Below are 72,089 nucleotides of genomic sequence, written 5' to 3'. Positions count from 1 at the left end.
GGAGTAGCATATCTAAAGCCAATTGATTTTGTAAAGTCATTTTGGTAGCAGCTTGTAATTGCATGTTTAGTTCTTTGAATCCTTCCCGAGTAATTCTTGCTAACCTCTCTACCTGACCTGTAAGTCTGTACATCATTTCTCTGTTTCGGTAGTTTGCTATAGGGCCAAACAGAGATTCTAGAGTCCACCCAGATTCTACTCCACCAGAGGGTTCTTGCCAAGTTTCATCCTGATTTTCATTATCTGAAACCTCTCGCCTTTTTCTTATTTGCAAAAGTTCATGTTTTCCCATTGAATGGGGACTTTTCCAGATTGGACATAAAGTAGGGAGGCCCAGAGTAAATTCTTTTACTTTACCATCTACAGGCAGGTGGGTTGTCCAGATACCATCACTCGTTCCCCAAACAAATTGTCCTGGGCTCTTGATTGTGCTTCTACTACATCCTATTTTTATTCTATAATTTACATTACCCTGTTTATGTTTGATTCTTTTACAGGCACAATCAATTCGCATAGCAGCCGCCAGTGATGGTACTTATTTTATCTCTACATCATCAGACATGCAATCATAGGTTTTATTACATGCCCACCAACTTACCTCATCTGCCTGCACTCTGCTGCTGGTGGCAGTGTTTATTACTGCTGGATCAGTGCCATCTTCAGGGCCTGTCCATTTTAGGCACCAAGGAGTGTTTGCCATATATTTAAATTTTGAAGTATACTCAGGGACCATGCACTGTCCCAGGGTTACATCCTATCCTTTCTATCCTTTGCTTCACATTTCCATATCAGGGTGGTCTTTGTGACATTTTCTGTGACCTTTTGATAGTGTGGCAAGAAGCATTGCCATTTGGCAAGGTTTGATCTTCAACCCACCACTCTAGATTTTGTCCCACTTTCTCATTACTTAAAAGATAGTCCTTTTGCTCAAGTACTGCATCCAACCATAACCTGTTATATTCCAAGTTACTTTAACTTTCTGCCTGGACTCGGGTACTTGTTTACATACAATTATTTTATTGTCCAGAATTTCAGGTAATTTTGATGTGATAATTTCCCAGTTTACTGGGTCTCCTGCTGCCTTTGGTATTGGCAGACAGGCAGTTATTCTACTGATGTTTTGCATTTTGGCAAAATCTTTAACTAACCCAATCATCGCATTCTCAGCCCAAATTTCATTGGAAACTTTTATCACTTGCGTTTTTGCCTGTACCTCTCTCTTCATTCTAGAATGAAGAGTGGTTAGTTGATTATCCTGCATTCCATATCCTCAAGCAATATCACTCCCAATTAATATCCATAAAATGAGTATCGGCACAGGTACTAAGATCATTTTAAACAGTTAAACCCATCTTATCTGCAATTTCATCAGTCCCGGGGTTGTGCAGCCCACAGTCTCGGATGGGTCTTCTTTACTCATGTGTAGTGTACCCAAGGATCCACTCCAGCCACCTTGCCTGCTGTGAAAGTGGTCAGCAGCACCTGATGGGGTCCGCTCGGTCCACTCCACCTCTCCTTTAAAGGTTCTTCATCTCCAGGGAGAATATCATGGACTGGATTCTCGTGAGCCAGCGGCCTATTCCACACGAGCGTGCTCCAAAGCTGTGCTAAGGTTTTCCCGAGAGACAGAACATGATTATATATTTCCTGTTTTCCTGCAATATGTATATTCGGGTTTGGTTCAGGAGATTTGAATGGTTTCCCATATACTATTTCAAAGGGACTGACTGACATTCCACTCCTAGGCTTTACCCCAGTCCTTAAAAGTGCTCTTGGTAGGGCTTGTGGCCACTGTAACTTGGCCTCCTGACATATTTTACTGATTTGCCCTTTAGTGTTTGGTTCATCCTCTCTACCTGTCCACTAGATTGTGGTTCTCATGGTGTGTGGAGGTCCCAAGCTATTCCCAGTAGCATGCTCACTTCCTTTACCACTGTAGCTATAAAGTGTGGTCCTCTATCTGAAGATACCCCTAATGGCACTCCAAGCCTGGGAATGATTTCGTGTAGCAGCCACTTCACTGTCTCTTTGGCTTGGTTGGTGTGACAGGGAAGGACTTCTGGCCATCCTGAAAATGTGTCAACCCCCACCAGCAGGTATTTGTACCCTCGAATTCTTGGTAACTCTACAAAATCTACCTGCCAATAATCTCCTGGTTCTATACTTACCTGAATTTTTCCTAGCTGTGCCTGCTGTCTAGCCACTGGGTTGTCCCTCAGGCAAATTTCACATTTTGACACTATTGATTTGGCCATTGTTAACATTCGTACCAAGACTACATTTTGTTTTAGCCATTTCACCAATGCTTCTGCACCCCAATGACATTCATTATGTTTAATTTGCAGAATTTGTCTCATTATCAAGGGGGGTAGGACTATCTGTCCTTGTGCAGTAACATACCACCCCTCTGAATTCTTTTATGCATTCAGCAAATGTCCCAGTTTCTCGTCTTCTGTTGAATATTTTGGTTCTGAAGGTAAATTGAATTGAGACACCTTTAGCTTCATAGATATCAATGCCATTGCTATTTGCACATCTCCAGCAACCTCTCAGGCTGTCCAGTCCACCTTCCGATTTCCCTCACAGATTTTGGAGCTTCCTAATTGATGTGCTTTACAGTGCATAATTGCCACTTGCTCAGGTTTTTGTACTGCTTTTATCAACTGCAGAATTGCATCTTGATGTTTAATATGTGCCCCTTGAGAGGGCAGCAACCCTCTTTCTTTCCATAGTGCCCCAGGTACGTGCACTACGCCAAATGCATATTTTGAATGAGTCCAAATATTTACCTTCTTTCCTTCACTCAATTCTAGTGCTCTGGTTAAGGCAATCAATTCTGCCCTCTGGGCAGATGTGTTTGGTGGTAATGCTTTGGCCTCTACTACTGTGCTGATTGTTGTTACCGCATATCCAGCATATCTGGTTCCATTCTCCACGAAGCTGCTTCCATCCGTGAAGAATTCCCACTCTGGTTGCTCCAGCAGAACATCTTTCAGGTCTTCTCTCGCTGAGTAGGTGTACTCTATTACTTCCACGCAGTCATGTTCCAGTGGGCCTTCCTTAGGTGTGGTGCCTAGAAACAGAGCTGGATTCAAAAGGTTAGTTGTCTTTAGTGTGACATCATCCCGTTTGGTTAGGATTGCCTGGAATTTTATCATCCTGCTTGGGGATAGCCAGTGGCCCCCCTTTCGCACTAGGACAGTGGTCACCATGTGTGGCACATAGACATCTATGTGTTTTCCCATCGTGCACTTCCTGGCCCCCTGTATCAATAACACAGTGGCTGCAACTGCCTGCCGACATGCAGGCCATCCGGCACTTATGTTGTCAAGCTATTTGGAGAAGTAGCTGTATTGGTTTGAAAACAAACCAGTGGGAGATCACAAGTCAAGATTGAAAGTGAAAATAAGTGAAATAATACACGGAAAAGCACTGACAAAGTCAGATACAACCTGACACCTTGTTAGGGTGGTGGTAGCAGTCCAACTGAAGTAGTTCAGTTCAAGCGGTGATCCTGTGAAGGTCTGGTCTCCAGCTGAAGGTCCAGTGATAGCTCTTGTCCTCTGGGAACCCAGTAGACAGGGCTAGCTCAGGCAGTTCCAAGGCCAGGTTATATCCAGGTGGGAACACCTGGCTCCTCCCTCCTGGGCAGAGCATCCCACAGTGGGATAAGATAAGTCCATGAGTCACGCGGTGCGTCCCTGATGGCCCATTGTCTGTCATCTGGGGTGGGTCATTAGCAGGTGATAGCAGCTAACAGCCCACAGCTGGTGGTAATAGAATACTCAAATACATCTATATTGCAACTTAGGACAGTAGCCTACCAGCCTTTTCCAGCTCCCCAATCGTTGGGTCAGGACCTCCAGTGCCAAGCATTGCCTTTCATGCACGAACAGCTGAAAGTCTTTTGACAGATCGGCAAACCGAGCGCCGGGGCAGTCGTCAGTGCTTCTTTCAGTTTCAGGAAAGCTTCTCTCTGTGCTTTGCCCCAGCTGAACAGCTGCGTCTTCTGAGCTTCATACAGGGGTTTGGCATTAGCCCAAAGTGCATGATCCACAGGCGGCACCATTCTGCCATGCCGAGGAGGACTCGCAGCTCATGGAGATTCTGGGGCTCTGGAATAGCACAAATAGCTTGGATATGGTTAGTACTTAATTTTCTCTGCCCTTGTGCGATTTCACATCCCAGGTAAATTACAGTCTGTTGTGCAATTTGTGCCTTTTCCCTGGACACTTTGTATGCTCCCATGCCCAGTGAGTTTAAAATCTCAATTGTTACCTTTATGCAGGTTTCCTTTTGTTCTGTTGCTATCAGCCTATCATCAGCATACTGTAGCAGGAGGTATTGATTTTTTGTTACTTGCCCCTCTTTGGTCCAGATCTCCAGGTCCTTTGCCAGTTGGTTTCCAAATAAGGTGGGGGAGTTCTTGTACCCCATGGGAAGCCGAGTCCATGTGTGCTGGGTCTTCCTTCCATTCTCTGGATTTTCCCATTCAAAAGTGAACAGCTTCCTACTTTCTTTGTCAAGGGGTATGCAAAAAGGCATCTTTTAAGTCAATTACGGTAAACCACTTATAAAACTCTTTTATGAATGTTAACAATGCATCAGGGTTAGCAATTACTGGATAAATGTCTTTGGTTATTTCATTTATTGCCGTTAGATCCTGTACTAGCTTGTAATCTCCATTGGGTTTCTTTTACTGGGAATATTGGGATATTATACTCTAATTTGCACTCTGCCAGAATTTAATATTTTAGGAATTTATCAATAGTGTTTGCTATACCGTGCCTCCGGTATTGTTTTACCTGCACGGTTTTTCCTTCCTCTTTTAACTCTACATGTACTGGCTGTGCCAACTTAGATTTTCCAGGTATGTCCGTCTCCCATACTGAGGGAATTACGGCATTCTCCACCTCCTCTGGGATTGCAGAGGCTGGTTTCTCTTTTATCATTAAGATTTTTTTTTTCTTTTTTTTTCTTTTTTTTTTCCTCTCCTTTTTCTCTTTTTTCTTTCCTTTTTTTTTTCACTCCAGAATTTTCATTAATAACTCACCATTTTCAAAAGTTACCACTGCTTCCAATTTTGCCAGTAAAACATGGGACATATAAAAATTCTTGAGTCAATACTTTGTTTCCAAAACACAGGTCTAGGGTTGCAGAAATGGCCATTTTCCTCCTTCTCTGTGGCCCAACTATTGTGGTAGATTTATCTGTCCTTCTAGATCATTTAAAACTGAATATGTGGCCCCTCTGTCGATTAAAAAATCCCACCGCTCTTCTCCTAACGTTGAAGTCACCAGCGCTTGCTGGGTCACAGCACCCTTGGCAACCTCTTGGAGCTGATCATTCCAGTGAAACCGGTTGGGATACCAAGTCCTGGCAGACTCTTTCTGTCCTGGGTCGGGTCCAATGGGCTATGGGTCCACCACCACCACCACCCCCACCGCTGTCCAGTCCCCCAGCACCCCCTCCCCCACACCCTTGTACCAGAACCAAACCGCGGCCATCCACGGGCAAGGGTAAAAAGGGGCTGCCACAAGCAGGTGAAGAGGGCACGGATGGCAGAGGGGGACATCCCCAGGGAGGTGTAGGTGGGAAAGGTGGGCACCCCCGAGAAGGCGTAGGTGGTGTAGAGTCAGACCCTGTAGGAACCACTAGTAAATCACTTTCCAATATATCTTTCTGATGCAAACTCTCATTCAATGCCAAGCGCTCCAAACAATAGTTCCCTTCAACGCAAGCCAGACATTTATCATCGCAAACCGCCGCAGTAACCAAACCACCCTCCAACAGCCACTCTGGGTTTTCTTGCAAACAGAAAAATAAATCAACATACAGAACTTCATCTAATTTTCTCTTATGCTTACAAAACAACAACAAATGAGATATCAGGTCAGGTTGCAAAGAACCATTTTCAGGCCACCTCCTTCCAGCCTGGAAAATATATGTTGGCCACTCGATCAGCATATCCTTACGCAATTCTTGGCCAAAATTACCTTGCTTCCAATGTGCTAACAAGCACCCCAAAGGAGAATTACGAGATATGGGAGCATAGCCACCCACAATCCCTTTAAGCTTCTCCATTTCCACTTGCCGACCCTGCAATGCTTTTGCAATTGTCTTACGGACGGCGCCCGGGCATACCACTAGGAATTCCTTAGCCCAACCAAGCGTAGCTTTCGCTGCGTCTTACTGGCAGGCAACCAAACCACCATTAAAGGCACCTTACCTTCTCCAGGGGACGTTGTGAGCGGCGGAGGGTTGCGGCGCGATGGGCTCCCTGAGAATCCCTCGGTGCCGGCTGGAGCGTGATCAGGTCGTGGGGTCCTCAGCAGCGCTCACAGGGTCCCATCTGGGTCACCAAAATGTTAGCGTGGAAAACACATAATCACGGAATGATTATATGCAGGTGCCTTTATTCGAGCTCAGGAAGCCGGGATGTAACATCTACCCAAATCTGGCTTCGCCATAGGTTTGAAACGAGTACAGTTTTATACCTTTCCTTACAGAACAGTGATGTAATCATATGTTAATCATCAACTTATCATTGTTCCATTGTTTCCCCCCAAGCATGACTTTAAGCCCCCTTATCTCCCATAGTATTTCTGATTTATTTCACAGGTGCTAATCCGCATGATTTCACTAAAACAATCCCCATTCTCTAAGCAATCTTCGTGATCACGTTGCTGAGCCCTGTACATGCAGTGCCTTCCTATCCTGTTCCTAAAGCCTATTTTTAACTAACATTTTAACCCAATGTTAACAGTATCAGCTTTATTTTTGTACATCATCAGGAGTGGTGTTGATCCTTTCAGTAGCAAAAAAAGAGCTGCACTAAAAATACAATTTAAAAAATCTATTAAATTCAATCAGCTTGTAGATCTGAATGTTCTTTCTTCTCCTTTTATGGTTTAAGAAACCGCACCTAAGCTTGTAAAATGCTGTAAATAGCTGATGTATAAAATACAGTTTTGAAAAAATGACAGGACAGACTGAGAATAAATAAACTGCAAACTTTTATTTTAAAACAATGAATTTTTCTATGTTATTGAAGAAGATATTTGTATATGTTATCTCAAGATACTAGAAGAATTTCAAAGGCTGTTCATGCAAAAGATTTAAATATATCTTATTTCATTGTAGACTTTGAAATGTGACTTTATCTTTTAGCACCATTTTGAATAAACACAATAGATACAGAAGCTTCTCAGTAAGCTGATAGATATTTTGGAAGTACATTAAATTAATGCATTGTGAAGGGGTATTGTTCTATTTATCTTGATAAGAACATTAAATTCACATGCCCTAAACTAAGGCAAAACGTACCAGAAAAATGTTGATCACATAGCTGGATTTTTCTGCTTCAAACAACAAAATAGAGTCAGTAGAATGGGAAAAAGATAAAACTTTATACAATAGTGCATTTACAGTGAGCAAAAAAAAAAAGTCATATAGCTAACATCTCCAGCAATGTCCTACATTTGTAGTCATAACACTTCAAGCTAAGTAAAATGTTACTTCTCTTTTCCTTGACTCATCTCAGCATTACACATTGGTTGGACAATCAGAAGTCGAGTGAAAGACAGCCTGTGTTTGAGTAAGTGTCTGTTCTTTAATTGCTGTGCCTTGCGTTGCTTTAGAAGTAGTGAATGATCACATTGATAAAGACTGTAATTATGTGAAGACCAAGGTGAGCATGGAAGAGAAAGAATTAGAGATATTGACTCAGAGCAGACTCTATGTGTTTTGTGTTTGAGAAACATATAAAAACATGTACAAAAATGCAAGTACATATACACATAGCTGCATTATTTCTTGTTATAATGTTAGCAGTTTTCCATATATCAGCATCATGTAGTAGTGTTGATCCAAACACTGTGTTTTGGCTCCAAATTCATATGTTGGCTCTGTATTGGTCTCAGTTCTTTTAAGTTGACAAATTATCCAATGACTTAATTCTTGCATTTGTGATTTTTATTTGGTCACATGTAGAAAAATAATCAAGGTAAAATGTTCATTACTTTGATAAACATGGAGAGAGGGGTGTGTTGTGTTCAGTAGTTTTTCCAAAATTTTTGTAGTACCAAATTGTACTGAATAGCATTAATCTATGTTTTTAAAATACATGTTTAACTTTTTTGGTTTGAATAAGGCATGTCAAACATCCTGGATTGCTTGGGGAGCTCTATCTATAGTGTGTCTCACTTTCATAGTAGTTGCACACCGTGTCTGCTTAATCTAACAGGAGAACTGATCATATACAGATCTGTCATCTATAAAGTATTACTGACATATAATTTATACTGTTTAACACCGAGAAGTAAGGGGTCAAACAAACAAACAAACAAACAAACAGAATTTAACTATACAAAGATGTAATGGCCAGAAAATAAGCAGCAAAAGGAAATGGGTAGCAAACGTCTACTAAGTTTCTACAGCAGGAATCTAGAGATCCTCTTAGGATGAGTGGAATTTCTCATATTTACTTTGTCTAAGAACACATATTTCTGCCATATTCGCAGGGGCATTGAGGACATTTTGGGTGTAGGTTTTTTTGAATGGAAAAGAACAATTTTTCATATACATAATTTTCATGGATTTACTAGCTTTGAAAGACAATTCATTGGGAAACTGAGTTGCTGGAACTACTCATTAAAAGGCCGGATTGACATAGCAGTAGGGTACATATTTTATTGTTTGACTTGCCTGTTTCTTGACACTATTATGTAGCTGCTGAAATGCCTACTAAGACAGAGAGAGACACTATGGGCAAAGAAAGTAGAGATTTTCAGAGTGGCTGGAATATGTGGCTTTATGTCCTCTTTTCAAATGGAGCTCAGTTATTTCTAGAGTAGAAAACCCTTCCTCTCAACTAAGAGACAATGGCAAGGTGGCTCAGGTAGGCACAAGGGATGTGAGGAATTGGCAGCATGCAGATTTAGCTGCACAAATGCCTGTCACATCTCCATTAAGATGTGTACCCCTCTGTAAGAAAGAAAAACCGTCTATAAAAAACAACATTAAAGAGCAACTTTCAGTTTCACCTCAATCCACCAGAGGAAAAAGGTTAAAATATGGAGAAGACAGATGAATTGGAAAAATTGTTTCTTATCTTTTATACTAAGATCTAGAACTCTTCCTGCTGCAGTAGGCAAGTCAAGATCCCTTTTTCATCCCAGCAAATAATGACTAAATTTAGCATGTGGACAAGAGTTGGGTCAGCTACCTGAAGACAGAAATCTTAGTGCCTTGCAGATCACATTTGTTTTGAAAGAAAAAGGCATTTTCATTGCTATGGTTTTAGCAACAGCACACTTGAAATATATGGAATGAGAGAACTGTGGGCTTTCTGTTGCTGCTACACAATTGTGCTCAATCGACAAATCAAATTCTAAACAACCCTGGGAAAAAGTGACATAAATTCTGAAAATAAAAGCAATCAAATAAGATATGATATGCTGGCTGGCAATTTCAAAGCTACTTTCATTGGAACAAGCTGTGACCTGTAAATATTTTTTTTAACTATTACAATGAGTATTTAATTCTTCTGTCACAAATACAAGACAAATTGTTTGTTAGTCCATTGACCTTCCTTTCCCTATATGTGATGCCTGACCTAATTGAGAAAATTTTCATCAAATATTACTTAGACCCTGACATTTTTTTCTGCTGAATATGGACACAATCTCTGCCTATCTCCTGCTTTTACTTCCACTGCTGTTCTCACTCAGTCTTTTGACCCAACTGCAAACTGAAGCATGCAATGGTACTGCAGAAATCATTAACCTGTGAACAGTTTCTGGAAGTCCCACATCTCTTCTCTCAGTGTCTTGTTTGAGTTCTGTAGGTAAAAGTCACAGTGAGGATTTGTACCTGCCTTCTAGGACCAGGTCATCTCAAATAAGGACTTAACTGAAAATCTTCTTGCAAGAATTGTGAAGATGTTTCTTCCAAAGACGATTAAGAGAAGTTGTGCTGGGCTTTCATCTGTTTGTTCTGTCATCTCATATTTATCAATGAAGGTATGCACTTGGACAAAAATTTCCTTCTCAAATTAGGAATTGGGTTGAGTGAGACTTTAAAAATCAATGTATCTAAGACCATATGTAAATTTATTAAAAAATTTATTAAAAATATCTGTCAATAGAAACTCAGAAATAATTGCAACAGCACTTTCATTAAACATTATTTTAATTGAGGCAACACATGGGGTCTTGCTGGACAATATTAGCTTGGCTCTACCCTTGAATGAGTTACAACTGTGATTTCTTCTTCTGTGAAATACATGAACAAGTAAAATTTTACTTCTCACTATGTGAAATTGAGACCAGTTCCTCTGCAGTTTCCATCACAACTTACACAGTGGGCTTAAGTGACACTGAAGGTGTCAGAGTCCTTGGCAGACTAGTCTTTCAGCTCAATTTCACTCAGAAAGGGAACCGTTATTCTCTAAACTTAGATTTCTGTACTTTGGCATTCTTTGAAATTAGACAAGAATATTTTGCAGAGAATGTTAAGAGGTTTCAAAGGATAAATTAATAATTCAAAGTAAGTAATAGCCATAGAATAGCCATCTCTCAAACATCTACAACACACACATCTCTAAACAAAAACAATTGCATCAATAGAGTGTCACCAGAACTCTGAGCAATGAATCGTTAGCCTGAGCAATGAATTGTTAAGTCAGTCTCTCTAATCTCAGACCAATTATGGTGCTTATGCACTGTTAATCAATATGGCACCAGACTACTATCAGGCAAATCTAGGGTTTGAGTTTGACTTTTTGACTTTTCACAGAAAACTTTGTTTCCAATTAAACAGACAAATTAAAGTAAAAATTATACATAAATATACATTTTCCAATGTATTTTTTTATTATACTAATTTTCTGGTTAAAAGTGTTACCTACTACCTTGTGTGTTTCACTGTTAAATAACCTCAGATAGATTTTATAAAATGATAAAATAATAATTGCATGACAAGGAAGAGAGTTCCTTTGGATTTGGATTTTGTCTGGTCTTCGGATTTTTTTTTTAATTGTGTACAAGAGGGTAGAAAAAAATAAAATTAGTGAATAATGCTGCTACCAAATTTTACACAAGTGAGACACTGTCACTCTTTTTGAACAGGGAGTAAGGTACAATGTTGATATTAAGCCTTAACAGAATTGTCAAGCAAGTATTGCTTTCCTAACTTCATAATTGCCCAAACCTAAAGTTTTTACCTTTCGGGTTTCATTTGCAATCAAAGATAAAACTGTTTAAGAACCGTAGTGCTATTATTAGTTATCACAGGTACTTTTAATAATCAAAATATTATTGTAAGTAAGGTAAACTTCTTCATTTTCTCAACATTTGACTTAGAAAACCTCTTAAAATTTAATATTAAACTTATTAAAAAAACCAACTGTCTTGTATCATCTGACATCTGGGGTTTTGGACTGATTTAAATGAATGTGTCTCTGCTAAAGTCAATGGACCTGAATTTCAATAGTTATTAATCTGATGCATTACTTCTAAATTGCAAACTAGAGACTTTAAGCTTAAGAAAGGCTAAAAAAAAATTAGTGAAAGATGTTCTTCTAGCCCATTTAACTTAGCACGTAAGACATCTTCCTGTATTTAAACTTAAGCACCTAATCAAGTCTTGATAGAAATGACATTACAAATTAGAGCTATTGCTATTTGGTTGATATTAACCAGGACCAGAATCAACGTAATTTTTTAAATTTAGAGCTTTGTAAACTTAAGTTTAAATGATTGGATGCCAGAAATTAATACAGAACCAAGAGCTTTGCTGTACTTTCTCTGCTTGCCTTTTTAAGTCAGTCATGAGCAAATAAAACATTCTGTATTACGGATAGGAAGAGTGCTAGCAGAGACTAAAGTGCTTTAATAAAAGAGCTGAAATACAACTATTTTCAGGAGAATAGATCCTTATATATCACTGACAGGTGAGGCACATTAAGTGAAGGACCAAAATTGAATGTGATGTGGCTCACAGTGATCCCAGGGCTCCACATACACACCACATCTTGACTAGCAGTGAAGCTTGTTCTGATATACCCGGAATGGCAGAATATGCTGAGTTGAAAGAGACGTACATGGATCACCAGTCCAACTCCCAGCCCTCCACAACACAATCCCCAAGAGTCACGCAATGTGCCTGAGAGAGTTGTCCAAACTCTCCTTGAGCTCTGTCAGGATTGGTGCTGTGACCATTTCCCTGGAGAGCCTGTTCCAGTGCCCAGCCACCCTCTGGGTGAAGAATCTTTTGCTAATATCCAAACTCCCCCTGACACAGCTCCAGCCATTCTCTTGAGTCCTGTCACTGCTCACCACAGAGAAGAGATCAGTGTCTGCTCCTCCTCTCCCCTCACAAGGAAGCTGCAAACAGCAATTAAGTCCTCTCAGTCACCTCTTCTCCAAGCTGAACAGACCAAATTATATCAGCCACTCCTCACACAGTATCCCCCCTCCAGGCCCTTCACTGTCTTTATTGCCCTGCTTTGCATGCTCTCTAACAGTTTAATATCTTTCTTATATTGTGGTGACTAAAATGGAACGTGATAATCAGGGTGAGGCCAAACCAGTGCAGATGTCTGCCTGTGGAAGATCTTTGCTTTCCTTCTGTAAGCAGGGGTTTCTGATATGTTCCTTCTATGTCTGATGAAGTCAAGCATCCCTCCAACCTTGGTTCCCCCAGGAAGGAATCTGTTTAAAGCCCATCCATGATGTTCTTGAAGGGGTACAGTTAGATTACTAGAACACACACAAAATTAGTTTGTGCTCAAAAGGAACTCTCCAACACCAAACCACTAGTGCAGGCAAACAACGTGTCTCTTGCAAGGGACTTTCATAATCCCCCCATGTTCAAACTCTTAGTCCTTTGATAAAAAGTGAAGAGTTTTTTTTGTTATATAGCTGACAAAACTTGGTCTTGGTAAAATGGTAAGAGGAAACATTGAGCTGAAGCAGACTGATGGTCAGAACGCTCATCAAAATACAAGACATCCAAATTGCAGTCCCTTACCAATTGCATCTTTTGAATTATAGGAGAGACTATCAACTACTCAAGAGCAGGATATACCTTGATGTCTGGTGTGCTGGTTTTGGCTGGGGTAGAGATGATTTTCTTCACAGTGGGTAGCACAGGGCAGTTTTTTGATTTGGTTAAACCATGACACCTGCAAAGAAAGCATTCTGTGCCAGGAGAGTTAGAAAACTACTGCATCTGTATGTCCTACTGGATACGGTCCTTGGATGGTGGGGGGCTTCTTTCTTTCCAAAAATTGTCGCAAGAAATTTATGCATTTTGTTTCATCACAATAAGAATTTTTTTAATTAAGAAGATGTTTTGTTTTGCCTTAACATGAGAAGAGCCCAGAACAAAAATTCTTACTGAAGATGGAGTGCCTCTACCAGCAGGGGCAGAACTGCTTGCATTTCCTTGCTTTGCAGCCTGGAACAGGTAAGGTAAAGGCTCAGTTTCCCTTGGTGTCAGGAAGACTTCAGTATAGATTTGCCCATGGCTATGCCCTGATCAGTAGAGTATAACAGACAACTGACATTACAGACCCTACTGTTCACACCAGGCATGTTCAACATTTACCCATTGGATCAATCCTTCAGGGAATACTGACCCATTTCTTTCTAATTCCTGGATCCCTGTGTGGCTTGAAAATATATTAAACTCTTTGCTACTTGTATGAGGAAACTTTTAACATGGACTGAAGCAGAATGCAATTGGATCCTGAGGTTTAGGTGCCTCCAGGTATACACAGTTACTGAGCATTCTCTGTCAATCCTCCTTTTGGGCACATTTTCCTGTGCTCACCTATGCCTTTTTTAGCTGTCTTAGACAGTGTTTAGAACCTTTTTACACTAAAAAATGCTTTTCTTTTTTCTTTTCTTTTCTTTTCTTTTCTTTTCTTTTCTTTTCTTTTCTTTGGAGTAGTGAATAGAAACAAATATTTTGATTGCCATCAACATGAAGGATTTTTGAGAAAAAAATAAAGAGCTGCATTTTTTCATTATCAAGATGCACTTGAAATTAAATTTTAACGACTGAAAATACAGTGGGAGATGCATATTCATTTTATTCTTCACTACTCAGGTGTTATTAGGACTAGCTATGTATTGATTTCAATAGTGAGCAAAGACTGCCATCTTCTGATTTCCACAGTACAACTGCACAACTGAATACACATCTTAGTTTGCCCTGTTATTGTTTATCACAGTGTTTCCAACTGGAAAAAAGCCTTGGTCACATCTTCATCCTGTTGTCTGAAATACTGCGGCCCAGTGAGGGCCTTGTGTTCACAAGTACACTGCTCCACCTCTGAAAGAGAAACATTTACCTGTGTCAAATCAAACTTCTTCACTTGTTTTCTTGCATAGTTATTTCTTTCACAAATTTGTCATCTCATCCGCACTTACAAAAAATATTTTCTACTACCGTCAGTTAATTCATCAGCTGATGATTTTTTCAGTCACTTTCAAACTAAATGGTTAATGCTGTGACATCACTGAGCAGATGTGTATCTACCTCCCATTAGAGGTCAATAGTAGCCCAGCAACTAATGTTAGTACCTTAAGAATTCTCACCCAAAGGTTCAGCTATCTGGCCTGTGAACCTAAAAGTGAATATCAGGCAATTAATCAGATGCCTCAAGCTGTTCACAAAATTTGAAATGATATTGCAGGAGATCTGCAGCATATGAAACAGATGTGTTGTGCCCAATTTCCATGCCTTTATTACTCAAAAAACAGATTGAGATAAATGCACAGGCCTCTTTTAGCAGAAGGAAAGCATAGCTAGCAACACCTAGCTGTTGTTTACCACAGCTTTTATTCAGACTTAAGCCCCAGGTATGCTGCTGTTGGAAAGCACAGACAGATCATGAGCTTGAGGTGTGGGAGCCCTGTCTCTGAAGTCCATTACATCCAGATACCACACAAGGAAATGCAGTCTCTCATAGCAATCCTTTGGTGGACCTACCACTGGCACAGAAAGCCAACTGGCATATGCTCAGAGGGAAATCATGTTCTCAACTGCTGAAGACACTGTTCATCCAGCAGGCTTCCCTGACAAGGAAACCTCTTGGCTACCAAAGCTCATCTAAAGTTTAGATCACTTTCTATCTGACCAACAGCATCTGCATTCTCTATGTGTATCCTGCCATACAGCACAACCAATGCAACAGATTCAGAATCCTACAGCCATATCAAATTCAATACTTCACAGTTTGATCAGTAGTCTGGAAGAGTAAAAGAAGGGAATATTAACAGATTTGTATGAGGAAACCTGAATTTGCAATTGTTTTATTATTTCCATCCTTGTTTTAAGGAAGTTCTGTCTTCATATTCTGTTCCATGACTCTCAGAGTGTTTTTATCTCATTTAAATATTCCTTTCAACCCTTTCCTGAGAGGAAAACCTACTATATAGAAATATTTTATGTCATATTATAAAAGCTCAGATTTTCTGTCAATTTGTTTCTGTGTATTAAAGTGCTAATCTGAGATTTATTCAAATATAGGAGTGACTAGATGTAAATGTTTCTGTGTGTTTATGAATGATTAAATAAATATCCTTCATTCAAAGTGTTCAGTCATCCAAAAAAAAATCCCACTGCTTAGTCACTGTAAGTAGAATCCTTTTCCTTTCTCAGCTTTTTGATGTCACTGGTTCAACCATGAGTTATCTATTTAGTCCCTTGGGCATAAAACCAAAGCAATAGCTGGGTCTTTGAGACCTCACTCGTGGCCTCACTATGTCCAGTTCTTGTCTACCCAATACTAGAGAGACATAGATGTACCAGAGTCCAGCAAAAGGCCACTGAGGTGATGAAAGAACTGGAGCATCTCACATGCAAGGAAAGGTGGAGAGAGCTGGGACCATTCAGCCTGGAGCAGAGAAGGCTCAACGGAACCTTGTCAATTTGTGTCAATAATTGAGCGGAGGACATGAAAGAGAGCGAGCCTTTCTCAGGAGGATGCAATGGACATGAATTGCCTGAAACACAAACTGAAATACAGGAAACTGGGATTAAAGTTAAAGAAGTATTTTTTAGCTCACTATCTGAATGTGTATTGATTTTGTATGTTATTAGGAGAATATGTGCAACTAGCTGTGGTAACATGTTTTTCTATCTGTGTAAATGCTTTCTTTTCCATTCAGCAGTCAACCTAAAAAAAATCAGGCAAACCCCCCACTGAGTTAGAGCAAGCCAAGTGACACTTCTGTAAATCCTATAAAAGCAATAAGGATACTTTCCACAAGCCAGCCAAAGAAACAGACCTTCATCCTGCTGGTCAGTACAAATAACAAAAGAGAAGAAAAATTTTCATCTGGAGGTTTTAGTGTAGCCTGTACTGGTTCACATTTCATGGTCCTGTTTCTCTGTTAATTTTATAATTAAGAAATTACATCCAATAAGGCCTTTACATTTTCAGAATGTGACATTGTTGATATTAGAGACAATTATTCAGAACCAAAATTACTATGAATGAGGAAGGTTAGAGTTCTGATATCACTTCAGAGAATGATTAATGATTTACACAAGGTAAAATAATGTCAACAGTACGCCCAGCACAGAGTACGCAGATTCAGCTTCAAGAGGCATCAAACAGAAAATCACTTTGTTTCCAATTTCTGAGTGCAGGAAGAAGATGTAAGTGTGAAATAAACTGTTTGTTCTGACCAGTTCACCGACAGATCAGTACCCACTTTAGCCATTCTAAACCAAAATTCTTCATCTAATAAATTTCATTCAAAAGAAGTTAATAGACAGACTAGACTTATTTTCATGGACTTAATTTCACAGGATACACATGCTACTTCAGTACAACAATAGAATTATAAAATCAGATTTTTTTTATTATTCTTTCTATTCTTTTTTTGGCCTAAATAGTCATTACGATCTCTGCTGTGGCCTCTTCATCACTTAACAAATATCTTTGCTTGATTGACTTCCATTTCCATCTTAGAAGAAAGAGACAAGAATTACCTGCACCCACAGTCCTTCTGACCATTGTGTGTTTGACTAGTAGAACAAAAACAGATGCTAAATAAAGTAAAATTCAAATCTCTTCTGATCCAAGATTTCTTGTCACTAAAACAGCATCCTCTCTCATATCATGAACAAAAAATGCACTTGGGTTTAAAGAATTATGCAGAAAATCTTGGACTATTTTACTCTCAAAGAGTGAATTAAACAAGCTGTATCATCATATCCTTAATCTAAATCTGTGTTTAGGTGTTTCATGGTCCAGGAGATATTTTAATAGCTGTAAATATTTCATAAGTTAGTTTCCTTTTTAAAGCATTACTTTTTTTACGTCAAGGAATATATGTATGATAATCAGCGCAGATAATACTCTGAACTACAAGGATGAGCAGGATTAAATGAGAAACAAAAACCTGCATTATTTATCCAGAAAATAATCTGGTTCTAAAATCCCACATTACACATGTTTATGTGATTATCTAAATATGACATCATTCAAATACATTCACCTAAGGGATTCTGATTTCACTTCAAATGCCTACTTGTATACTATCAGAAATACTATGAAAGGAACAAACAAAGTGACCATGAATTGCCTATAGACATTAGGATGTAGCAACATGAAGTACATTCAAAATCTTTAAGAATTCAAACTGTGCAATTTTCCAGTGCTTACATGAGGGCTCTGGGAGTCTTGCCACTCCTTTGCCCAAGCTGGATGCTGATACTATGGAGAAAATTAGTATTAATGAATATTAACATAGGAATAAACAGCTGAAAAGTACCTAAGTTGCTTTATAGTACATGTAACATCTTGGACATATTCCTTCTTTTTCACAACCTTGAGAATCACATCTTTCTGTGTTAAAAAATATGTTATTGGAGATTAAAATAAATCAATAAATAAATAAAATTGCAAGGTCTTTTTCATAGTCACATATTTACCATACTGCTCATTGCATTTCCAATTTTGTCACAGTCATACCAACCATTTTTCTAGCTAGTATCCTGAACTGATTAACTGTGTTATATCAATGAGAAAAAAAGCCTCTGGGAATGAAAAGAAAGGAGATAAAGTAAATATAAACAGAGAGTTTACTTTTGTACACTTACAGTTGTTATTAATAGATTGCATTCTTTTTCTTCTATGATTTTTTCCTTTTTCTAAAAGTATCTTTATACGTAATCAATTGGAAGATTGCTTACATATAAAGATTGAAAGATTTGGAAATTGTAGTAAGCAATTTGAACCCTCTGCAATGTTCAGAACTTCTGTGAATGCAACCAATAGCAAAGTATCTCCATGTGAGATGAGTTTGACACAATTTTGTCTTCAAATACTTAATGGGGGATGAAAAGGAATACTGTTGTAAAAAATTATAGTAAATTTTGAAAAACAAAACTGTTGCAAACGTTGCAAATGGTTGCATTGTTAGTAAGTTTGGGCACATCCTCCTATGAAAAACAGATAAGGATCCACGAGGTCATACATGTGTTTTTGCTCTTCTAGGGCCACAAGAGCTTTATCAGAATTCCACTCAACTAAATATTTGGCAACATTTCAATCAATTTTTCTTATTCAAATTTTAGTTATACAGGATTTTGTTAAAAGTAACCCCAAAAAACAGATGTTATATAAAACCCAGAGAAATCTTTGGATTTTGCCTTCAGGTGTTACCAAACATCTACATCAGTAGTGGAATTTTCCCTACCAATATATGTTTTTTTCAATTTCATCCTTTTTCTTTCATATTTGACTGGCATAACTGTGATGGCTTTTTGTACAATAGGTTTAGGCAATTATTTTCACATTATTTTAAGGGCTATCTGAAAATGAGCATAATTTTTGTTCTTTCCTACATCTCTTCTTTAAGAATGTTCTCAAGGGGGGAAATTGGCACACACTAAAATATTCAAGTCCCCTAATTTTAAGACATTTCCATCTTATGTTTGATTGCAAGGCATGTCAGTAATGAGAGAAGAGACAAAGCTGCAAAGACCATAACTTCAGAGTAAGTAATGGAGATTAATCTCTTGTTGGAAACAATGTCTTCCTAGAATTCCTTCTACATAATTTAATATGTATACGAAGGTATAGAAAATTTGGGTGAAGAAAAAAGAATCTTCCTTGAATTTAGGTCATTTTTCATGGAGTGTTATGCACCCAGTTTCAACAAAACTATAATAGAATTTAACTAAGTTGAAATGGTGTTCTCCTAAATAGAATCACCTAATCTGAGGAGTCCTTTTCATCTCAAGTGCAGAGTCTGAATGCAATCCTTGTGGAGTTTTCTTTTATAAAAAGCTTAACGTACCTTCACTAATGTAGGTTTAAATGTGGCCTAATTCTTAATCAAATATATTTCAGCAGCAGGAGGGCGAACATTCAAATAATGATTAATTGAAAACTTAATTAAATACTTCAAGACATCACATGAAAGTGTTCTGATAAAGTTTCAGGTCATGCAGTTTGCATTTTAATCTGAGTAGTGAAAACAAAGGATTTGATCCAAAAGCCTTTATAGTCAGTAACTGAAATTACCCCAAAGCTGCAGAAGAAAATCTAGCTTTGAATATTTGCACTGAAGCTTTCTGGGAGAGTTTTGCTTATGTGAAATATATAAACAAAGAGTTGGCTTCACCTGACCATTCCAAATTGCTGGGCTTTATGTTTCCTGTGCTGTAGAACAGCACTTTACAAAACTCTATTTGAGACTCCCAGAAAAAAATTCTTTTCCCACTCTAGCTGGAACTGAGGCTAAAAGATGTAGAGACTGTTGGGTTTAAATGAATTAAGTTTTATGGCTTACATACTCTATTCTGCGTGATTAGTCACAGCATACTGATGGGCAGCAGATCACATACTTACTAAAACTTCCAGATTTTAAAAACAGAACAGAAAAAAAAAAATATTTTTAATTTATGCTACATTTTCCCCCACCCATAGGCAGTTCATACCATGTGATATAACTTTGATTTAGCACTGTTCATAGCCATTCTGGATGAAGGATGCTGCTGATGGCTTGTTTTAAAATCAGTTGTGGAGGGTTGGATTAACATTGAAAGTCCTGCATGCAATTATGCTGATGTGTGACCTACCTATGTAAAATCTTCAGGACAAAGATTCGTTTAATTCATACAAAATAAATCCAGAGGCAGAGAAGAGGAAAGGAAAGATACAGTGAGAACACTTCACCAAAAGGCTTGTCAGCATGTAAAACAAATAAATAATATCCCTTTGCAAATTTGACTGCAGATGCATATCTCATGGAGATAAGCTAGGATGGGAGGTAGAGGTGGGATGTATGTGTGTGATTGCATGCATCAACACTGAACACATGGCCACGTGTGTACAGGACAAGGGGTCACACCTCAAGCTGCACCAGGGAGGTTCAGGCTAGACATCAGGAAGAATTTCTTCATGGAAAGGGTAGTTCTCCAATTTAGTCTTCCCACAGAGACCACTCCAAACCATGCACCATGTGCTCACTCCCCCCTCATCCCACCCCTCCGCACAGCTGGATGGAGAGGAGAGCTGGAGGCACAGAAGGTGAAGGATCACGGGTTGAGATAACAACAGTTTACCAGAACTAGCAACAAAATAAAGCAATGAACTGTAACAGAAGCAATTCTGATGGAGCATACAAGAAAAAGGCGAGTTATTTCCATGTGATTGCTTACCACCCCATGGAAAACCCCTGACAATACCCAATCACTCCCTCTGCCTCACAAGGTCCTGAAGGGAGCCCTCCCCCACAACCCCTAACCCTGCAATGATGTCAGGTGGTACAGAATAACCTCTGGGCCATGGTCAGGCCCCCTCTGAGCTATGGTAAAAATTAACCCTGTCCTGGCTGGAAGCAGGACAACAGCCCAGCTCACTTCTCTTACTAAAGCAATGCTGTGACCTATTTATTATGTCATATTTGTTGGCACATATTGATCAGCTCTGGCTGTACAAAACCATCCCTGACACAGAACTCAATGAACATACTTTACCAGACTGTTGGAGCTGTATGTAGTCTGTGTCCCAACAGGCTTCAAGTGCCTTGTTAATGTTCATGTAAAGATGGGCTATGTCTCCCTGCTGGCTGTTATTAAGGTCAATTTCGTAAACATCTATGGATTTTACTTTTCCAGCTCCACTAGGCATTTCATTAAATTGTTTGATTGATTTCCCACTTCTGCCTGGTTCTTACTCCTGGATGCCTTGATGTCTTTCTCTGAAGTATTGAAAGGAAATTACATGATTAAATAAGGAAAAGAGGAATACCTTAGTTTGATTTCAATTGCTAGCAGCAGCAGCAGCAGCATATTACACAGCTACACACCTCTGAGCCACATTTATGAAAATAGAGAAATCCATACTTAATACAGGGAAAAGCTCCTCAACTATACAACCTGTCATTCAGGAGAGATAACTCACGTTCTTACTATCAAGAAAGGCTGGAATGAAAGAGTGTTTTGTAAATAGATTTTTGAGGTAAAGCTTGCAAGGAGATGATATCTCAGTATCCTTCAGTCATACACAAGGGTGCCTTAAGAGCTGAGGCAAGGCAGCCTACCTTGTTTCTCATAGCTTTAGCTATACTAAAGCTCTAATTTAACCTTTCCTGTTTTATTGAAAACAAAACCAAGCACAGCACTTAACTAAGGAAAAAAACCCCAAAAACTAGCAAATCCAGAAACTGTGTGTGGTTATCTGTTGCAGTGTATGCCTGCAAGTTCTAGTGCTCAAGAGACCAGCTGCAGGGGCCTGTGACAGCCTGGACTGTTTAGGTCATGGAGACCTGTGGAAACCAACCATGAGCCCCTGCAGTTGAAGAAATTATTTCTAGAGACTTCTCCTTTGTTCCCTCTTGAGTTGTGTATTATTGGTTTATTTGAATTGTGTCCCTGTCCCTCTTCTCTCTGACTGTCCCGGTTGGTCTGCGCCCCAAACCACTCCCCTTTTCCTTCCCCATATAACCCTTTGTTACTGGCTGTTCGGGGCTTGCAGCCTCCGGACGTCCAGCCCTCAGCCCGTCCCAGTCTCTCCGTCCCTTCTCACCGTCCTTGGACCCTCATCCGAAGACCCTCAAATAAATCCCTGGAAGCCTGCAGACTGCATGTCGTACATTCTTCTGTCTCACCTTGTTTCCTGCTCGCCTCCGTCCCCCAGGGACTCCGCAGACCAGTCAGTGAGCCTCTCTGCCAGAGCACACCAGGCAGGTGCGGCGGCGGCTCGCCCTTTCTGTGTGGCTTCGGGGCGTGCCGCCTGAACTCGAAAGCAAGAAGCCACAGTTATCAACTTTGTCTATTCATTGAAGCTGTTCAGGGTTTTTTGCAGTCTTCATTACTATTTTTTAGGAGTCATAACCAACACATTGCTTTCTGTTACTGACCTCGTAATGCTATAATTATCTCCTTGAAAATAATGTCTCAATAGTTTACCTCAGTCATAATTTGTATCCTTAGAAGTGCAGACTTTGGACTGACATTCAGCTATAAAGCTGATAAAAAAGAAGCCACTTATTAGATTGGACTCTGCCTGGAGAGACTCCCATTCCAACAATCTCACTTCTTTTTAAAAACTATTCCATGCTATCTATTTTAGAGAACCAGAGTGACACCATCCTGATAGGTATCCAGCCCTTCCCCTGTGGGTCTATTTTTCAGTTATTTCTTCTCTGAAAGGTTGTTGCTCAGATCTCTGCAGCAGAGATCTAATAGGCTGTGTCTATGCTTGTTTCTCTCCTTAGCTGGAATAAACAAAGAATTTCTAATACATAAATGATTGTTACAATAATTTGTTATAAAACAGGTTTCATCCAGGTTTGGTATTGTCTCTTTTTGTGTCCTCTCCCATAAACCCATGAAAAATGTGCAAAAGAGGTGTGTAAAATAATCCATTTGTGTCTGTTTCCAAGCGTAAAATCTGACTGCCCAAACAGTCCCCTACATGTGGCAGCCCACCCTCTTGCTGTTTACTTCTTCCTAAGCCCAGAGCAGAGAGCATATATGACCCTGAGATCCTCCCCTCCATAACTCAGTAAATTGTCCTGAGTGCTCTGCTCTGTAGTTTTGGCTCTGGCTGACAGCAGCAGGAGGAGTCATACTGGGATTGGCAGCCACACAGGCAGCCCTGCAACAACCACCCCCTTCAGCCTAATCAGCCTGCACAGATGTTCAGTGTCTGTGTACCAACCAGAGGTTGCTGGCAGGTTGAGCACGGCAGGGCTCTCAAACAAGTAACTGATCATTGATTTTCCTGACTCCTTAGGGATCTTCAGGAAACATTTGCTTCACATGCACTTGTCAGGTACATCACCTCACATGAATTTTGCTTTGAATGCTCTCCCATCTCCTTTAGTCTGTGGTGCTGTCTGTTGGTGCCTGTAAGGGCACAAAACAGAAGACATTTTATTTTTCTTAAATAATTTTCCCTTTTCTCAGAGAAAATTTGTACACATTTGTACATGATATTCAATGCAGGGCAGAGGCAGTCAGCTTTGGGGGTTTGTGGTTTGGTTTTTTTACCTTTTCTTTCTTTTCATAATGAACTATTTTTTGGTTTATAAGGTTTTTATTTCATGATGTTCTGGGATGATATACAAAAGGCAGGAGTCACTGCATAGGTAACAAAAATGGCAAACATGAAGAAAGTCCATATGTTTCTACTCTTGCTTTACTTACTCCTTTTATTAACCCTCTCACCAACATCCACCCAATCTTGTCCATCTTTTAGCCTACTGACTATTATTGCACTAGATGTCTTTTAGAAAATCCTTTGCCTTAATCTGTATATGCCTTTAAAAGTACCCAGTTCATTATCTTAATTCTAAAATCTAGTCACTTTACTGGCTTGATTCTTCTCAGAGTGCTTTCCATCTTCTCCCAACTGAGTCAATCCAAACTGATTTCAGAAAAACATTCAGAAAGGAGCTACTGCTGTGTTCCAACTTTTTCATTTAATGTTTTTTAACCACTTTACATGTGCCTTGTTAGATTTGTCATTGGAGATCTGGACACTGTCATAAACTTAATTTTCTTCCAGTTTTTTATCTCACTCACTGCAATAATTCTAATGAGTATGTTCTTAGGCTAAATGTCTTGCTGCTACAAATAGCTGCCTTCCAAATAAATAATTTTCAAACTTCTTGCTTTCCCCTTCTGAGCACTGTGCAATCTCACAGCACTTACTTCTGTATTTTCCCTCCCACTTCAATACTGTCAGTCTTTTACTGTCAGCTTTGACCTGAAAGCTGTGGCTGTCAGGAAAGAGAAACTAAAATGCCTTCTCCTGCATAGGGAGGTAGAGCAGAAGGAGGAGGACAAGGCTCTATTTCCACTGAAAGCAGTATTCCCAGTTCAAGCAGGTTATTAAGTTTTGAATTTAATTGTTTCTCTTAGTTTTCACATGTTCACTTTCTCCTTTACCTCTCTTGTTTCATCTTTGACCTTTACCAAGAAAGGAATAAGAGGTCAAGAGTCTACACTGTGTGTTTTATTGGGATCCAATTAAAAATACTGTAGTCAATTTTAGAATTTTCAAACCAGTGCTGCCACCGAATTTTGGTTTCATTCACAGAATGATAACCTCTTTTAGATTGGGTGAGGGTTGGGGTTAGGGTTTGTTGTTTTGGTTTTGGGTTTGTTTGGTTGGTTTTGGCTTTGGCTTTGGCTTTGGCTTTGGCTTTGGCTTTGGCTTTGGCTTTGGCTTTGGCTTTGGCTTTGGCTTTGGCTTTGGTTTTGGTTTTGGGGGGGTTTTTTGTTTGCTGTGGTTTGATTTGAGTTTTTGGGTTTTTCGGGTTTTTTTTTTCTTTGGTTTTCTGGGGGTTTTTTTGGGTTTTTTTGTAAAATAAATAGTTCTTCTTCAAAGCCTGGAACAATTTCATTTCCTTGTTCCTCCAAATCTCTGGGTTAAAGAGCAAGGCTGGTATCTTCCCTGCGAGTGTAGCTGATACAGAATTCTCTTTGTAATTTTCAACAGAGAAAACATGCCACCCTCAAAGGAAAGTTTAAATTTGTGACTTCCTTTAATATGATTTATAAGTAGTAGGGGTTTTTCTCGTTTGTGGACAACAGCTTGACTGTCCAATGAAGGCAGCTTCTGCCACATTTTAAATTCAAATCAAAGCCATTTACCTGTGCTCTGGGTTATTAATGCTTATTTCTGTGTTGATTTTTCTCTGATGGAAAGTATGCATTCTTGTTGTGTTGCTACTATGGAAGAAAAATTAAGCAAAAACCCAAAGAAACAAGACACAGTGGGGGAGGTGAAAATAATAAGGTTTTATTGCATCCAGCCCTGGGTCTCAGCACAGAAAGGACATCAACCTGTTGGAGTGAGTCCAGAGAAAGCCAAAATGATTACAGAGCTGGAGAATCTTTCCTACAAAGACAGACGGAGAGAACTGGAATTGTTCAGCCTGGAAAAGAGAAGGCTTTGGAGTGACTTAATTGTGGGAAAAGCAAGGTCCATCTGAATTGATTTGTCTTTGTCCTTTTTTTTTATTTGAAAGTACGTTCTCATTTAATTGTTGGTAGCATTAAGTTAAACTCTTAAATCTGGATTTTGGAGAAAGAGTTTTTTCTTTAATCCAGAGTAGCTGGCCCCAATTTTTACTTGAATTCCTTACAAGTTTCCAGATTCAATTTTAAAATTATTATTAAAAAACACTTTTTTTTTAAATAGTGTTTTACAGTTTATCTTAGACTGATTTCCCTGTAGTGGTCAAGACATTAAAGGGCACTGTACTGGAGTGGTTTATTTATCTTAGTTTTAGGATTTGTGCCCTGTTATACAAAACTTTCCTTCTACTTCCTTTTGATTTTTTTTTACTAATTTCCTTTAAAGAACACGCATAATGCTTGGGGCTTTTTCCCTACCTGCTTTATTCATCTGTATGTACCTAAATTAGATTTCAAAAGGAACTAATCTAGAATAACTTCCCTCAGAATAATTTGGAACTTTTTCAGTATGAACATTAACTAGTTTTTCTCACTTAGGATCCGGCATGTGGAACACGAAAAATGCAAACAACGCTCACCTCTGACTCATATTTACACTGCCTTTTATTAGTATTTTTAATACAAAATGGCTTTAACAGCACATTTTCAGAGAAATTTATTAATAAATTCTTATTTTTAAATAATTCATAAAATATTCAGAAGAAAAATACATGGATAAGGGTTGTAGCAACTTGTTTTTTATATAATGGATTTGCACCAACATAATGAGTTATTTTGCAGTGAATTATGTCTGGGCAATCATTGTTTCATGCTGAGGAAGTTATCACCAATAGAGCTTATGCCAAGATATTTCTGGCAGCCCTTAATATTAAAGCTGTAGTAAAGAATTTGTTTCATGTGCATTTGGTTGTAATCAATCTCTCATATCTAGAAATAGGTACATTTACATGCCCTTGCATCTCACTACAAAGCTATATATTCACAAAAATAATGCTTATTTATATTTAGAGCTAAAGCCAAGCCATCAGTTTTCCCCAAACATGACTATGTTCAGTTGTCATGTCTTATTTAATATTCCCCATCAAATACACATATGAATTTCATTGGTGAAATCAAATGTACATTACAGGTTACATGGAGACCTTAAATGCAACAACTTACTTTTACACAAAAATAAGTCTATCTTAACAAATATGCCTTTTTTGTTAGTAACTTAGGACTAATAATGCCGTGAGTGTTTTGCAATTGAGTTTAAAGTTGGAAGGATTGGACAGTGGAAACTGTTTTCATGAAAGACTTGAAAGATTTGTCTAAAAGTTCCTTTTACTTGATAATTAATATCATCTTGATTTTGTAAGTCTTCCTGAACAGCAATGGGAGCTACATCTGTGTATTATAAGATCTAGCTATCATGAAGTCATTAATTTTAATCCCCCATAGAAAGGAGAGATTACTCTAAGGTTAAATGAGTGAGCCAAGCATTTGGTTTGGTAAAATTAAATCTCCAATAAATATCTCTCTTGTGGTTTAACCTGATATCTTTAAATAAATTCAATTCAGATCAATTATACTCTGAAAATATGTGATACATATGAACTGGGGAGGGATATGAAGTACAGAAAAACCCCAGCTGGCATAAAGCTGGCATACCTAGACCCGTATATCCAGCTTGAAGCTATCCACAAGCAATAGAATATGTATTTATTAAAAAAGCAAATGGGGTAGTCAGGACTTTTGTCATTCATGAACACATGAGACATATATTTTCTGCCATGAAATCTAAACATCTGGGGTTCTTCTGGCTGAAGAACAGAAAACATGGCAAAGGTTAAATTTCATGGGGAGGCTAGCAGAACTGTGAAGCCAACCCCTCTTTGTACTGCCCAAAATGCAGTGAATATGGATGAAGGCTCTTAATCCTATTGTCCTAGTAAGATAAGGCAGCCAGAAGCCATAATACCTGTTTTTAAAGAGGTTTTAATACAGAATCCATGTAAAAACCTGGGTAGAATTATGAATGCTAAAGGAAAGGCTCCATTTGTGGACAGTTCTGCTTACTTCTGTAAGCGAGATTTTCTGCCCTGCAACTGCAACTGCAGGATGTAGGGCATCACCCATTGTCCATTTAGTGTCAGACCATCTCACAGATCCTAGGCTTAGCCCAGCAGCTTCATAGCCCTATCCCATGCCAAAAGGCTGAAACACTGGGAGAAAAAGTCCAGGATTCTGTCTTCAATGCAAATTCCTCTCATCAAAGTTTTTGATCATTGCTTCAGAACATCTACTCCTCATCTTTAGTTCTCATCTTTTACATCTCAGTTCTGCACCCACAGCTTTTCCCACTGCTCTGTGGTCAGGAATAACCACTCAGCAACCCCACAGCACAATTCAGGCAGGCAGTTTATCTGTCTTGTTCCTAATGCTTTTGGAAACTGCCAGAGACTAATAAGTCTGTTTGGGCTTGAGAAAAGGGAGGAGAGAGGAGGTGAGGGAAGGAAAAGGGAAAGGAAAAAAAGGAGTCAGGCTCAATATTACATTCAGGTTGTTTTTACATACTTTTCTTGTCAACTCTGGTCCATTCAGCTGACTTCAGCAGCTCCTCCAGTCCTGTATTTCCCTATTCTTTCTGAATGAGACGACAAAAATAAAACCATTATAAATGAAGATATTTCCTGTTAGTTTCCCAACTCTTCAAATCATGAAATAGCTCATCTTGGAATAGACTTCAAAATATCCTGCAGTCCTTTTGTGGTAAAGGGAGTCTAGACGAGATTATGTGGCACTATGTCCAGTTGCATTTTGGAAACGTCTAATAATGGGGAGTGTACCACACCACTGGGCGGCTTGTGTCAGTGAATGATCTTGCTGTAAAAGCTAACTTTCTTATATGGAGAGAAAATGTCTCCTGATGCAACTTGCACCCAATGTCACTTGTTTTCCCCATGTGGCTCCTTATGAAGAGAAAAGCTCTCTTTAAATACTGGAAAACTGTGATAGTTTCTCCAAACCTTCTCCTCTCCAGGTTGAGAAGACCTAATATCTTCAGTCAATTTTCATGGGGCAGCTTCTCCAGCCCTTTGATCACCTTTATGTCCCTCCTTTGGACTGTCTGCCATCTGCCCATGTCTTTTCTGAACTGTACGAGCCAGAACTGGACACACTGCAACCGGTGAAGCCTGACAATTTAGTAATTTTCATCTGACATGACCCTCCTTCTTAAAATATCTGTTAAGATCTAAAGGAAAGTTATTTCACCGGTGTTCTCATGTATTAGAACCTTTTAATTAAAACTTATTAAGTGAATTTTAATTAAGATTAAAGAATATTACATATAAGCAACACCTTAATTTTCCTACATTAACACATGATGGAAGGCACTTTATTAATTCAGAGCTTTCATTCAAAGTTCTATGTTAATTTTGTAAATTATCTGTACATACATTGATATTCCCTGAAGTCTTAGCAAAAGAAGACTTACAAAATTACACTGTTACTAAATATTAAGAACTGAACAAGTGAGTTGCTAGTATGAGAAACTGGGAAAATTGTAGCTCGTTATTTTCAAAGGTAATAGGAATATAGCAGATGCCTGAATTTCATCATTCACCTGATTGTCTATCCTCTCTGCTTTTTAAACATCAGTCATAGTGCATAACATTTCTATTTAGCACTGTTTTTGAACTGAATGCTATTCTGACTGTACTTCTGAAACACTTTTTTTACTTCAGTTTCCACACAGAATTTTTTAAAAAAATTTTTAGTCAATAAAGAAAAATATAAATTTTATCTCTCAAACAACAATTCGTTATTTGCTTTCTGCCTTATTTAGAGGATGTGCCCAGAAAACCTCCACTGATAAATACTATCAGAGATCCAAACAAAATATCATCCAGCCATATCACACATAAATAGAATTTCTCAACACTTGAATAAGCTTAAGGTGTTCAGAATCTCCATTTTCATATTTGATTTCAATGTAAATAATTTAATAGTATTACCAGGTAAAACAAGCAAATCCAAAATTGTTGTATTCTCTCTGTATTTTTTTCTTCCTTGGTACATCTTCCTGGTTTTAACTCAGACTGGAATGGCTGGATGGAGATTAGACAGCAGTGACCCAACACAGCACTTACTTTGACAGCACTAAGAGTAATACACAAAAATTATTTTCACAGCAGTGAAGTGTTCTTAACCAATTTTAACAATGCATTAGTCTCAGAGAGGTTTTTCTTCAGTATCAGGCATGAGGTTTTTTCCCTATTTCTCTGCAGAAGTGAGAAAAATTTTGTTTTCAGTTGGGGAAATCAACTTGCATCACTGAAAGAGGAAAAGCTAAAATAGTTTGGTGAGAAGATGAGTTACAGCTATAGTATTCAAAGCCATATAGGCAATCTAAAATGGAATAATTGTAATTGCCCAACTGAGTTGCTTCAGGCACATATGTTTGTGGGGTTTTATACCTTATATAACTCCTTCATTAAATATATTCATTGCATTATGCTGACCATAATAGAAACTCTAGAATCTGAAATATGTAATTTATTTTAGTGCAATTGCCTATAAAAAGCTTTTTAGCAGTCGCTGCTTTTTTCAGAAACTTGAACTACAATCTGTACAACTCCATGCTGACACCGACACCATCACTAGGGAATATGTTCTGGTACTACCCAAAGACAATCAGAAATATTTCTTCTAAATTGTGTGCAGTGTTATCATTAAAATTATTGTCAATGACACCAAAATGTGTTGATGTGAAGAGAACATCTCTGCCATTAACTGCAGTAATTGCAATTTGCATGATATCTTTTTCTTTCAGATGTTACGCAGATCATACTATGTTACACTATCATACTCTTCTCTGAGATTATCAGTAATTAGGCTTCCATTTTCATGTTACAAGTGCATTTAAGAGCCCAGAAAAAGATCTGATTATAGGTACTGAGCACACACAAAGAAGTACAGAGTTTCTGCACCAAGGGACTTAAAGACTGCAAAAAAGAGAAAGAAAAATGGAACAGAGAGATAATAGTAGGAAAAAAGTGAGCAAATGCTCATAGCGGGGCAAATCCAAGAACAAAATTCAAATCCCCAATACCAGACTCCGTTAATGCTGCTCCTGTCAAAAGCTGACTGTGAACTGCATCCTGTAAAACTGCATCCATCCTGCTAATACATAGAAACACATACATTAAACTTATACATTTAGAACACAGAATACTGGGTTCACATTTATTGATATTTTCTGCAAAAATGGCATTTTATCACCCACCTTTATACTCTTCTTTTTATCACACCCAAACCTTAACTTTCTTAAAGACAGATTTGGTGACAGGAATGTGAGGTGTCCTTGGTTTCTAAAGGTCTGTTCTCTGTATATTCAAAAACTCCAACTCACATCAGAAAGAGCAAGGTTCCTCAAAAAGATTGTTTTATGCTAATATGACATAAAATAACCTATAAAACTGGTCCTCTTTGAAAGACCCCTGCAACAAATAGTCCTTTCAGTTATCATAAAAACAAAAATAAAAATCTTACAGTCTCTCACTCCCCTAACATTCCACTGCAAGCAGAGATAGTGAAAACAAAACTTTCCATCCTTAAAAAATTCTGTAATTTTGAATAAGGTTTCACAGATGAAAAAAAAATCTAGACAATATTTCAGTAAACTGTGTCAAATCATTTTCAGTGAACTCAGATATGGGCTGTTTGTTTTTGAAGAAAATAAACACCTAGAACAAATTATCCATTGTTTTGGATCTTTAAGGGCATACACATGGCACACAGGTTTATGTCAAGTAACTATGGCATATGCATAAGAACTTACTATGTTGTCTTTTAGAAGACTTAAACCACATTTATGGCTTTGAAAAAATCCTCATGGATATGGATTTATAGGCATTAATCTTGAGAGCACGGGTCAAGTTTATCTTCAGCAGCTTCAAAAAAACTTTTGTTCTACTCATAAAATAAGATTCCACATTGACACAGAGAAGACAACAAATTTAATATTCCTCACTTCCAGATGATGCTGGCAATCTTGAATTTCCAGACAGAACTCAGTTGTTCAGTCTCCATCTTATACGACCTTTTAGAAAACAGTAGAAATGAAAGAAATTGCTGAATAGGAATCTGTTCCACTTCACAATAGCTAATCCAGCCCAGATATCTATTAATTCCTTTCATCTTCCTCCCTGAAGATACTTGTTCACATTGTCTACTACTACTGCATAATTCATGGGTGTTCTGGAAGCAGAGTTTGAGACCAAACTTCCTTTCCAGAGATCTCAAAGGAAGCTCAGCAGGTTGGAAGGGTTGTCTAGAAAGCCATTCCAGTGAGAAATGGCATAAACCTCATAAATCAGTGAGGTTAATAAAATTAGTTCAATGAGCCACATTGAAAGAATGCTTAGTTCCAAACCAAAATATTCAGAAAATAAAATTATTATCGGGAGTCCATATTTTTCAGTGAGTGATAGCTTTAAATTTCTTATATTTGACATATGATCATTATCTCTCATTGCTTGAAACTTGCTATTGAAACAGATATAATTGTAGAAAGACAACATATTAAACAAACCTCTGTAAAACAGATGTTGTAATATGATCTTTAAAAACCCAAGGTAAGAACATCTGTTTTAGTCAACATAGAGTATTTAGTCAGCAAATTGAAATGTATTGAACTTGCTGGTTACAGATGTAAATTTTTCAAGCTTGAGGATTTAATTTTTATTTTTTATATATTACTTTTTATGTATCTTAAACTGATCAAGAGAGAAATGGGAAACTGTCAATCCAATTAATATTACAAATATTCCCAATGGATTTCCATTATGTTATTTAACACAGATGTTTCAATAATTGTAATATATCAAGAGAAATTTGTGTCAAATTGCCCTCAAAATTTTTCTTTTTTATATCTGCGGAGAGGCAGATACAAACTGGCCCAAGAGGGAAGGCAGTTGCGAAACTCCTCAATCTGTTTTGAACATTGAGTTTTCCCAGTAACAGTATGTAGTTCATCATCTACTTTAAACTACCAGGATAGAGATTTGCATATTGGAAATTATGAACATGAATCTTATGTACACACTTACATAAATACACACACAAAAATGTGGATGATTTCTAGAAGAAACAGCCAAAATATCCTTCATTTTAATGATTTTGCTACTTCAGATTGGTCGTATTCATTGTCCGTCTGCCTCAGAGGAGGATACAGTAACAGCCCATAGAATCCAGGTGGTATCTCTGCCTTGGAAAAACAAATACCTGTTACAAAAAAATAATAACTATAATTTTAAAAAACCTCCAATAAATAGCAGACCAAATACCTCTTATACTTTGTATGACAAATAGCATATCTATACATTTCGGACCTTCCCAAAACAGAAGGAATATATGAGAAATCACCTCCTTTTACAAATGGAATAGTTTGTCAACAAGAAGTGATTTATTTGTGCAAACCTCATTGCATTTGACGCCTTCACTGCTTTTTACTCATGATCCTGCGTCTCCTCATTTCTTACATCAGTGATATTTCTCCATGTAATTCAGAAACTGCAGACCTTTTTCTTGCTGATCTCTCGATTCTGGATCTCAGCTGAAGTCCAGAAGGAGGCCAAGCCAATTTCACCAGAAGAGCCAATGAGTATGACTTCTTCAGTCTCCTCACTTGAAATTAAATCATAATTCTCAGTCTATCACTGACTTCACACATATTTCCTTGAGAAACTGACTGAGGAACTTCCAATGTTACAATTTTCTCTATGAGGCAAACACCTATATATGTAGAGCACTAAGAGTCACAATCTGAAACAATTAAAGTAACAAGATGTTCACACATTTTATTGGGTTTTTACATCAAAAATCAAAATTTGAAACTGTTGCAACCAGAGAACTTCATTACTCTCCCTACTATTAGCACCATAGCCCAAGTCTCTCAAGACATCAGTTGTTTGGTTCAGTAATTAATTCAGTTTAAGACCAGTGCCAACCCATAAATGTTCCTGAAACTCTGCTCAGTAATTCCTTCAGGGAAAAAAATAAGGCAGTAATTGCATGGCAATGGGATTAATCAATATCTGCCAAGGAATACTTAAGATTTGTGTTATTTCTGCCTACCAAAATAATTTTTCAGTTTAACCATTCCAAAGACTAAGTAGGATTATTTTACAGTTTAGAGACTGAATTGTAGAATGTTTTATTTGACAGACCCAGCAAAGTTTTATTTTAAAAAAAATATTACTTCACTGTTATTGTAATTAAATAGCAATCATTCCTTTTATCTGTTCAACCAGCAGTGGAAATATTATCAGCACATTAGTTCAAATTATAGCTCTACTGTCTTAAGGGGCTTAAGAAAATAAAGCAAAAAAATTAGTTAAATGGGGTCAAGTTTATGAAGTTAAAAACACCTGAATTATGGTAGCAACTCAATAAAATATGGCTTTCATTCTGTTTGCTGGAATATTCACAGCTAACTGCAGTATGAACACAGAGGCAATACTAAGTGGTTTTAGTACTGAAATTATATTCCTCTCATTCCTAATAGAGATGCTATACAGAAAACTCTATTGAAAGTATAGGAAAAATCTTAAATTTGATAGTTACAACATGGTAGTAACGAAACAACTATTGGAATAATATACTCCATATGTTTTATTGCCCAAACAAGACAAAAAAAACCCATAAATAAAATAAATAGGCAAAGATAGAGTGTATTAGGCAGTGACTGTGCTTTTAACAGCATTTCCAGCTCTTAGTGCCTCTGTGACACTGCTGGGCTGATGATGGTATGTTCTGGTGGTGGATTTTTGTTGCTTCTCTGCTTCCAAAGAGAGGTTTCTCAGTGAGGCTGAAGGAGTTCAGGACAGTCATTCCTCCCATGCCGAAGCTCTTGCAGCTGTTGCTCTGTGTTGGCTCACGCTCTGTGATGCCACACCACAGAGCCCTGGATTGCACTCATGACTCTTGTTCCTTGTCCCTCACCTTCAGAGAGTAGTATCCACCTCCCTTGGATTGCCACAGGACAATGTGGTCCAGCTCCAAGGGCTTGGTTTCTCTTGAGCAACCCAGGCACCCACTTCAGGCTCCCCATGGCACAAAAAACTGTGGGCAGCCATGTACAGCATCAATGACTGGATGTGATCAGCCAAAACCCTGCCCAGATCCAATGTGTCATCAGCCTTGTCTTTCTTTCAACTCCTCCAGTTTCTTACATAACATATCCCCTCCACAGGTCCTACACTTCTGCTGTCGAGCAGATTAAACTGCTTATTGTTTCTTCCAACAGTCATGTACGAACTAACAGAAAAAAATATATATCTAAGAGCAAATCCTTCCCTTCCTTTTCCTTACTGAAACACTAAGGATGTAGAAAACAATTTCCACACTTGATTCAGTGTCATCAGCCCTGTGCAACTTCAAAGACAGATATTTTGAGACATGCCAACAACCTCTCAGGGCCCACCGCCATTAGATTATCTTGCCTTTCTTCCGAGTTTAGCAAATGTTATACACTGATCCACACACATTAAAGACACCAATCAAAATTAGTCTGAATTAAGAATAATTTTGTAGTAATCTTTAACAGAAATAGGATTTCAATAAACATTTGTGCTCAGCAGTAATTCAGAAGTTAAGAAAAAATGTTACACATAGAACTACAGGGCCAAAGAGAACTTTGATTACAGCTAATTTGAAAAAGGGGTTGTGATAGAATATGGATTTCTGGAGAAGGAGACTTCTTTTTTGCTCCCAGTGAAATTGGTATGCTATAAATTGCCATGCCTGGCTATTATCAAATTTTTCTTTCAGTTTCTTAACTTGACAGAAGTGTTCAGGAACCAATGCCTACAGCAAACAAATAACACAGGCAGGACTCTAGACTTGCATATGCCATAGGTCAGAGAGACCAAACTGCAGTGTCACCCTGACAAGTAGACCTTTAAATAGGAAAGCAATTAAGAGGAAAACAGTATTGAAAGAAATAATATTAGATAGGACCTGACCTTATGTTTTTTCTTCCCAGTGTGAGTTATTCACCTTTTTGCCACTTGATTTGCAGGAAATTTTCCTTATAATCTGCATAACCTAGAGCAATTAGGGAATAAGAAAGGTTGCTTGCTAAATTCTTTAAGAAGTCTACACCAAGTAATATGGATTATCAAGGTTCTTCTTTCTCACTCTCTCACTACCCTCTCTCTCCCACTGGAGAGAATAGGATTCATGTATCTTTTCTCATTAAATCCTGTAGATTTTTTCCATCAAAAATTACCTATAGCACTACTGCGACTTACCCTAACAAGTGAAGAAAGGACATTGTAATGAAAGAAAATTACCCACCAGTCTTGGCAGTTTCTGCTGTCCCTATACCCTTCAGGTACCACTCCAGCATCCTGTGGAGGTTGCTTGGACACCTGTGATTGTCCATGGTTTCCAACAGCAGCAATGGTTCTCTGCCCTTTGTCCCTGCCACAAGATGAGGTCCCCAGCTTTTCTTTGCTGCATATATTTTACATAAGATGTCAAATGCAAACAGTTTTTTGTTCTTCCACTATCTGGCTACATTTGATGATTTTTTTCCTTCTTTTCCTGTGTTTCCAGAGAGCTGTTGGAACATTTGGAAGCAGACATCTACTGAAAAGGAGACTAGTTGAAATTTCCCAGCTGCAGAATCCAAATAATAAGAAAAATTTTAAAACTAATCATAAAGAGAAGAAGATAAAATTCTACTGAAATTCATTCTTCTAGTTTTCTGTACAAGTTCAAAAATTTCTTGAAATGTGATCCCCAAATAAGGATTGTATTTCTCAGTGATTGACCAGTGAAGGAAACTGCATTCTGAGCGCAAAACCCTGAGTAACAGGACTTCAGAGATGTGTTGGTCTGAATATCTAACATTGGTAACACAGGACAAAAAATACACCCCGATGGATAATAGTATTCAGAATATATATCCATACTTATTTACAAGCTTAGAAATAATGCAGCAAAATTAATGTCCAGCTTTAAATAGTCTGGTAAAATCGGAACTGACTATATTTCCAACTGCTGCTTAAACTCCAATAACCGTTTTTTCAGTAAAGATATAGTCAGAAAAACAGATACATATTTATTTTTTAAAGTCTCAAAGAAACAGGATACTGGTGAACATATGACATATGTTTGCAACTACCATTGATACATACAGGCACCCTATATAGCTCAATATATGAGTTTTAAATATTAACTGGACATATATGTAAAACCAGATAGTCCATATCTCAAAGACTGCAGTATTAATTCTGTTGGACACACCTGGTTAAGATGTGGAAATTTTATGTAAATGTGTCTGCCTGTGTGACTGACTTGTTAATGTGTGAAATTTTATGAATTATGTTTAAATTGTTTGGAATTTTTTTTTCTTTATTACCTAGTAGAAAATTCATCTACCATTTCCACACAGAATTGTGAAAAAAAAGCTTCAGCCACATCAGTAAACTAAATAGTTCTGAAAAAGTAATGTTTTCATGGACTGCAGTCTTTCAAAATGGATTGGACTAATACCAATGGAACAGGTGATAGCACTGAAGTCCTCTGTCTTGGGTGAAATCCAGCCTGCTCTCACAGCTTGTTTCACAATGACATCCTTGTTTTCAGGGCACTGATAAGAAGTCTTACATCCTGAGTGTGATATGAAGCCCTTTTTAATATTAGCATGTGACATAGCGACGAGAGGGAACTCACGGCAGTCTCAATATGAGATATAGAGTAAGCTCCATTTTATTTTACCAAACGAGAAACTTATATACTGTTACAGATGTTACTAATTATAGTTACACACGTATCTGCAGTCTGTTCTCACACATTCAGGGATCCTCCTGTTGACTCCCTTATTCTTTTCTCATAACACTTCTGACTCCCTATTCCTTCCCATGACATTCTTCCCACAGCTCAGAAACACAGTTGTGGTTCTCAGGTGTTAGTTTCTCATAACAGCTTGTTAGGATTTTTACTGAGGCCTGACTATGCTGAGGCTTTGTTCAGGCCTGTTTAGTTAGCATAAGTTTTGTTGGAAAACTGCGTTTTTCAACAAGCATGTACTTTTTTTTTCCTACTGCAGAAATTAATTAGAGTATTTTAATTTCCTCATATGATAGATATAACTGTATATCCAAATTGCTGTTCCATTTAGCTGACAGATACTGTTACATATATGATATGTTACTATAATTTCAGTAAAATTTTGAACAAATTTAAACATAGAGTTCATATTCTTAATAAGTATTTTAATTCTTTATTTAGAAAGGAGACGAGTTTATCTGATTTAGAGGAATAAATACTGAAAGGTCAAGAATTAGTGAAAATAAAGAATAATTTGCACAAGATATTCAATAAAGAGATGCATTTCTGTTCGCTAGTTGAATTTTTGTTCACTTTAACAGTACAGAAATTTTTTTAATAAACATCCTAATGAGCTGTGGCTTAGACCACATTAAATATTTACCCCTCAACTTCTATGGGAAGCACTATAGGAGGTCCGAAATGATTATGCCACTTGGACAAAATTGGGAAAATGAAGCATTACTCATCAAACACATCCTTCTAAACCAACACCATACCAATGGGTTAAAAATCTTCAGCATTTCAACACATGCCTGTTGGAATCCCTGACTGTAATCCAGAGGGCAGGCCTCCAAACGACTGAATCTTGTTGGTATTCCAGGCCACCACTAGCCCACAGAAACAAATTCAAGGCTAATGCTCCTACTGAGGGAAAGAATGTTAATTATCAAGATGGAAATATTTCATTTAGACATCTCTGGTTTAATGAAACACTGCCAAATGCAAAGCAGTTTTCTGATAGATAGAGACTGTGAACCAAATCCCAGGTGACAAAACCTTCAGGATTCAGAAATCATACTGAATCTGGATGACTCCTCCTGGCTCAATGGAAACTGTACCCTTTGTCTCTCAGTTGTACCATTTTGAAAGGCTTATATAGAAAAACATCATTAGTCTATTACTTCAGTGTTGCTTTAGGATGTCTCAATGTGAAGTAATTTAAAAAGTGTCTCTTCCTTCCTTACTATTGCATAAAAAGCCAGAAAATTTTGCCTTCTTCCTGACATATACTAAGGTTTTGGGTTCTCTCTTCTCCTCCCCAGTGAAAATGCTCACACATCTTCCTCAGAAACATTTTGTAGATATTTATAGCCAGGAGAGACCTCTGTCCTCTCCACCTTATAAACTCAGTATGCAGAATGTTCAACCAAAGCCCTGAGTACCTGGTGTGTCCATCCGTGCATCCATCCATCCATCCATCCATCCATCCATCCATCCATCCATCCATCCCCTATGCTCTGCAAAAGGGCAGGTTCCTGGCTACTGATCACTGTGCTGCAAGTTTCAGATCTCATTTGATTACCCCAATGTTCTGCTGAAAAAATGCAAGGAAAGTCCAAATATCTTGCCCAACAGTCATGGCATCAGATCTAACCTCAAATTTCTCTCTAGACTGTTCCTATAATTGGAATGGTAGACCTTCTCCAATGATTCTGCTTCTTTCTGAATCATCTCCCAGACATTGTTTTGTTCTGCCTTCATGTGTTTTGAAGAGGAGAAAATAATAAAAAGTAGCCTTCATTCTACAGACAGGGTTCCTCAACCTCTAAATCCCATTTAAGAACAAGTGGTTTTATCAACTGTGCCTTGCCTTTGGAAACTGGCAAATTGCAGTAAACCCACAATTTTTCTTAATACTAAGCTTTCAAAACCTTCTCCCTGTCTGAATTCTTTTGGCTCCTCTAAGAATACCTCTACCAACAAAGGAACATGATCAGGATTTGGTGAATGTGATCTGGTTATTAGTGCAGATGTCTTGAAGACAAGAAAATGTTTCTAGAATTAATGCTTAAAAAAGAGCAAAAAGAAATGAGCAATTTGGTGAACCAGTTTGGAACAGAAAATTGACCTGTAAAAAATTCTTCTGTTACCCTAAAGAGCTTCAGTTATGCCTGAAAAACATCAAACAACAAAGGTGTCTCAAAAGAAATTAAAATAGACACATTTTTTCCTATAGCTATAAATTAATCTGGCCAAATGCAAGTTATTTCTGATCTAGAAACTACACAGGTCAGTTCTGCATCCAGGCAAATAAATGACACTGAGGAAACAGACACTTAAATATTTTTCAACATGGACTGTGATATTTATAGACAGCTCGTGACAGCAGCAGGGCGAATGGACATCTGCATGCGTGTTCTTGCTGTGATGGAAAAAGGAAAGGAGCAGTGACTGGAAAACTTTTTAAAAAAAGATTTTTAAGAAAGGGAAAGAGGGAATCTGGTGCCTGTTTCAGGAAAGATATTGCTAACATGGTATGTAACATCAGCTGTTCAAAGCAAGTACCTGAAAAATAGATAGGAAAGCATCTGTTGCTAACAGGCAACAATAAAGCAGAGATTTTTTTTTAAAATATCTAAGCTAGCCACACTCTCGGGCAAAAAGATAAATCTCCACGTCTCATCGGAAAGTATTTAGCAAAGTCAGTGCTTCTACGATGCCCTGATTTGTCAGAGAGATGTATTTTATCAGTGCATTATGGAATGAAAAAGTTACAGAAGCACCTTTGATTATGCTAAGAGCATGGAAGTATCACATGTAGTCACACCACAGAAAATCTAGCTGACAAAGCAGACTAAAATTTGGTTATTTGATACCTCATACTCCAAGTTAAAAATAAACAACAATTGTAATTAATTAAGGAAATAAGAAAGTGAGTATCCCTGCTACATGATTATACTTTAATGTTGTTCTTGGATGTAATTTAGAAAAGTGCTTAAGACTTCAGGGTAACAAGCTGGTTTAGGATTCAAAACGTAGCATTAAATTACACAGGACTTCCACAGCTTTATTTTGATCGCTTTGTCACTTGCATATATCTCTATCTTTTCACTCTTTTTTCACATTAGGCCTGTCTTTTCTGCCTACATTGTAATCTCTTTGTGACAGATGACATATTTGTTTATGTTTGAGATCTGCCTCAATGGGGTTGTAATCTCTACTGCATTACACAGAACACAAATGATAATTTCAACCCTGTCTTTTCTATTTACTTTTTCCTGTATAATTGCACTTGATTGAAATCCTGCTAGCAAAAATATTGACTCAGATGAATAATGTCTTCATTTTGCCACTCACTCTTTTTGTCTCGCTCTCTGCGGCCATCTGAGTGACATTTAAACAAAAAACACAACCACACCACACACACTACTATAAAGAGATGTTTTCCCATTTTGATGTGAAAACTTTTGTTTCTTTCCCTTCTCAACAGTATTCACTCCTTTCATATGTGATAATGTGAGGCAATTCATACCCTTGTTTCAATCTGAAGATACAATTCCACTTATTTTGGATTTCTTCCTATTCCTTCCCTGAAACCAGTCAGTAGCATTTGTCGTCATCCTGCCCAATTGCTTGCAGGCTGCCCTGTAACTTTAAAGACTTTGGTAACTTTTGCCCTGTAAAAGGTCCCTTCAGGAACTCTGGCATTCCAGCTGTCCAGATATTGCTCTTTCTACACTTTCTGGTAATTAAATGCACCATGTACAATCAGAGAATTATAGAATGATCAAGGCTGGAGAAGACCTCTAAGATCATCAAGTCCAAACATTAACAAGCACTACCATGTTCACCACTAAACCATGTCCTCAAGAGCCACATTCAAAGGTCTTTTGAACACTTCCAGGGATGGTGATTCCACCGCTTTCCAGGGCAGCCTGTTCCAATGCCTGACAATCATTTCAGTGAAGATATATTTCCTAATATCCAATCTAAACTTCCCCTGGTGCAATTTGAGGCCATTTTCATAGAAGAAATAAATGATAGAAATTTTCAAAAAAAATTTTTTTTTATTTAGAAATTTGAAATATGCAATGATGTTATAAGAAAGAAATTTATCATTGCCATGGCCACAAGACTACAATTCTTTTAATAGATCAGCATTGTTAGTTGCTCTAGAAAAAAATTCTAGAAATATAGATTCATTCATGTCAACCTTCCATGGGCTCTTATGCTTGATAAAGTTGGATACATGTTGATTCTAAAAAGAAGTTAAATAGAAGCGCAAGCATGTTTCAAGCATATTAATTGAAAAATTTGAATGAAAATTAAGTGAATTCTTCATACTGGTGAAAAATGGCCAAAGACCAGCACATTTAGAACTCCTAGGTTTTCTATCAATTCTCCTTGCATTGTTTTAATTCTCTTCAAAATATGAAAGATCTAGTCATGTAATGACAAAAGGAAGATTTGCTTCAAAAATGCTGTGCTGATCTGTTCTGGTAAATTAATGTAGGTGGCCTCAGAAAGAACTTCCATAAGAGAAGAGAACTGCAAAGATTTCACTGTGATGTGGGAATCTATTCATTTGATTGAAACCAAACCAAGAAACAAAGACTTGCCTTCAAGGGTAGAATTTGAGAAGTGCTGTATAGGAACCACATCATTTTTATTTATGTCAGAGCTTGTCACTCAGTTTTAAAAGCTGAATTATTCCAATTATTTTTAAAAGCCTTTTGGCCTTTCTTGAGACAGTTTCTACAAGACAACTGAGAGCAACCCCACGTCAAATCTCTGCCTGTTATTGGCATCAGACAGACGGGCAGTGGAAGGTCTGAATCCTGAACATGTCTGGTTGCAAAACCTATTATTGTGAAAATAACAAACTTTACCAAGTCTTTGTACTTCACAGTTAAAATTTTTAAAAAAGAACTTGAATGTGTTAGCATTTCTGTAAATGCAAAAGCATAATTTTTCATGTGTACAGGTTGAGTATCCAGACATAGACATGGCGAGTTTTCTTTTATAAAGCAGAACATGCCCTACCCCAAATGCACTAAGACCACAGAGTGAAAAAGATATTCCAATATATTTTAGAACAATCTTGTTTCTTCCTCACATTTATCTGTTATAATAACACTATTTATTATCAGCAAGTATTGCAAATGGCAGCAAAATAAAGGTGTCAAATGTTCCTTATATTAGAGTAGCCTGACAGTAAGAAGGAAAAGATCTGTTATCAGAGAATTGTAGCATCACAGAATGGTTGGGGTTGGAAGGGACCTTAAATATCAGCTCATTCCAATCCCCCTGTCATGGTCAGGTACACTTCCGTCCAACCTGGCCTTGAACACTTCCAGGGATGGGGCAGTCACAGTTTCTCCAGGCAATCTGTGCCAGGGCCTCACCATCCTCACAGTGATGCCCCAAAGACCCTAGAAATAAAACAACACACTTTTGAGATAATATTCGTATAGGAGGTAGTATAAAAGTTGGTCTTTATTGGAGGCCTCCAGGGGCAGATACAGAAAAATGTCCACAAAACACCCATCCCCCACAGGATGAATACAGTTTTATAAGTTAAGCATATTAGCATATTTGACAAAAATCACCAATTAGAGACATAGGTGGTGAGGTAATTTCCCCCAGTTCAACCCTCTCTAAATACTCCCCCCTCAGATGGAATCTGAACTTTGTTTATGGAAATAAACATATAGAAATAAACCATCAAAGAGGTGGTCTCAGCCTTGGTTGCCAGGGAGAACCAAGAGAAGATAGGGGACCTAGGAATGAGTTTTGTCCTTCTGCCAGGGAAAGCAGGGAAAACTACTGGGAAAACTAGCCACTAATGCAATAACAGGCTACAAATATATGGTAAAGAATACAGACAATATATAAAAAAGGCAAAAGTCAATCTGGCATCGATAGGGAAGAATTTCTTCCTAATATCCAAACTAAACCTACTCTCTGTAAGTCTGAAGCCATTCCCCCTTGCCCTGTCACTCCAGGCCCTTGTAAATAGTCTCCCTCCATCCTTTCTGCAGGCTCCCTTCAGGTATTGGAAAGCTAAAATTAGATCATGGAAGTACTGAAAATTACATCCATCTTTTAATCCTTCTTGGGAGCTTTTTATGACAGTTATTGGTGCTTATTTGTCTAAATCTACTTTAGGTAGCATTCCATAGTCCTCAGTTCGTTAAAAAATGTATATACATTGTATCTACATTGTATATACCCTGTATATACAAAACAGTCAAGAAACAAAGAGGGTGTTTTACCCTTTTATATACAAATGAGCAAAAAAGCATGCATTATTACAGCAAGGCCTTACATTTCCTCATCTCAATATACAAAGGAACCCAAAAAGGAGAAGAAAGAAATTGTTTAAATTTTGGCTTGAGATTCTGAAATAACAATTAATTTCCCTGTTTTATTTTTTATTTTATATACCTGTTATTCATTTGCAAAGCATATAGTGGAAGACAGCAAAACCAAATAAAAAAAGAAAAATTGGTTCCTATGGACACAAAAGTCACTATCAAAACAAAAGAAATCTTGGGGCTGGAAGGAAAAATCGGATCTATCAGAATTTAAAATATGCAGAAACAGAACACAGAGTGGCAAAAAAGAAAAAAAATCAGTGACAGACACTTTTGAACCTAATATTAAAAAATTGTGTCCCCAAAATGAACTAAAGCAGTAATACATCATCTATACTTCAATTTCTTCAAATGAAGACAATAACAATAAATAGTTGCATAAAAATTCACAAGAATAGAAATACGGGGACTTAATGTTTAATTAAAAAATGTGCAAATATCTTTTATAGAAACAAAAATCCTTCCTGTAGCAATGAGAACTACCAAAGTTCTTGTTACAGTAAAAATACATGAAATTTTGAAAACAGGCAAAAAAATACCCTTGAGAAATAAGCAGATCATTCAAGCAAATATCCCAGTCTACAGTGCAATTGAAAAGTGAATATATTCTCCTCAAAATTATTTGAAAAGTGAATATATTCTCCTCAAAATTATTTCCTAAGTCTGAAACTTCCCACTACTTTATTCAACAGTTTTCTGATTTTGTATGTTTCTGACTTCTCTATCATATGGCCAAGTACCTGTGTATGTGCTAATATTTAATCACGTGGGAACAGTCCAAGATTCAGCTGGTGGTTCTCCCTTGCTTTCAATTATTCATATATTTTTTAAATATTTTGCTGACTGGTGACATCATTTACTCTTTATACTGCACATACGAATTACAAATAATAAAAATTACATATATGTGGTTGTCTCGTTCCACTGTAAAAAGAGGGAGTCGGGAAAGATTCTTTTTAATAGATTTCTCGGACAAAAAATAAAGCGTAAACGCGGCAATATTATATCTGAGGACTGTTAATTGATAAAAAAGAGTAAGTGTTCCTACCGAAGGGGTACAGAAAAAGGAACAAAGAGGGAAAAAGAGAGAGAGAGAGAGAGAGAATACGGGACAGATCATTACCGCTATAACCTGGGCACCCCATGGACGAGGGTTCGGCAGATGGAGCGAGTGCACTGCGAGCTGCCAGGAGTCTGCGTGGCTCCCGTGGCAGGCTGGGCATGATTTCCAAACAGCAGCCGCTGCGTGTGCCTTCTGTGGGCGAAGAACAGGAACAGGACTCGCGGAGCAGCTGCAAGCGGTCAGGGTCAGAGCACGGTGGCTGCAGGCAGCGGCAGCTCTGGGCTGGGTGCAGGCAGGGTGCAGGTGGCGGTGGTGGCTCAGTCAGAGAAACAGTGAGCACGAGGTTGTCGCGGCGATGGAGCTGCCTCAGCGAAGCAGCGAAGCAGGGCAGGACAGGGCAGACAGCCAGGGAAGGAGCGGGATTGCAGGGAGAAACGAAAATGCGAAGCGGGGGAGGGGGTAGAGCTGACCCTCCAGGCGAGCCCCCGATCCCTCCAAGAAACTCAAAGAAAATGGCCCGGGGTTGTTTCGCAGTTAACTGCTTTTATGTGCTTGGCCCTCCTATAGCATGATGTCCCACGCACTTTTTTTTCCCGGGCATCCGGGGATCTGTCCCACCAGCAAGGGGAGGTCGCTTGCAGAACAGCAGTGGAAGCTTCGTCTCTCCTGATCGGCTGCCAGGCGAAGCCTGTCTGGAGACAGAGCTCCCAGCACGTACACAGACCCGAAGGTAACTTTTTTCACCTCACGTATAACATAAGTTGAGGCATAAATAAAAATCAGATTGGTCTCTGTGAAAAACACGCTTCACTCTCCTGTTGAAATTTAAAGGGTTTAATAAAAGACAATAGGGGACACCAAACAATAAAGCAAAGAAACAGCGCCGGGTGCTTGGCCCGGGGCCAAAAAGCACACCTGCCATTGAGAGAGTCGCCTTAAATACTCTTTGTATTGCGTCAGCTTCATGCATATTCAAACTTTTCTCAAAACTATTTTGCATGTTCCAAGAACTATTTTGCATGGCTCCTCCTTGGTTCCGCCTTTTTAGAGCATGCGCTTTTTCAGCTGTGGTTTCTTCCAGTCTGGGTTATCGCCTCCCAGTTTGGGCTTGGGTCCTTAGTCCTTGCATCTGGTTATAGGCTGATAGTCAGGTATTAGTGGCAGGTCTTCTTTTTAGGTGTTATCCAGTCAAGCAGGTGGTGTGGTTAGTAAAGAAAAGTCTTTTAAACTCCTTATATTAGTTTTTACTACAATATCGAAATCTAGTTCATAACAGAAATTAAAACATTGGTTATATACCTCTATCTTTATGACAAGACTACTTCTGTAAAAAGAATAAAACCATACACACAATGGATATCTGCGGAAAGCCAACTACATTAGGATATATTTATAAGAGTCTCTCACAGTGGTAAAGCAGGTCAAGGTATTTTCTCTGTCCCTTCTCTGATTCTAATGTCTCATCTAAAGCTGTGCACAGCCTATAACACTCTTCCCACGAAAAAAAGGGTCTATGTATTAAGTACTGCATCCAGAACCAGGGACTATATGTGTGGAAAGTTTGAAGTATTGTGTCTTTCACACATTTCTCTCTCATAAGGTTAATTTTTTTCTCCAGATATTTGGAAACTGGGTGGGTCTCAAGGACTGGGAAAAGCCTAGAATATCTCTTTGCTGACTTTATAGTTACAAGACCTCTTTTCCTAATATTTATTTATAACATCAATGTTTTGTTAGTGCATGATGTTACAACAATCTTTGAATGGTTATCTAAACCCAGAAGAGCCACACATTTTCCATGATGAAAAAAAAAAAAAAGCAGTTTTGAGTTCAGGTTATTTTAGACTTATGCTACTACGTTTCTATAGTTACCCACCCTCCCCTTTTTTTCTAGCAGTTGAAAACATCCCTTAGTCGTTCATTATGGTTTATTCTCCTAGAAGATTCTAAGATGATTACAAATGGAAATTGAGCCCTAGTATTAGTACATTGTGTGCAGAATGCTCTGCTTTTTACCTCATTTTCTTTAATATGTAATGTGTTTTTGATGGTATGAACTGATTAGTTCTACCATAAAAATTCAGTCAGCATTAGAAACTGATGTACTCACAAAATGCTTCTCCTCTCCTCCAAACACTTCCTAACAATTTTTTCCCTTCAACTAAGCAGCACATTAATTCCTTTATCTAAAGAACATTTTAATGTGAATAAAATGGAATTAGAAAATGTGAGCCACTGACCTTTCCTTATTTTTAAATATATTTTCTTTTATTCTGTACATTTTTTTAAATTATTATATTCACTAGTTACATAGACGCTATCATGCAGCTGTGAGTTTACTACTTAATGGCACATTAAAAATTCTCTGGCTGTTGCTCCTAGAGTCAGTATAATATTTTCCAGTGCCATATGATAACTACACTGCATTCCTGGAGCCTCATTAAATACTTTAATGGTGAGACATATAGATAAAATATTTTGGCAGACACTCATTTATCTTACAGAGAAAAAGCTCAGTATGTAAATGTTTCTATAAATGAATGAAAAATATTTTTTCAGAATACTATCATCTATTTGAAAATAGAATATATTAAAGACTTTAGGGGAAAACTGTATAGGTGGGAAAAACCAACAACACCTACGTTTCTTTTAATAAAGTCACACAGTATTTTGAATGCAGAAATAACATAAATTATAGTTACATTAATTTCTCATTCTGGTAATTAGCATATAATTTTGCCATTTACCAGATCACAAGGTCTTCCAGTTACTGAGATCAGACATGTAAATACCAGAAAGAGATTGACAAAGTCAATATCCTTCACCAATCCTTCCTTCCTCTCAGAGGAACTTGAGAATTCAGCAATGGGAACCAGAGTGACTGTACCTTTAATTTTCCTGTCATCGGAACTATGATCACAGGAATAATGAGAACTGATGGATCCAACAGCTCTTAATGTCATGGAGCAGCCTGGCTCCTAAAAGTGTCTCCTAACAGATGAAATTGAACACTGCCCCAAATGATTCTTCCAATGAATGTAGGGCACGCAGTTTGGGCTAGAGAATTCATTGCCAAAAATTGTTTCCATCCCTGCTTTTTGCATCCTGATCTATAAAGGAAACGTACAACACACCTTCAAAAGTTTAGTTCAGAAACCAGAAGTCATTATCTAGACACAAAAAGCAGGGATTGAGAAAGAATATGATTCCACAAAAATATATATTTTTTTTACAATTCACCATCAGCTAAGCTTTCGGTCTGAGGGTGACAAAAGTTGTATTTACCTATACTTCTCATTTACTGGACGGAGGAAGTTTTCTACTTCCACTTTTTTTAGCTTAATTAGGAAGACTCAGAAAAAAATCTTTCAAATGTGTATTGAAGATATCAATAGCTGTGTACCTTCATCCAAATACACCAATGGAGTGCTTTATTCTCACTGTAAATTAAAAAAATGCAAACTTCTGCTTTTTTTTTTTTTCATTTTCTGAGACAGAGGATATTGAAATTTCCATATTTTCAAAGCAATCTGTAATTTTACAGCACGGGACTTTCTCTAGTTGCTACATTCTGTTTTATGTAAAAAAAAATCCTTCAGTCATCCATTAAAAATTTTGGATCTACAGAGAAAATTCAGCCTGTTTAGAACACCAAGGATAGGATCTACAAATTTTACACTCAGACTTCTGAATAAGGGCTAAAGCCAGTCTCAATGTTCATTTAAAGTACGAAATTATGCCAGTGTGTTTCTGTCTGCCTTCACATTTGCAGAGGTTCATCTGAACACTTTTTCCCTGCTGATATGCTGTGATGCTATAGCTTGCAATGATACGTTTTATCTATCTAATTTCTCTCTATATATCCAGCTTCTAAGAAGTACTACAAACCCTGCTGAACTGTCACTTGCTTTCTAGTTACCATTTAAGACATTTTCTACCTCATAAACTGATTTCTGATTGTATTGCAGTTTCAAGTGCTATTTCCATTGAAATAAAAGGTCACTGGTGCAGACTACATTAATATAAAAGAGTCAGAAGTTTGTTAGAGAATACAATACAATAAAACAGAAAAGACACCCGTTATTTCAAAATTTCAGTTTTAGGGAAGTAATTTTCACTCACTGTTATTGCAGTTAGTTTTGATTCTATGAAAAAGTTTTGCTCAGGCAACTGTTTTAATTCTTGTTTTGCAGTACAGGTCAAATAGCCATGGGGTAGATGATCTTGAGACAAAACAGCTGAAGACCACACTCAGTTCTGAGCTGGGGAATCCTCAGTTAGGCCATACCCCTAATGTATCACTATCATCTTCCAGGATTTCATTTGAGATTTAAAATATTTCTGTGAAATTATTTAATGGCTGAAATCCAGGTGCCTAGTGGCAGAATTATTCTGTGCAGTGTAAAAAAATAGACTTATAATAACTCTCACTCATTCTTTAATGTCAGAGTAGCAATGAACAACTACTGTATAAGAAGAGAAAGTTTGTTCCTCTTGACAAAATAAAGCCTTTGCAACTCAAGTTCAACTGGGGTAACTAATTTATCAGTGATTTTTAAATTATAAAAAAAGAAATGTAACAGAAAATTAAAAGTGCTTCATGCTGCATGGAGTACATCCTGTGGCAAATATGAGCAGTTTCCTGTCATGATTTTCCTTACTTGGGCCAGTGTGTGCCAATGTCCCTGGAGAGACACTTGTCCAACAGAGAAGGAATTGTGACCACAATGGATCCCTGTTGTGGCTGCAAAATTCTGCCTTCAATGGAGTTCTGCATATCTACTGTCTGGGGAAGCACACTTGGCCAATGTGGACCTACCAAGAACCTTATTCAGCTTTTAGGGTGAACAGACTACAGGAATATGAGTCACCACCATCACTGTAAATACAAGCAGGGTTATTCCTTCATGAAATTCTACAGTGTGTGTCTCCATCCCTCTCTTCACATAGAAACTATCACAAGCTGACAGTGTCACATTCATTCTGCAATCTTTGGAAGGTCAAGTCTGAATTAGGAGAGTCTGGAGGACTAAGTCGTATTTTGTATTGCCTCACAGAATCACAGAGTGGTTTGGGTTGGAAGGGACCTTAAAGGTCATCTAGTTACAACCCCCTGCCATGGGCAGGGACACTTCCCACTAGACCCTATTAACTTTGGCTAGTCCCTATTAATTTTAGGGACTTTATCTGAAACTCCTTTGTGTAACACAATATTACTCATAAATTTTTCATTAAGTGGAAGAAACCCCAGTTCTAGTCTTAGCCATTATTTTCTTTCATATTGTCATGGTTTTGCCCCAGCCAGCCACCAAGCCCCACACAGCCACTTACTCACTCCACAACCAGTGGGATTGGGGAGAAAATTGGAAAGATGAAAGTGAGAAAACTTGTGGGTTGAGAAAGACAGTTTACTAGGGAAAGCAAAAGCCGTACACATAAGCAAAGAAAAACAAGGAATTAACTCACTGTTTTCCATGGGCAGGCAGGTATTGGGCCATCTCCTGGAGAGTATGGCCCCATCACATATAACAGTGGCTTGGGGAGACAAACACCTTCACTCTCAATGTCCCCTCCTTCCTCCTTTCCCTCCCCACTTTATATACTGAGCATATTATCATATGGTCTGGAATATCCCTTTGATCAGTTTGGGTCACCTGTCCCAGCTGTGTCTCCTCCCAAACTCTCATGTACCCTCCCCATTGTGACAGAATGAAAAGCAGAAGAGGCCTTAGGTCTGTTTAAGCGTCACCAGCAATAACAAAAACATTTCTATATTATCAACCCTCTGTTCAGCACAAATCCAAAACACAGCCCCACACCAGCCACTGGGAGGAAAATTAACTCTACCCCAGACAAAAACAGAACACATATTTAATTAGATAATTGCTGTGTGTGTTCTTTTTATACAGAGGTTCAAAGACTCTACTGTGCACTTGTTCATGAAGGGAGAATATGGTAATTAGAAATTAAACTACATCAGTTTTTCTTAAGGTATATTTTTGCTTGCATCTTTCTAAGTCATAGGATTTAGAAACTGTTCAGATCAGTAACAGTTCAGGAACATTCAACTCCTTTTGTCCCCAGTGAAATTTCAATCCCCTGTGCTATTTCTGCCAGGAAAGCTGAAGTAAGAATACATTGTGGTAGCAAGGAGTCATGTTAGTTAGGCTCATGTTGTTATTGCCACGAGAATTAAACATAAAAGCAGCTATATCTTATTGACAAAACAATTTCTCCCTGCTGAAATTTTAAAATGTAAGCTTAATTTTGCAGAAAAAGTAATTTTTTATTCACATTTCATACCACAACAGCACAATATTTTTCAATTAATAACACAGCATTCACTCTAGGAATAATTCTATAATTACTCTATTAGCTGCATGACAATGAACCAGAGGAAATTATAAGAAACTGACAACAATTTCAATGTTAACTTTATACTTAAAAATGCAACTTCTTAATGGAAATGTATTTAAATTAAAAATTATTATTACAATGATGGTGATGATGATGATGACGACGACGATGATGATGATGAGGAAGAAAACATATTTACCAGGGTCTTCAGATTCAGGTGGTTCTGCTATTTATTTCTGCATTTCATGTGATTGAAAATGTTGGCAATATTCTGGTGGCTCCTTTGTGTTGTGTTCTCCTGTTAAATCTACCCTTCTTGACCTTGAGAACAAATGCTGATCAGAGAATAATAGAATGGTTTGGGATGGAAGAGACCCTCAAAAGCCATCTAGACCAACCCCCCTGCAATGAGACAACCAGTTCAGGTTGCTCAGAGCCTGGGCCAACCTGACCTTGAAGGTTTCCAGGGATGGGGCAACTCAAACTTCTCTGGGCAGCCCATTCATATATAGTTCTTCCTTCTATCTAATCTATATAAACCATCCCTTAGTTTAACACCATTACCTCTTGTTCCATCCCTACAGGCGCTAGTAAAAAGTCTGTAATCTTTCTTGTAAGCCTTGTTTAAGTACTGAAAGGATTCAAAAAGAAGGTAATGGCAAAGAACTGGGAGAAAAAAAGAAAGATCTAAACAGAGCCTCTAAGTTATGGAAATATGCTCATGAATAATTCTGTTCAATTGCAGTAATATTAAAATATCAATAACAAAGAATATAACCCATATTTACATTGGCAATAAAATTAATACTTGCTTTAATTGTACAGACAACAGAGTACAGCTAAATATATTCTCTTAAATGAGGAATATAAATCCAAGTAATTTTGGTTATATATTTTAAAAATACTGTATTATGTTAAGTAGTGACCATAACAAGAGACATTTTTTTGATTTTCCTATTAGAAGGACACAAAATACAACTATAAATGAAATCACTATTAGCTAGGTAAGCCAAAAATTTAATTAATCAGAAGGTAGCACATGTAAATTAAATCTGCAGTTATTGAATCTTTTGTTCTGATTAATATGTTAAGGAGAATTCTATTAAAAAAATAAAGTTCATTGTTTCTCCTTGCTATGGACTTAGATACAAATTCAATACTATACCCTCATAACAAGCTTCGGATGCTACGAATACAAAATTTCTGAAGCCATTATTCATAGGATCTGATCTTAAGAGCAGGACTTACTCTGGACTGCATTCAGAAATAATGGGATTTAATAGAAATTCTTTATTTTTACCATCCAGTTTTCAAATTGGCATATTTCAGACATGCATACAAAATACTGAACTTCAAAAAGAAGAAATTGTTTGGGGGTTTGCATTTGCACCAAAAATGTGCCATACACAGGGTCCTAATGGTGGTCCAAACCCTGAGAGCTAGAGAGACTATTCAGTGTATCATATTTCAACAAAAGTTATTTTCATCCACAATTTACATTTTCATTCACATTTTAGAAAAATTCCAGCTGCAGTTGGTAACTGGTGAGGTATCTCCCTGCCCTTATCTTGACCCATGAGCCGTTTGATATATTTTCTCTCACCTGTCCAGTTGATAAGAAGAGGGATAGAGCAGATTTGGTGGGCACCTGGCATCCAGCCAGGATAAACCCATCACACTTTGGAATCTTGATCTCAGGCTTTTCTCTTTGGATATTAATTGAAGCTAAGTTTATTTTGCTCATGAATTAACCAGAGTTCTTCCTCAGAATATACTGATTGAGAGATGTGTTTGAATATGGATTGAACATCATCCTCTGGCCCAGAAATATCACATACACTAAAAGATGGCTTGACTAGCTACCTTGCTTTCTTCTGTCACAAAAATACTTCTGAATGATTCATAACCAGCACAACGCAGTTCTGTATGCTGGTTTCTCAGCCTTCTTGATGAGAATATATGTGGGTAATGAGTGAAAAAATAGGATGTACATAGAAAAACTGCAGTGTTTCTCCACACAAATAGTAGTAGATATGTTGTGCTGGGTAGCATGCCTTAGATTTAGCCCTGGAACAAAGGATTCAACTTTTCAGCTGGAATAAAATTTTACAAATTCAACATTCTGTAAGATTAGTGTTAAAACTGAGAAGAAATACTGTAGGTTTTCCTTGGTATGATTTCACCTGGGTAAAGTTTTAGGTTTGTTTCAAGTCTGTTGTGAACAGCTTTTGTTCTTATATTAACACTTGTAGCCCATTTACTTTTGCAACTATTTTCTCCCCCCTCTCCCCCAAACATGAGTTTAAAATAGTCTGAAAACATACCTTATAATCAATCTAGGACAAGAAACCACTAAAGTATGATAAGTTCATTATAATACAGCTAGAATTACTTTTAATATCACTAGGCAACAAAAGTTGTCAATTTGAATTATCTAAATTTATCACTTTATTTTATTAAATGCAGACTTATGATATGGTATATACAAGAGTGTGCGTGTACATGGAAAGATAATTTTTTTCAGTGTTTGATTCTATAAATCATAAATAACTTCAGACAATTACAGCAGTTCAGAGGCCAGCATAGGATAAGTTGAAATATGTTTAAAATGCAGTTTTCCTTATAATACAGACAACATTTTAGGAAGTCTGCTCTAAAAGCTTCAAAATCTTGATTTTACTTTCCATTGCCCCTAGCAATACAGAGTTTGAGAGACACAGAAAAGGCTATTTGAAAGAGAGAAATGTATAAATGGGGGAATCTGCAAAGATTTTACCTTTTAAATGCCTATTAGGGTCCTATTTCACGGTTCAATCTCACAAACTTGTTATTGAGGAAGACAGCAATAGCTGATACATTTAAATTTCTTCATCTGATTGATAAACCCATTACAATAGGACATAAAAAGAATAACCCTGTCCAGCATGGGCAGTGCTACCCCTGTCCTTGTTGTAAATTCAGGAATAAGAGGAATGCAAAAAGCGGTCGAAAAAGAGGGCTCATCCCTTTCATCTTTTGGGAGTATACTGAATGGCATCAAACCAAAATCTGGCAACGTGTTAGTATTAAACAGTGTACTTATCTGGGCGCCAGTGTGCAAGCCTCGGTTGTGGTCCTGTATAATTTTCTAAAATAATTGCAGGCTTTGAAGAAGGCTGAATGTGTTCACATTCAGGACACAGAAGAAGAAGGCAGTCATGGCACAGCTCATTTCCTGGAAAAGGAGGTGAAAGAATCTCTCTTGAAGGTAAAGCTGTCCAGGATCAGGTAGGGACCTCACTGTGGGCAGATCAAGCTGAAGTTAGGAAATTGATACAAATAGGCATTTGTAAGAGGTAAAAGACACACAATAAGGAAAATTGAGCTTCATTGAAAGGTTTAGAGAGAGACTCGTTTCCAAAGAGGTCATAGTGAGGCAGTCCCTAAACGGGTCAAGGAAATCTGTTACCCACTATAGTAAGGACAACCTGCATGTGCAGGTGTTATCGGTCATGGCAACACTGGGCACATCCTATGATTATAATCACGACTGTTTCATATACTTACCAAGATAAAGTTCTGGCCTGCCATTAAAGTCTTGCTGTGTTCTCCCTGCTCTTTTTGCCTATTTTTGCAAACTAATTACATTTTTTTTCTGATTAACTATTGTTTGTTTTCAGCACAGCTTCCAAACTCCCCAAGATCTTTTTGAACTAGAAATTTAATTGGAGAAAAATGTCTACTAAACACTAATTAGTTTGGAGGACAGAAGAAATCTCACTGAGATAAGTCACTCTCACCTCGAAGTGATTAATTATTTTCATGTCTAAGAGCACATAATTGGAAACACACAATAAACCTGTTGAGATATTTTGCCTTCTGTATTTAATATAAACTGACACAGTGCAAGGGCTGTGAAAGGTGAATTCCTCAGAATGACAGATATCCAACAAAGGAAAGGAAGAGAGTATTGCATTGCATTGCATTGCATTAGACAAGGAATTGTTTTAAAAAAACAGTTATAAGCAAGAGTTGGCTTTTAGTATTACAAAAACGAAGCTTACATACATACAGAACTTTAACATTAATGAATAGACTAACAACAATCCTCAGTAAGAGGAGAACAGAGGGAGCTCTGAATGTAAAAATAAGGTGTATTCCCTCCTCCCCATCCTGCAAGAGGACTTGGCTAATATAATCTTGGAAGAGTAGAGAAAGAATAAGAAATCTCTGAAACCTATATGATCATCTGGAGGGAAATAGCAGCAGCGCTGTATGAAGTAAAGAGACTTCCCTGATCTAATCTTCCATAAGGGGATGTGATTTCATTTCTTCAGCCATATAACTCAAGTTTCTGACTGTGTTGACTGCTTTGAATTCAATAAATGAATTCACATTTTACTGTGTCCTGACTCCGAAGAAATGTGATTTAAGATATCTTAATTCCTAAAGAACTTGCAGCTTTAGTCAATTGCTGTTTCTCACTGTTCCTTTTTTTTTTTTTTAATTGATATTGTTAATAGATAACAAGAAAATAATGTCACTGAAACCAAAAGACAATCTGCAGTGAACTTGCTCTACAAAATCCCCACAAAATAATTGGGAGTACTGGAGTATAGTATTATGTTGCATGAATCAGAAGGGCAAAAAGTCAGACTCTAAGTAGCACCACAGGAAGAATGTTTTTTATCATTCTAATGCTTTCTAAATGTCAGGGAAGAAAATAAACACATACACGTGTTAATTTAAGTTGAAACATTACAAAACATTTTCTGAAAAACTGGAACTCTTTTCTAGCTTATGACAGGAAAGTAAATATTTGCCTTTTGGATGGTCTAACATTTTCCCACTGTGGTGGAACAAAATTTTCTGAAGTAGTTTTTGCTGCATGTACTCTTATGATTGATTATGTGTTTACACTTCATTCTCCTTTTCAGAACTTTGATTTTCTGCTTGCAAGACTCTTAAACACTTTCATTGGAAATATAAGCCACCAGTCAACTTCCTATAAATTCCTTTTCGTTAAAGGGAGTAAATGGAAAATTTCACACTAACATCTTTTTGCTATGAAACTCTTGTCTCAGAATTTACACAGTTTACAAGAGCATGATTTCTTATGTCAAAACAGTACAAATAGTTGTGTGCTTTCAGAACTCAGTTTGTAATTAATTGTTCTTAAACAAAATCTCTTGAAATTTAAACAAAAGCTAAAAATGAAGCATTGAGGAAAACTATATAATGCCATAAAATTATGTCTTATGTAAAATATTTGACGGATTTAAAATATTAAATTTCTTGTCCACTTCTTTGCCACATCTAAGTGCTACGTGACATCAGAGATTAGTTCATAAAGTCCTTGTCATTAGCTTAAGAAGCTTCTAAGAATAATTTCAGAAGACATCACTTGCTGATGTTTACTTCATTTGTTTCATGAGTATTTTTCTGATATTTGCCATTCATTCAAAAGAAAAAAGTTACGGATTTTATCAAAGTGTGATTTTATGTTTTTCTTTCAAATGCAATTTGTGAATAAATATCTGGACTAAGATGCCAGTTCCAAGAAAAAAAACTGCAAAGATCTAACTGGGGATAAAATTTATTCTGTAAGGAAATAGTGTCTTTCACATAGTAGAATTTATTATGAATTTCACTTAGGTGAGAAATTTAATGGAATAAAAACAATGTGGCATTTGGCATACCTGGAAGCAGAATTAATTTTTCTCTTGATCATGAAATACAGAGGAGCACAAAAATGCAGATTGATAAGTAAAGAAGTTTAGTTGCACAGCAAACAAGTCAATTTTTATCTCTGTTCAGATTTAATTTTCCCCTTTGCCTTGAACACTCACAAGCTTGCAAGGACAGAAAGACAACATGTATTACTTCCATGAAATTATTTTTAGAAAGCAATGTCTCTGCAACAGTATGAGTAGCAAGGTTTTAAAGGGGTTTTTTTTCCAACCTAAATGATTCTTTGGTTTCATGATTTACTTCCTCACATGAAGCAGGCCCACAAATTTAGTTTCAGTTTAGCTTCTAAACATGCAGAACCTGTCACATAAAAAGTTGAGTTTCTAAGGCATTGAGAAGCCAATACAGAATGGTACAATCATAATAGCAGAAGATTAGTAACAACTAATTAACTTGCATGATAAGTTATAGCATACCCTGTCAATTTGGAGGCTAATAATGCTAATGCTAATCATGCACATTTTAAGCCTGTATAACAGTTGTGAATCACTGGGTTCTCTTGCAAGAGTCTGTGAGAGAATAGTTTTAACAACTATTTCTGGGGATCACAGTCGCTGGAAAGAGGAAAAGAATAAATTTTTTAGGGGGACATTGTGACTATTGATTTGCTTACTCTTTCCTGATTTTGAGCAGAAATTCTACATGCAGAAGCAAAATCTCTTAATTCAGCTTTCATATACCTCAAGTAAACTGCATGGCCAATTGGATTCCCTTTGGACTCATGCACTGCAGGGTTATTCTACTGGTATGGCATCCAAGTTCACTTGGATAGCAATAAAGGTCATCTTGGACTGTCAAAATAGTCAAAAGCTGAGGAACTGTCTGCCAAGACTTATACTAGGCTGTGTTTTTCTCATATGAAATTCCCTCTATCACTGCAGTAGCCTCAGAAGACATGAAGCAGGAAAACCATTTCCTGTCCCAGTTCTTACAAGTAAATTAGATCTGTCATGAGAGACTGCTGGAGTGCCGAACAGCAAAATTCAGTGTTTTGTCAGACTATTCTTATTTTCTTATAGACTTGTGCTCTATGTCAATTAGTATCTTGTTAGCGTTTAATGAGAGTTAAATCACAAGATCCGTTATTTTTAATCATTGATCTCTTTTACAAACTAAGAAAAATACTCCCAGCAGTTTCATTCTACTCAGGAAACTGGTCTGTAAGAAGAGAAGAATCTGAGAGAACGAATAATTCTTCATCATGGTTTATTTGCATGGTATGTTCATACATATTTTCAGTAAATTTATTATGGTCTAAAGTCATGAAGATCAATTTCAAAACCCTCCCTTTTTGGGGGTAACAAGTCCAGTGAATTTACCCATATCCATATATATAGCTTTTTTCAATTGTTTTGTTTGTTTCCTTATGAAGAGTTCTAAATTGCAGTCCCAATGTGTAAACTAGAAACCTTTTACATTCCAACTCATCCAATCTCTATAAGTCCTGGGAGACTTTCCAAGTCTTATTAAAATAAAATCCTTTTCAGTTTGGAGGTACAATATGTTTGTAATTCATTCTTCTGTTCTTCTTCATGTGTGTCATCCTTCTAAAAATCAATCTAAAATTTCCTTTAAGCAATTTTCTAGAGCTAAAGAATTCCTACAGAAGTATACTCCTATGTAAAATATGGATAATGATATTCATCAGCTTGTAAACCACTTGAGATCTTCAGATGGAAAATATCAGATAAGTATTATCATAATAAGCATGTTTTTCATACAAACCAACAATTATAATGTAAATCAGATGCATTGTCAAAAGAAGTAAACAACAATAGCTTCCCAAACACATTAGTGCATTGAACAACACTCCAACCTACCAATGGTAAATTATTTGAAAAGTGGTAAGGAGAATATATACTTTAAGAAAAATATGCTAAAAGTTTAATAACTAAAAAAAAAAAAAGAAAATATATTCTTGGTAGACTGCTTTCTAGACTTAGCAATTTTTTTTTCTGACAAAAGCAAGGAAGAATATTAATGAGAACTACAATTATTTGTTCATTACTGTGTCTCAATGGGCAATAAGTAAAATAATCAATTAATTGAACTTTCAATGTTTATTTTTCAGTGAGTCATCCTTCTACCATGGGGCTAAAATATACCCCTGTGTACAGCAATGTTTTTCATGAATTCATAAATATTATTGTTCAAAAATGTAGCGGTTTTTAGTTGTTCTAACTTGTTCAACACAGTGTGGAGTACTGTGGACAATGTTATTAGTGTAATGATTAGTGTAACATTTTTTTAGAATATTCAGCTCATTACCAGTCCTTAAAATAAAAATAATATAGAATTAATATTAACATTGAAATACATTCTCTGGAGATCCACCAAAATTTTTAGTCAATAATACCCTGTTATTTCATTACTCTCCCAAAATTTCTACTAACTCCAATTCAGTATTTACCCTAAAACTTTTTCAACCATGTTTTCCCAGGTTTTCCTATTAAAATAAAATAAATTGCCTTAAATACATCAAGCAATGATTGAATTAGAAAAATCTCACTGAAATACCTTGTTTTGGAAGGATGTCCCTCATGAAATGTAATGTTCTCTGGAGTCCCTATAATGTGGCATATAACACCTGCGCTGCCAGCCCAGAAACCTCCCATGTGTTGGGCTGCAGCCAAAGCCCTGTGGACTGCAGGGCAGGAAGGAGATTCTGCCCCTCTGCCCTGCTCTGCTGAGACCCCACCTGCAGTGCTGCATCAGCTCTGGGCTCCCAGCACAGCAAGGACAGGGAGCTGCTGGAGCCAGGCCAGAGGAGGAACCTAGGTGATCAGAGAGATGGAGCAGCTCTGCTGGGAGGAAAGGCTGGGAGAACTGGGATTGCTCAGCCTGGAAAAGGGAGGGCTTTGGGGTGCCCTAATTGTGGCTTTCCAGTACCTGAAGAGAGCCTACAGGAAAGAGAGAGAGGCTATTTATAAGGGCCTGGGGTGACAGCACAAGGGGGAATGGCTTCAAACTGAGAGTAGGTTTAGATTGGATATTAGGGAGAAATTCTTTGTTGTGAGGTTGGTGAGGCACTGGAACAGTTTTCCAAGAGAAGCTGTGTCTGCCCCATCCCTGAAAGTGTTCAAGACCAGATGGGATGGAGCCCTGAGCAACCTGGTTTAGATGTCCCTGCTTACAGTAGAGGATTGGAACTAGATGGGCTTTAAAGACCCTCCCAACCTAAACCATTTTATCATTCTATGATTCATTGTTGATTATATGTTTTTCCAACATTTACTTATGCATATACTGTGATACTGTTCACCCAAGCAATTATTTTCTAGTTTAAAATGGAATACAAAAGGAAAAATACTAGAGGATTGACTGTTAATTATTACTCCTCAGATCTACTTACGAGACAGCTCAGGGGGTTTTATAATCAGAATAACATATGCCCGGAAAGGTTTGACCTAAAGATTCTGAGTCTTGAATTTGCAAACAGAGCCATGCATTATAGGGATCACTATAAACATGTGCTGTCAGCCCCATCCCATGTCATACACAAGCCTGGGATGACACGAGATGGAGCTGACAGTGGTGGGGGAGCTGGGCAATGTTGTAAGGCATTTCACTACATTGCTTTGAAAGATCATGGAAATTTGGGGATTTCCCTGACATCTGGAAAAAGGCCAAAATGAAGCCCATCTTCAATGAATGAGTCTGGTCAGTGTTACGTCACTCCTTTGGAAATTTATGATGCAAGTCTTGAAAAGACTTTTTGAGCCATCAGAAAGGGATTTGGAACAGTCAGCATGGATTTACCAAGGACAAACTGCCTTACCCACCTAACAACCTTCCATGATGAGATGAGTGGCTCTGTGGCTGTGGGAAGTGCAGAGAAAGACGTTTACCTTGACTTTATCAAGATGTTTGATGTGGTATACCATAGCATCCTTATGGAGAAATTGGGAAAATAGGAACTCTTGGAGTAGATCACAAGTTGGATGAAAAACTGGCTGTACCAGGATTTCAAAGGGTTTTGATGGGGTACAAAGCCCAGCTGGCAGGTGGTTACTCGTGATGCTTGACAACAGTTAATAGTGTTCCAGCCAATACTATTTAATGTCTCTTTTAACACACTAGAAGAAAAGATAAAGTGAAATTCTGGGAAGTGTACCAACAATATCAATCCAAAGGGGAGGGCAAGACTGCTTTTGAGTGGGATGGAGATTTCAGTTACCAGAAGACTTACAATGTCCACTGAATGAAAATGCAGTCTGGCACCTGGAACAGCCCCTGTGCAGCAGTATGGCTGGAGACCAACTCAATAGAGAGTGTCTGTGGTAAAAATAGACCCTGTCATGGTGGACAAGAGGCTGAACACAAGTCAGTGTTGTGTTTTTATAAGGAAGAAGACCAGCTGCATATTGGGAGGTATTAGGAAGCCTATAGCCAGGAGGTTGAGAAATGTAATTTTTTTTTGGATGTGTGTCTGTTTTCAGAGCCTGTGAGGCTGCATCCAGAGTACCATCTCTGTCTTTGGGCTCCTCCAAAATCCAGGGGAGTAAATGGCGCATGACAAAAGGCTCATCGAACAGAATTCAGAAGGTTCTACCCTCTTTTAGTCTCTTTTGCATATGTTTGCCTTCTCTCCAAATCCTCAATGGAGAGGGCAGCGAGGTATAAATCTAAAATCATACATTTTTAGTACAATTTATTGCTCTTGATTAAACATACAAATTTTTTTGTCACTCAGTTATTGTACAGTTACTTATCCAAATTCTACAGAAGAGCATTAATAATGCCTCTAAATGGTTGCATAGAAAGTAATCTCTACCAATTTACTCTGCTGTTGTAACTAACCTTTGAAGGTCCCTCTAGGTAGCAAGGTTGAAAGGGCCAGTCTTCCTCAAACAGAAGTGTGGGAACTCTCACAATAGCTCACCTACATCCTGAGGTCTTCACTATGTGAATTCATGGTGGATGTCCATTCCGTTCCAGTCAGTTGATTTTCTTGTTACACACTTTCCCATCCCCAGCTCCTTCTTCCCCCCTGGGCTCCAAGAGAAGGGGTGAAAGTTGCCCATCTTCTCAGCACCCTCTGTGGGCCATTTGTCCAGTACTTTCTGCCAAGGTTTGCCAGCCCCTTCCCTGGCAGCATTACCAGAGTTGGAGCTTGGCTGGGCAACAGGCACTTGGCCACAGAGCACCTGGGAAACACAGCTCAGGGCAAGGACTGCCCAGACACCCCTGGGACTTGACACAGCCTGCCAAGAGCAATGGCAGTAACACATTTACCAGTCAACCAGAGCTCTAAATAGTTTGCTGCACAGAGGAAATCAAGCAACAGTCTACTGAATCATACTTTCAAAAATTGGCTTAGAGAAGTCCTCCGTGGGCACCAGTGGATAGAGATTTGGCTTACGAAAGTTCTCCATACCACCTGAAGATAGAGATTTATCTTGAAGTTGAAAACTCCAGATTTCTTTACTGGTTCCAGAGGTATGAGTTCATACATAGCTCTTTATTATCCTTATTATCCTAGAGACTCAAAGTCTCTCTCAGCTGCATTTCTGTGTCCTTTGCAACCACATTTGAAGAAATTCGACATTTTTCAGACCTAAGCACTTCTATTTTACTTGACAGAAAATGGATGAGAAGGTTAAAATACATTTGTAGCGATAAACACACACAGAATGATCACTAAATGTTGTTTCATAAAACCAGGCCAAAGAATTGAAATCGTATTTTCATTTTTAAATCCGTGGCTTACATCTTATTTTGGCATGGCAAGACAAAAAAATTAAACATGTCATCTTTAAAGAAATACATTTTATCAGTAGGTATTTAATTATGAGAGGTTTTTTGACCTTTTACTTTAGGAAAACAAGATCCTATCAATAGGCTTAGAAGCATCTGTATCATCTCTCAATCTTTATGTTACCTTTTATTGCTTCCTTGGTGTTTGTAAGGCTATCACAATGTTTAAGCACATGTACTCTTTTTTTTGCAGGGGGGCGGGGGAGGAAGAGGGGGCTTCTACACCATAACCTCAGAGATGGCTGATAACCAGCATCAAAAAGAATAAAATGTGAAATAAATTCATTATGATAAGTGTAGATATGCAGAGAAGTGTGCAGCAGCGCAGACCCAAAAACGGCCCCCCTTTGCTGCCTGGGGAAGCCGTTTCCAAGCCTGACCATGCCGGGAGGGCTCCTCTGTGGCGACGGGCTGTGAGGCTGTTTTAGACGTGGTCCTCGTAGAAGTGTGGCAAGTTGAGAAAGGCAGCTGTTCCGTTCCAGGATTCCATGGTGATTTATTAGGATAATAGGGGAAGGGATTGGGGAACTGTGGAGGAAGAGGGGAGATGGGGAAAGATGTGAGTTCCATCGAGGCCGGAATCAAAGAGGGCGGTTCCAGATCCCGCCGGGGCTTTTCAGTGGGGCTGGGGGGCGGTGCTGACTCACATTAGCCAGTCAGGAGGGGTCAGGGGGGCAGGGTCAGGGAAGGGAAAACGTGTTACCACAGAAGTGGACTTAAAAAAATGTAAAGACCCAAAAGAGATTTGATGAACTCGGTGAAAACCCTTTGAAATACAAGTTCTTCTAATAGTCAAAATTCAAGTTTCCAGTTCAGACCAGTCTTGACATAAGTTGAGAAGGCTTTTTTTCTGCTGAGGATCATTTTCTTTTGTGCCTTTTCATTTTCTTTACTCAGAAATTAAATTCAAAATCTTGTGCGGGATGGATTAATAGAAAATCCAATTATTGACATTGGGAAAATCAACATGAAAACAGGGCAATAAAATCCTCACATAAATCCTGTTTAGCACAGGTCAGACTATACATAGCTATATCCCACATATTCAAGTACTGTGAAGGAAAAATATTGCTATATACCTGTATTGGGTTTGCGTGGCCAGGTTTTGGCAGTGGTGGTGCTACAAGGGAGTCTTCTTTGAGAGGCTTCCAGAAGCTTCCCCCATGTCCATCAGAGTCAATGCTGGCTCCAAGACAGACCTGCCACTGGACAAGACTGAGTGTTTTGAGGAAAGGGCTAAAACTGGAAGATTTGATGAGGAGGGAATAGCTTCACTTGAAGTTACTTTACAGCTAGGAATGCTAAGAATGTCAGTGTAGGAAAACTCTATTTATTATGCGAGTGTTGTTAATCCTCTGCCTGTTTAGAGAAGTAGAAATTCTCTGCAGACATAACACCCTCTCACAGACCTGCTTGAGCCTCCTGCTGGGAGAGAGATCAGAAATTCATAGCCTTAAGATGAACTTCTTGAGGACAAAGCCCTTTGATATACTGGGGCAGGAAGGGCCCCACCCTACTGCCCAACGGGATGAGCTGAGTGTAATGGATCCTGTGTCCCTGTGTGTCTGTGCCCACTGGGATGAGCTGAGCCTAAGGGAGTCTGTCCACCTGTGTGTCTCTGCCACCTGGCATTTTTAACAAGGTAGTGAAATAAATCTATTCTTTCCATTTCAGCTGTGGTTTGGTGGTCGACTTTCTTACTGTGGGTGTCGATTCTCACACCGAGACAATCAGAAATTACAGTAATGCCTCTGTGATAACATTTTTAAGAAGGAAAAAGTTATTGCGCAGATGTATTTATGGCCAGAGAAGAGTGGGATGAGAACATGTGAGAAACAGCTCTGCAGTCACCCAGGTCAGTGCACAAGGAGGGGCAGGAAGTGCTCCAGGCCCCGGAGCAGAGGTTCCTCTGCAGCCTGTGGAGAAGGCTATGGTGAAGCAGCTGCGCCCCTGCACCCCGTGGGGAACCATGGGAATGCAGAGATCCACCTGAAGCCCAAGGAGGAGCCCACAACAAAGAAGGTGGATGCTTGAAGGAGGTTGTGAACCTGTGGGAAACTCATGCTGGAATAGACTCCTGGAAGGACCTGTGGACCTGGGGAGAGAGGAGCCCATGCTGGAGCATGTTTCCTGGTAGGACTTGTGACTTTGTGGGGGACCCATGCTGAAGAAATTAATGTAGAACTGTCTCCTGTTGCAGGGACCCCAAGCTGGAGCAGGGGAAGGATTCCTCTCTGTGAGCAGTGGCAGGAACAATGGGTGAAAACCTGACTGTAACCCCCATTCCCTGTCTCCCTGAGCCTCTGGGAGGAGGAGGTAAAGCTGGGAATGAGGGGGAAGTGATGGGAAGGTGGTTTTAGGATTTTTTTTACTTGTCCTGTTCTGATTTTGTTGATAGTAAATTCATTTAATATCCCAAATTAGAGTCTGTTTCACCTGTGACAGTAACTGGTGAGCTAACTCTCCCTGTCTATAACGTGTGCACCTTTTGTTATATTTTCTCTCCCCTGTGCAGATGCAGAGGGCAGTGATAGAATGGTTTTGGTGGGTGCCTGGTGTCCAGCCAGGGTGAACACACCACAACACCCAACACAATAATCAAAGAACCATGGCAAAAGTGGACTACAGTGAGCCAGGAGATGAGTGTGGCTGCCATTCTGGCATGCATGGGCCATTCTGCCACCACCTGCCATGAGCAAGTGTTGGTGACAGAGAACAGGGTCTCCCCACAGCCACACGGTGACCACCACACAAGGTGATGAAACAGCTGAACAGCCAGGGAGTGAGCCAAGTTTTCCCATGAGGCCAAACCTGAAACAGGGCTCCTCTATTCCTGGGAGAGGGGCATGAAGGTGGCATCAGATTTGTCCCAGGGCAATTCAGCACTGCTGGTGCCCTCACAGCTCTGATATTGACTGATGCACACATTTGTGTGCATTTGTGTTACACACATATGTTTGAAATAACCCTTATAGATGCATATATAATTCCCTCTCTGTGTGTATAAATGTAGCTGTAAGAGATTGTTAAATATGATTCTTGTGTGCTCTGTATCATATTTTATGTATGTTATTTGGGTATACCCCCTTATAAGTTTTGTAGGAAGTATTTCTGCCTAGAGCTTATGGTAGAGATATCAGTTTAGAAAAAATGTTATAAACAGTAAGCAATGACAGTCACTGAGGAAGAAAAAAATATAATTTTGGAAAATGCACTGAATTACAGGTACATTCATGGTACTTTATCTCTCTTGAATTTATGAATATCCAATAATGTGGCAACTTTTTTACACCAAATGGTGGATGAATTTTTGTTCTTCCGTATATTACACTGTTAAGTGCTTTATCAAGTTTTGCAAGTTATGTTCTATAGTTTAAATGTTCCTTTGGATGGGTTCACTCTTTATTAAAGAACTACCATGTATTTCCACTATTAGTAGTGAAAACTGAAAAAAGAATTCCCCTTGGAGACATCTCTATTGTCATTCAAGGAGTACTTACCCAGGGTTACAATTTTACATTTTAACTTGCAGAACATTTTCAAAACACATGGGGAGCAGGTCTGACATGCATTAGATGAATATACTGTTAATGTGAGAAAATATAGGCCAATGGGAGGTTGTTTTCCAGGAAAAGAAACTGCTTTCAGTGGAGATTTATGAAGTAGTCCATAATGGAATTTTAAAAAGAAACAATTGCAATACAGACTAATAATATTAAGTTGCATTAGTTGTCGTATATGAAGTTAGTGTTTATGAAACTATGTTACAACCTAAGAAAAATTATTTCAGATTTTTTTCAAAATTATAGAAAAAAATAGAACCATTATAGGTGAGTAGGACATAGAGAAATATATTCCACCATTTAAAAAAGAAGTCATAGACTATTTCTTATAAAAATATGATGAGAGTTTAAAACAGAAATTAAAATATTCTAAAATGCATTAACTTCAGATGAAATATGTTTTATTTAAGAAATGCAGAAAAATGAATGCAACCCTGGAAAATTTTGATTACTGTAGTAATCACAGAGGTAAAATTTATGTAATTTAATAAAAATTACTAATACTGCATTGACAGTACTTGTTACTTGTACATGACGAAATAACATTAGGATTATATGAAGAACAAAGTGCAAAGCTTCCTTCATCAGACTTTAGGAAGAACTGAAAACATGTGAACCACCTGGAACTATTATAGCAGTATGAAAAACTTCCTCCTTCTCTTCCCGTCCCAGAATTCTACATACTTATAAAGCGATTTCAGAATGATATTTTTTTTTCTCCTTAGGACTTTAGTATTGCATGTATCAAAAATATTTTAGCACTTTTTTTGTGTCATAGAGATGTCATCAACTCTTACAAAGTTGATCAACACAAAATTTTACAACAGTGCTCAGTTCCCCATCTCTTGCATGCAAGGAATAGAGTTTCACACAAATTTATTCAAGTCTATTGATATGAATTTTGCTCAAGTCTGAGATTTAATCAGTGAATTTAATGAACTAACAGGAATTCAAATCAAACTCTAGGAAATAGTGTCCTTTCCATCATTTTTCAATTAAGTTCAATTAAGTTCAATTAAGTTCAATTAAGTTTTACAGTCAAAGGAGAATTCAGGCTGAGGTTGCTAAGTGACATAAATGTTAAAATGGGAGAATTTTAAGGATTTTGGAAGACAGATATTTGAATGATATATGGAATTGCTGTTTAGAGTTCACTTTTAGTATCTTTTTGCTGAAGATAGACATGAGGCTTTATCAGCCTCATAGAAATAACATACCAAGGGACGTACTGGAGGAAGGTGGCAAATATTTGGTAAATTAATTCAAAACCAGGATTTGCTTCTCCCAGAAGAAGCTAGAGTAATAAAGAAACTACAAAAGCTTCCAATTTTGATTGATTGAAAGAACTGAAGAACAGGTTTCAAATATGAATATTAAAAATGTGTGTAGTGAGACTACTCAACAATAGAAGCTGTCTTTAGGTCAGTCCTGTTACAACTATATCACATCCTTGTTTGCCTCAAGATCCAATTGTGTACAGATTACTGTACATAAACACATACTTTAGATATTCTCTCAAGTACTGGTGTCTCTCATACATGTTCTACAAAGGCCTTCATTCAAAAAGATTGTATATATTATTAAATCTTCCTTAAACATAACTTCAAATGCTGAGTTCCTCCTTCCCTGAAGCAAAAAAGAAGAGTATTTATTGTTTCCATGGTTGTCATATGGCAAAGATACATTTTAAGAAAATGTTCTGTTGAGAAAAGAATTGGCTTGCATGTAACTACTAAGCTTAAGTTGAATATTTTAAATAGTTTCTTTATGTTTTTCACTTTATGTCAAAGACACCTAGAATGCAAACTTTTTACTTCAGAATCAATTTTTTAAAAAATCTACATTTTTTGTATCTCTTTAATCAAGCTTGCCTCGAGGAAGGAAATCTGTGATAGCAGAAAGTAAATTATTTTATCTTTATGTTATCAATATTGATTGCCATTTACTCCACCTTTCTAGGGCTTTGCATAACTGTTAGATTAATGCTAACATTAATAAAACATCTTTTAACAACCAGTCAATACTTGGATCACCACAATATCCTTCAACTCGCTATAATTAATTTTATTAGAACTGCCATTGTTGCTCTTGACTATACTGTACTATTTAATAATTAATGGTAATTATCAGTTATTTGACTGAACAATGCCTTAATGACTTAAAAATGTCCTTGTGCTTTAAAACATAAAATATTGTTACTATTTGAAAAAATAATTAAAATTTATGGATAGATATTTCTAACATCTTCACCTTCAAGAAAGAGAATAGAGTAGAAATTGGTTTCTGTTCTTTGGCTAATTCCTTCATTACCATTGTACACCTTTACCTTTGGAACTGCACTTGAACTTCCATTTGAGCTTGCTGCCTCTAAGTGGAATTCTACTGAATGGCACTATCAGCTCTCTAGTCACAACTTTTTGAATGGTATTTGGCAGTGGTACAGACAGTTACATGGGAAAAGTCAGAGGAAACTCTTGCTGCACACTGCAATGGAGCTGAGAATTTAAAGGTGGGTCAATATTTATTGATAATGAATTGAGAACTATTGAAAAAGAATAACCTACTCATTTGTGCAAACAGTGGGATTTTCCCTGATTTTTTCCATTGTTTTGGCTAAAAACCTATTGGAGAATGCAAAAATTTTGTGTGCTGTACTTTTGTTCACTATAAGAGGAGCTATTTTTTCCCAAGTGACTCATTGTCTTCTTTCTTCATGAACTAATGAAAGAGTAGCATTTAAAAAAACGGCACATACTAGTACTTTGGTTAAAACATATTAAAATACTTCATTATGCAGGGAACGAGAAAACAAACTCTTTTTTTTCAAATCAATAATAAATACTTATGTACACATGCCGTGTGTTTTAGCTCTGTGAATGCAGACAGTACTGGGAGAATCCAATGCCAAATGTAAAGAATGTCTGACAACAGGGTTTCTCCAGAGAATCTGAGGGAACAGAGAAGAGATCTTCCACAAAACTAAACTACACCAAAGAAATCTTGCTGGATAGATCCTTTAATACTTAAAAGCATCATTTAAGGTACATTTAAGTATACAGATACCCTCTTAAACAAAGGTGCATGGACACCCATTCTACCCATGGTTGCCTTTTATGGCAAAGGATAGTTGCTTTTGTTCTAGAGATAATGTTTGTGTGGCAGTTACATGTTCAAACCTAATGTGACCCTTGATGATATTTGGCATTTCTCAAACTATGAAAAGGAAATGGAGTCTTGGAATATTTTTATATCACATTCCATGGGTTTTTCTTTCTCCTGTTCTTGTGCTCTTCATTTAAATGTAAGGGTATCAAATATTTTTTTACATTACAAAAAAATTATGTGAAGGTAAAAAAGCCCTAGGTGATGATACAGCAAAGAAACAATTTTCTGCTTAACTGCAGCTCTCTATGAACTTCAAGACATACTTTAAAATTCCACTGAAAAGAGCTGTTTTGTATGAAAGTTATCACCTTAGATTCCCACGTTTTCCCTTGGGGTTGATTTATTTTTGGATGTTTCTAGTTACTTTTTTTTATTCATCGTCACATCCTAGCTCTGTGTTATTGCTATATATTTTTGCATAGATTAGAGGATTTCCTTGTAGTATGATTTATCAATGTTTTCAACTGGATCAGGACTGACACATTTGGGATACTTGTGAAGATTTCTATACATGCACTTTCCCATGGCAACTTCTTTTTCTTTAAACAATTAGCAGTCTTGGTGTTTTGAAAATCAATAGCCAATATATGCAATTTATTGCAGTTTGGTTTATAGATTACAATTTGACAAACACTTGCAATGATTCTTGCAATGGATTGACCCCTCTCTCTAACACTGTAATAGATAATCCTGTTCTGCTTTTTCTTTAATTAGATAAAAATTATTGAACAAATTAGCTGTTTGCAGTAATGTATCTGTTTCAAACAGGGCAAATGACCTGACACAAAATATGTTTTGAATATGTGATAAATACATAATAATATAGTGTTGGCTTTTCGTAGATATTCATTGTGTGTATGGTTTTATTCTTTTTACAGAAGTAGTCTTGTCATAAAGATAGAGGTATATAACCAATGTTTTAATTTCTGTTATGAACTAGATTTCGATATAGTAGTAAAAAACTAATAAAAGTAGTTTAAAATACTTTCCTTTACTAACCACACCACCTGCTTGACTGGATAACACCTAAAAAGAAGACCTGCCACTGATACCTGACTATCAGCCTATAACCAGTTGCAAGGACTAAGGACCCAAGCTCAAACTGGGAGACGATAACCAAGACTGGAAGAAACCACAGCCGAAAAAGCGCATGCTTTAAAAAGGCGGAACCAAGGGGGAGCCATGCAAAATAGTTCTTGGAACATGCAAAATAGTTTTGAGAAAAGTTTGAATATGCATGAATGCTTATGAATAGGCATGAGGCTGACGCAATACAAAGAGTATTTACGATGACTCCCTCAATGGCAGGTGTGCTTCTTGGCTTAGGGCCAAGCACCCAATGCTGTTTCTTTGCTTTATTGTCTGGTGTCCCCTATTGTCTTTTATTAAACTTTTAAATTTCAACAGGAGAGTGAAGCTTGTTTTTCACAAATATAATAGTTTGAAAAAGAGAATATAAGCAGAACTGGTCTTCAAACTATTTGGACCAAAGTTAGATGCAAGTAACCTGAAATTGCTGTATCCAGGGGTCATTGAAATGCCTGGATAGACATGTAGCTATTGCTTTGCTCAAATAGTTAATTAACCAGATGTTATAAAATGGAAATTCTAAGTTTATAGAGAAGAAGTTGAAAAGAGAGTTAAATTCAGAGACTGCTAGACCTCTTCTGTAATGGAGGTGAAAAACTGTACAGTGAATATCTCCAGAAAGCTGCTTCTAAAATGTGATCCGCTCTATAATATAAACTAACCCTTTGTCAATTGCTTGACATTGTCCATCACAAATTCTCATCCCATCCATTCCGACAAAAAAAGCTGTTATTCTTCCTTTTCAACTGAAAGAAATATGGATTATTCCCACCATGAAAAACACTGAAATTTTAAAGTGATTTGAAATAAAGTATGTCCCTTGATAAACTGATAGATGTAGATTGTGACTATAATGATAATTCTGATAATATTTATTTTGTAGAAACAGCTTGTGAACAAAGGGGCATATACAGGTGAATAAAGCAGCTGCGCAACTGCCACTGCCTACTAATTTGCCCATCTACCTCATTAATTCAAGTTGAAGAAACTAATTTTCATCTAGAGTTCCTGGATGCAGTCCTCATGAGAGAGTATCTCAGCTGAATTTTTCATTCGAAGTTAAACAATACCGTATTTGAAATGAAGTTTTTAAATATACAATATTTCTTGGCAAAAGGTGGCTTTGGCAATTTTTCCCCCAATAATTCAGGATTTGACCTTTTGCCACTGAAACACACAAGACTTATTGCAAAGAAGAATACTTTCCTTCTGGAAGCTTAATGTCACGGGGTTTGGAAATAGATGATCTTTAAGGTCCTTCCTTTCCAATCCAAACCATTCTATGATTCTATGATTGATGTTTTTTCCTTCTAGTATTCCTAAATAACTAGTATAATTTATTGGAAATTTAAAAAAAAACCCCAAATCCTGAAATTTATACAACTATTATAAAGTAGGTATAGATGTTGATTCTCCTTTTAAAACATTATAACTAGGTGTACACAATTATCATTAGTGGCAGGTGTTTAATGCCACATAGAAGTAATTACCAAGTTAACTTCAAAAAGATTAGTAATAGGTTCAAAAATCGCTTCTCAGTGAAGACAAATAATTATAAATTTTAGGAAACATCCTGTTGAATTGACACAATTGTAATGACATCTCTGTAGGTGGCTCTTATCTTGCACTGTTTTATAAGCTGCTTGGAGCATAATGACAGCATTTGTACAATAAGCCTATGCAAGGATGAGGCAGCAT

This window comes from Lichenostomus cassidix, chromosome 1 (genome assembly GCF_008360975.1).
Source record: "Lichenostomus cassidix isolate B80296 chromosome 1, HeHo_3.0, whole genome shotgun sequence".
In the NCBI taxonomy this organism is placed as follows: Eukaryota; Metazoa; Chordata; class Aves; order Passeriformes; family Meliphagidae; genus Lichenostomus; species Lichenostomus cassidix.
The sequence above is the reverse complement of the archived record's forward strand: the minus strand, read 5'-3'. Positions refer to the sequence as shown.